Below are 72,089 nucleotides of genomic sequence, written 5' to 3'. Positions count from 1 at the left end.
CTCACTGGACAGTCAACAGCCAATAAATCAAACACACATAAACACAATACACATAATACAACACAACGTACAACATTGGACATTTCACAGAAGAAACCAATTATGCAACCACTACACAACACAAACACCAGACATAATACTACTCAATTCTATAGGGAAACACACAGTCAGAATATTCAACTACAACACACACACACACACACAAAACACTTACAACGAAGACAACGCAGGAATAGCCATAGCCATAAAACAGAACATAAAATACAAACTATTAGGACGACTTTGATGAAGACATGTTAGCCATTAAAATACACACAAACAAAGGACCCATAATCATAGCCACAACATACCTCCCACCACGAAGATCATACCTACCAACACAAGACATACTTAAAATCACACAAAAACCACAACCAACATACATCATAGGAGACTTTAACGCAAAACACAAAACATTGAAACACACATACAACAATCACGTAGGGAAAAGCATTCACCAACTAATAACACAAAACCACCTCACCTTCCTCGGCCCAGACTTCCCAACAAGCATCACACACATCGGAACAAGCAACGCAGACATGATATTCACCAACCGACACCACCACCTCGCATACAGAATACACCCAGGCGACATAACATCATCAGACCACATACCACTTCATTTGACACTCTCCACCACAGCGATCACTATCCCCACACCACCTAGACTACTATACAAAGAAGAAGATTGGAAGAAATTCAAAACACTACTAGAAACAACAACAGAAGAATACAACAACACAGAAATACAAAACAACACAAACATCCAAACAAAAGACACAAAATACATAGACGACAAAATAGAAAACTGGTACAAACTAATAAACAATGTATTCACACAGAGCATCCCTACAATACACTACAAACAACTACCCACACCAAAAACATCTAAAGCACTAAAACAATTAGTATGGAAAGCAAACAACATAAAAAACAAAGCCATAACTGAAAACAACTGGACTCCACACGTAACACAAACAATTAAACAACTACATACATACATATACATATACCAAGGCTTTTTCCCCCTTACAAGGGGGGTAGCCAAAAAGAAAAAGGCACAAAATCATTCCCACCCATTCCATCCCTGAATACACTCCACACCCCTCCACCCTCCCTCTTATCTTAGCACCTCCTGAATGACGGGTCAAACAACTACAAACACAAATACTAGAAGAACACAAAAGAAACTACGAAGAAACATGGAGCAATTTAATATCAAACATCAAATTCAACCCCCAAAAAACACAAGGTTTCTGGAACACAATAAAGAGACTACAGGGATCCAAGACTAACACTTCACCCTGCATAACACACAACAACGACAAACTACACGACGACAAAGACAAAGAAAACTCATTCAGACAGGTATGGCAAAACATTTTTCAAATCACACCAGCAGAAAACATACAATTTGACACAAACCATGAAACAAAAATACTTACATACATAACACAACACCACCAACAAACGCAACCTTACGCAAACACAGACTTAAACAGACTAGACACCGACAACTACCTCGGAGGTCCTATACAACTAGAAAACGTAAAAAACATAATCAAACACACCAAAAACAAAGCTCCAGGACAATCAGGCATCACGAAACAAATACTCGCACACTTACCAAAAACAACAATACAATTACTCACATACATTTACAACGAAACACTCAGCCTAGGATACTTTCCACAAAAATTAAAAAACTCAATAATTACATTCATACCAAAACAAAACAAAGACACCACTCAAATACAAAACTACAGACCCATATCACTACTAGAAAACACCTGGAAAAATATACGAAAGACTAATCACATACAGACTTATGGCACACTTACACGAACACATGTTAAACCCTAACCAACACGGATTCACACCTGGCAAAGGAACACACACAGCACTCGCCATTATATATGAAACAATTGCAGACGCACAAAGACACAAACATGCATGCAACATAATATCACGTGACATCTCCAAGGCCTTCGACAAAGTGTGGCAAGAAGGCCTTAAATACAAAATTCTACAAGCACACCTTCCAGACACCATCACGAAAACATTGTGTAGCTTCCTAGACAACAGAACAGCAAAAATAAAAATAAACCACTCCATAGGACCAGCCTTCCCTCTCCAAAGCGGAGTACCCCAAGGGAGCGTTCTCTCTCCAACACACTGTTTAACTTATACACATCAGACATACCACCACCTTCACACGGAAGCTACACTATACAATACGCAGACGACGACACACAAATAATCACATACCCTAACACTACAGGAAAACATATGCTTGCCAGAAAAAACAGAACACGATATCAACAAAATTAACACATACGAAAAACAATTGAAACTATCCACAAATACAAACAAACTCCAATTACTAGCCATCTCAACACGCCAACCAGCACCAATAAAAATAAACAACATAATACCATACAATAAACAAGCACACATCCTAGGCCTTACCATCAACACACAAGGAATAAAACACCACATCAAAAACAGGATACAAACTACAAAAAACACACTAAACAGACTAAGACGCTTCAGAGGACTAACTACAAAAACACAAATAAAACTTTACAAAACACTAGCACGACCACAACTAGAATACCCACCAATAATCACAGTCACGGGCACACACACAAACATCAAAAACATGCAAAAACTACAAAACAAAACATTAAGAAAAATACTTAAACATAAACCACCATACCTCGAAACACAAGAACAACTCCACACAACAGCAAAAATAGAAACAATACACTCAAGACTTATACGACTGAGTAGCAAAGCATGGAACAACATACTTACACATAACATGATACCCCCACCCCCACAATCAACTAAAAAAACAAATGACCACAAAAACTGGCCCAGAATAAAAACTATTTTAGGCTAAAATCCGGACTTTCCGCCATAATCACGACCACTAGCTGATAAAAAAAGGAAGGTTACGTATATAAGATCTAACGTCAAATAAACATTAAGATAACACATAAGGCACATTGCCACACATAAACACATATCCACAGGATATGTGTGTAACACTTAAGATAACACATAGTACTAGAATTCATATGGCACATTAGCCAATAACTAACAATCGTAACCTCCCTTAAAAAAAAATATAAATATATATATATTTATATATATATATATATATGTATATATAAATATATATATAAATATATATAAATATATATATAATTTAACTGGGAGCAGGTATGACACGATTTCATGCTAATTATAACTTTAATTAAAATAAAAACCCAAACTAAAACTTAAACTAATTTTCACGGCACAAAGCCTTTACATAATCACACCTGCTCCCAACTCTTGTAAATGTTTATTATAATATGTGCAAAATTGAAGGAAAGACTTATATTAATTCACATATAATACATCACAATAAATTAAGACCACGATTAAAACTCAAAGTTAACTCAAAAATATACTACAGAAAATGAGTCCTTCCTTCACACCAATTATGTATGATTAGCTAGATAGGAAATTATTTTGATTAGAACATAGATAGGATGACCGCATAATTTAATATAATAATACACCATGCAAGTGGGTCCGCCCCACACTATTACACTCACACTTCCTTCACTTTCTCAACTTTACCTTCACCTATCACCCCCCCCCCTCTTGCTCCCACACCTTCTCACTTACCTGTCGTCATTTATTATTATTATTATTGTACTCATTAGGCTTATGACAGAGAGAGAGATAAGACACCACAGCAGAAGGACGTGCCAAAGCTACCTCCTCAACGCATACCGTCGACGATTTCTCCAGCGCCGTTACCCGAGCTAAGGGCATTCTCTTCGCCTTCTCGCTCAGACGGTTTATGCCCTTGATAACCCCCCTGTCGACTGAACTTAGCCCCTGTGGTCTATAAAACTTGTTCAGTCGACTGGCGGGGAAGGGAACCCCCCTCCCGGTTTCCCGCATTCTAGCGGACCCGGCATAGGCCTCGATTCCCCGGCGACCAAGCCAATTCCAACGCTGCCAATAGACACACGGGTACCAGCCCACGCTGCCGCTTTCCCCTAACCATCGCCAGCCATTCGATTACGCGAGAATTAGACCGAACCTCTGCGACCCCCCCCCCCATCCGTTATACCATTTTCCTTTTTTCTTTCTTTCTAACTTCTCAACTCTGTCACACACACACTACAGAACACACACACACTCACAAGCCCATCGCGCTTCGGCGCAATGGGCCGCCTCAAGTTAAGAGAAACCCGCCCCTCGACCGGAAGCAACAAACGAGGAACAATATGGAAAACCCTCACTACCTTGAACATCCACATCCAAAGACTATTCTCAAACGGACCCCTTCACACCATCGTGGCAGACGATTCGACTATTGAAGAACTGACCAAGAAAGCGAACAAGACTGCCTTCTCCAAAGAAGGACTTGAAATTACGGACCCTCCTGAACTAAATGCTAAGAAGACCTTGATAATCAAACAAGTCGATGACCACATCCACGAGAAGAACCCGGAAGACATTGAGATGGAAATTGAAAGGTTGAACCCAGTCGAGGTTAACACGGTCATTAAATTACCAAACACCAGGACCATCATCAAGGTGAAAATGGAGACTTCGGCTATGGTTAAGCGATCCTTGGAAAATGGCCTCTTAATTTTCAGTCAATCCTTCCCCCCTCACACACTCACACAGGAAACTTACATACAACTCCCCCAATGTACACGATGCTATTCATACGAACACAAACTCCGACACTGCACACACCCAGCCACTTACACCATCTGCTCCGGTTGCTGCTCCACTGACCACCGCATCAATAATTGTCACAACGCCCTCAAGAAGTGTATAGCATGTGGTCAAGACCACCCGATATATGCTGCAAGATGCCCAGTGAAGAAGGAATTAATAAAGAAGAAGACCCAAGAACTTAAGGAGCAACACACAACCACACACACAAACACTTCATACGCCACTGTAACCTCAGGCAATACTGCTCAACCTACACCTACACCGGCACCCAACCCCATAACACTCAAACATTTAACAATCAATAACACTGCCATCATACACGCCAACATCACAGAAGCAGCAACACCAGGCACATACCAACACACAATAGATGAATTCTACAAGACTAACGGACTCCCCACAGTAGTTACCACCATCAGTTATCAACCCTACAGCAATAATCAACATGATAAACAACACCAAACACTCCCACACAGAACAATAAGATATGGAAACAGAGGAACAACGCAACAAAAGGCCACACACCACAGAACACGCAACAGAAACAGAACAACCATCCAAAGCAAAGAAAACCGAACAAGAAAACGTACCCATACAAATAATAACACCAGACACCAATGACATGACAGACGACACAATACACAAGAACACTCACACACTCCTACAAACAGGCAAAATCAAATACATCTACACAAAAGAAATACCAGAAGAAACAGTTGAAACACTGATAAAACAAAGACTAATAGACCTGACCAAAGCACCCATACAAAGACTGACCGAAACAAAGTACAGGAAAACAAAACAAGGATATTACGAGACACGCAAACAAAAACCAACAGATACACCACACTGGACAGTCAACTGTCAACAAAACAACACACATGAACACCATACACATAATGCGACATAGCGTAAAATCCTGGACTACACATAGACAACACGAACTAAGCAACTACTACCTAACACAATCACCCGACATCTTACTACTCAATTCCACTGGAAGACACACAGTCAAAATACTCAATTACAACACATACACAAAAAACACATACAACGAAGACAATGCAGGCATAGCTCTATCCATAAAAAAGAACATAAAACACAAACTTCTAGACGACTTTGACGAAGACACACTAGCAATAGAAATAGACACAAACAGAGGACCCATTATCATAGCCACACTATACATCCCACCACGCAGACCTTACATACCAAAACAAGACATATTAAAAATTACACAAAAACCACAACCAACATACATTATAGGAGACCTCAACGCAAAACACCAAACACTAAACCACTCATACAACAATCAAATAGGAAGAAGTATACATCACCTCATAACACAAAACCACCTCACCTTCCTCGGACCAGACTTCCCCACAACCATAACACCCTTAGGCACAAGCAACCCTGACATGATTTTCACCAACAGACACCACCACCTTACATACAGAATACACCCCGGAGACATAACATCATCAGATCACATACCTCTCAACCTCACACTTTCCACCACAGCCATCACTATCCCCACACAACCCAAACTAGCATACAAACAAGCAGACTGGAAAAAAATCAAAACAATACTAGAAACAACAACAAACGAATACATAACCACAGAAAAACAAAACACAAACACCCAAACAAAAAACACAAATTACATAGACAACAAACTAAACATATGGTACAAACTCATAAACGACGCAATTACACAAAGCATACCAATGACACGACAAAAACAAATTCCCACACCCAAGACATCCAAAAAACTGAAACAACTAATATGGCAGGCAAACTACATAAAAAAACAAAGCCACACTTGAAAACAATTGGTCCCCGCACACAATAAAAACAGTCAGACAAATACAAACACTAATACTCGAAGAAAGCAGACAAAGTTACGAAGACACATGGAACAACATAATATCAAACATCAAATTCAACCCAAAAAAAAACAAGAATTCTGGAACAAAATAAAACAACTCTTAGGATCCAACACCCCCAACACACCATACATAATACACAACAACGACAAAATACACGACGACAAAAACAAAGAAACCGCATTCAGACAAGTATGGCAAAACATATTCCAAATTACACCAGAAGAAAACACGCACTTTGACACAAACCACGAAACAAAAATACTCGCCCACAAAACACAACACCTCCAACACACACAACCATACACAAACATTGACCTAAACAGACTAAACACCGACAACTACATTACCCAACCCATACAACTCAAAGACGTCACAAACATAATAAAACACACAAAAAACAAAACACCTGGAGAATCCGGAATCACTAAACAAATACTCGCACACACACCAAAAATAACAAAACAATTGCTCACAGACATATTCAACGAAACACTGAGCATAGGATACTTTCCACAAAAAAAGATAAAAACTCTATAATCACATTCATACCCAAACAAAACAAAAACACAACACAAATACAAAACTACAGACCCATTTCACTACTCGAAACACCAGGGAAAATATACGAAAGAATCATTACAAATAGACTAATGGCACACCTACACGACCACGACATGCTAAACCCACACCAACACGGATTCACTCCTGGCAAGGGAACACACACCACACTCGCCACCTTATATGAAACAATAGCAGACACACAAACACACAAACAAGCATGCATAATTATTTCACGAGACATCTCTAAGGCCTTCGACAAAGTTTAGCACGATGGTCTTAAATACAAAATACTACAAACACAACTTCCTGACACCATTACAAAAACACTATGTAGCTTCCTCGACAACAGAACAGCGAAAATTAAAATAAATCAATACATCGGACCAGCTTTCTCACTCCATAGTGGACTACCACAAGGAAGCGTCATTTCTCCAACATTATTTAACTTATACACAGCAGACACCCCTCCACCATCACATGGAAGCTACACTATACAATACGCAGACGATGTCACACAAATCATCACCTACCCAAACACCACAGCAAAACAAATGCTTGCCAGGAAAGCACAACATGAAATACACAAAATAAATACATACGAAAAACAATGGAAATTTTCTACTAACACAAACAAATTTCAACTCCTAGCCATCTCAACACGACAACCACCACCAATCAAGATTAACAACACCATAATACCATACAATAAACAAGCATACATCCTAGGTGTCACCCTCACATCACAAGGAACACAAAAACACATCAAAAACAGAATACGAACAACAGAAAACACACTAAACAGACTAAGACGTTTCCGAGGACCCAAGACAAAAACACAAATACAGCTATACAAGACACTAGCACGACCACAACTTGAATACCCACCTATAATTGTCAGAGTGAAAAGCTATCCCTCTAATAATTTTGGATATACATAGAAATTTATTCATCATCCAGCTCTAATATCTTTATATTACTATTGTAATAATTAAAATTAGTTATAATGAAATCCATAAAAAGGACTGTATTCGTCAACAAACTCATGTAAAAATATTACTATGTCACTTATATTCCTACTCTCTATCGGAAAGAAGGGATCAAAAACGTTTTCGATGTTTTGATCACACTCACGTGGTCTGGGAGAGAGAGAGATACCCCGTTAACACTGCCAGACGGCCTAACAAAGCTATTAAGGCCATCTTCAAATTGTCCCTTTTAAAAGGTAAGAGTTAAAGTCAGAACCAGTAATTGACATACTTAAAGATCCCATGTCCGATAGAGAGAAAGGAAATGAGACGTAAAAGGGGAATGCAAGTTACACAGATGTTGGCAATAACCCATGCATTGTGTTGTTGCTACGTGTTTGGATAACCATTTTCGTTCTCATAACTCTGTTACACTGTTTAGGAAAGTAAAAATGTGCCAAAAGTTCTCATTTATATATATATATATTTTTTTTTAGAAATTAGAGTGCCACGAAATGGCCGCCGTATAGGGGGTTAGCCTCACCTAACCTACCATAGCATAGCCTAAAATCGTTTGTACACTTTAAGTAGGGTAATTTAAAGAATTCTGAAGAGGCCTATCCTATGTTATATTACAGGAAGAGGCATATTAACCTCGTGTTATCTCGCTTTAGTCTTGTAAGGATTTCTTCTGCCTCACGAATCTTTCAGATACCCTACTCCATTTTCCTATTGATGTGGTATTTTTTTCTGAGGAAATTGTAATCTTACAGGGAACCAGTCTGGGAAACCAGAACTAGTCTAGGAACTGGTTTTGGAAACCGGTGAACCGGTCTGGAAGACCGAATGGGACGCAAGTTCTCAATTCCCTCTCTTCCCCGGTTTGGGAAGCTTTTGGAAGAATGTTAAAAGAATAAATGCAGTAAAGAAGGTCGAGTTTCCTTTCAACCAAGGATGGAAGCTGGAGTAGGACCCACATACCCACAGGTCCCATGTTCTACCAGACGACTAATCTGGAGCCCAGTACAACGCCTCATCCTTCGGTTTGTGTCATTGGACATCAAGGAGTAGCGGAATAATGATCGCTTACTCCAGAAAGTGTGTGGCAGTCTCCAACATCTGAAGAATTGTTGATACATATACAAAAAAAAAAATTATTTTTCTTTTTTAATTTTCTGTCGCGGTTCGCCACGACATAATTACAGTCACAAGTACACCTACAGACATAAAAAAAAATGCAAAAACTACAGAACAAAACAATACGAAAAATACTAAAACACAAACCCCCCTACCTAGAAACCACACAACAACTTCACAAAACAACAAAACTAGAAACAATACACGAAAGACTAATAAGATTGAGCAGTAAAGCCTGGAATACCACTCTAGAACACAATACAATACCACAGCCCCCACCAAGCACCAAAAGAAGACAAGACCACAAATGGTGGCCACGCCTTAAGACCATCCTTGGCTAACCCCCCACCATTTCCGCCTAGCTAAATGAAAAAAAAAACGGTAGGATACGTACGTAAGATTTACGTCATTAATAACAATAATCAGTTGGCACATTAGCCATATAAACACACGTATCCACAAGATACGTGTGTAAAACTTAACAAGAAAACTAGAAGTCATAAGGCACATTAACGAGTTTTCGCCAGCCATTTCAGAGTAGGTTGTTAGAAAGTGTGGGTAGTGACGGTGACTTGAACAGCGTCTCTCGCCTTTTGTCACAAACGTAGGGCTACACAACCCCGAAAATCGATATAGTTAAGATAACACGTTTTTTGAGAAAACTGAGTGCGAGAGAGACTTGGGAGTTCTAGTGAGTCCTGACAGGAAACAGTGCATTAGCGCCAGTAATAAAAATAACAGAGCACTGGTTCCATTGCTAGGACGGTTGCGAATAGAAGTGCAGAGGTAATTATCAAACATTATCTAGCGTTAGTTAGACCCATCCTTCACTATGTGGCACTGTTTTGGTCTCCATCTTATAGAATGGACATCAATTCACTAGAATCAGTACAGAGTAGAATGACCAAACTGATACATGGGCTCAGAAATTTACCTTACGAAGAGAGGCTTAGACACCTTAATTTACACTCTCTGAAAAGACACAGAGTGCGGGGTGATCTAATAGAGGTGTTTAAGCTGATCAAAGGCTTTAACAAGGGTGACGCACACAAGACCATCATATTAAGACAACAGGGCTGGACTCGCAGTAATGGATTTAGATTTGACAAATTTACATTTAAGAAGGAAATAGGCAAGAATTGGTTTACTAACAGGGTGGTCAACGAATGGAATAGACTTAGTAACCATGTAGTGAGCCCTGAAACTATCGGTTGTTTTAAGAAACGGCTAGACAACTATATGTATGGGGATGACAGGTGGTAATTGACATGGCACTGCCTAGTGTAGGCCTTATGGTCTCTTGTAGTCTCCTTCATTCTTAAGTTCTATGTTCTTATGTATGACAAAGTGAGTAAAAGTAGCAATGTTGGCAAAAGCTTGTAAACTTTTAAGATTTTGTGGCCGCCATGAGAACACCTTCTATATACTCGTATATCAAGGGTCACGATACATTGCATTCTTTCATTTTCAAAGTTTGGTTAGTTTTACTTGACCGGAAGGGTGTATGGTATGGAGATGGACGTTGGAGTGGGGACTATGAAGAAAGCACTGAACGAGGATCTTCGCTACACCTCATACAAGAGGCGCAAGGGACAACTACTCACCGCTAAGGCCCAAGAGAACCACTTTACGAAAGCCAAGAAACTCCTCGACAAGGTCAAACACCCAGTTGATCCGAGAATACACTGATTCTTCTCAGACGAGAAGAACTTCGCCAAGACCAGCTGTACAACGCTCAGAACAACAGGTGGCTAGTCTACAATCCTCACGAAGTCCCGCGCTTCATGAAGACCAAGTTTCCTCAAACTGTGATAGTCTTTGTGGTGTGTTTCCAGGAAAGGCCACGTCATGCCGCCCCACAACTTTGAAGAGCGACTCAGACGGCATTGAGTTGCTGTCCACTATTGTCAAATGCTGAATGGAGAGGGTGGCTGCGGGAAGACCATACGTGTGGCAGCAGGACTCAGCTCCGTGTCACACCTCCGGGAAAACCCAGAAGTGGCTGTCTGAGAACTTCTACGACTTCACCAGTCCCAACATCTGGCCCCCCAACTCGCCTGATTGCAACCCCATGGACTATTATGTGTGGGGCGCAGTTGAAAAAGACACCAATCGTACCGCCTGCAACACCAAGGACGAGCTGATTGCCAGGATCAAACTGGTGTTCAGGCGTCTCTCGGACACCGTAAAGGCCTCATGGTGCAGATTCAGGTCTCGCCTGGAGGCCGTTGTGGAGGCTCAGGGCGGCTTCTTTGAGTGAGGCATATTTGGCAAAAGATTCTTTAAGAGATGCAATTTTTGGCCAAGATTTGACGTTTTTTTCTTTCCTTTCCGAAAAAAAATGTCAAATTTATCCTGATCACCCTGTATAACACGAAAATACAAATACATAACACAAACAATATACATTGTTTTATATATTTATTTATTCTATTTTATATATATTTTTCTTTTTTGTTTTCCTATTGTTTTTCACCATCTCACTCCCACGAAGTGGAAAGTGAAACACAACTGTCAGTTGCGGCAAGCTGCTGGGTTTTTAGGCCGATATATGAGTTGCCTCTTCGCCTGGCCAGGGCTGTCTGGAACCAACGCAAGAAGCACGGAGCGTATCCCGGGAAACGAACTCACGACCACCTGCACATGAGTTCGACACAGTATCCACTGGACTACCGCGTGGCCCATGACACTCAAAACCCCAATATACAAACATTATACAAAATAACACTATACAAAAATAAGAAACATTTATCCATGGCAAACGAAATCTCATTATACTATGAATAACGCTACAATACCCGATACATATTACACATACCCAATTAAAAATATTATATATATATATATATATATATATATATATATATATCACTGTACAAAAATATGAAATAATTATCCACGGCATATGAAGTTTCACAATATTATTAATGACTATTTAAAATTCCCGCCTATTTACTATTACCTCATTGCTTTGATAAATTGTTGAACTATCTCTAATATAATTTTATTTTATACCATTTTACATAATATCATAATTGCATCAAAATAAGAAAAAAACATATATAAGTGTTCCCTTATTCCTATGTAAACTTTACAATATGCGTTTGTCAAAGTACCCTATGAGAGAGAGCTGTCAGGACTGTCTGTCTTAGAACTGAAAATAGTTTATGTAAGTTCACGTCTTATGAGCTAGCAGGGTTATTCGATTAGTAATATCCACTGTCGTTGTCTGAATAGGTTTTTTATAGTAAAATAGTTCATGTGCTAACAGAAATTAGATAAAAAATGTGATGAAGGTTAGAGTTGTCACTACTATCGGTTTGTAACTGTTCGTTACGTACTCGAATTAAATTAATTTTATTGCCGTACAGTTAAACTCATTACAACCACTGATTCTTTGATGATTTTGATGTATATAGTATTATTTCATGGTAAAATTCCAGAATCAAGCTACATGTATTTGTCAAAATAGCCGATAAAAAGCTATCAAGACTGATATTATATTTACAAGTTACACTAGAACAAATAATAATTATTTGTTCTAGTGTAACTTGTAAATAGTTGATGTAAGTTTACATGTTATACAAGTAAGCAGGATAATTTGATTAATAATATACATTTGTTTTCTGAATAGGTTTTTATAGTATAATGATTCATGTGCTAACGGAAATGAAGAAAAACTGGTGTAGGTTAGAGTTGTTATGATCTGGTCTGTTCGTTACCGTCTCAAATTAAGATATTTTTCTTGCTTTTCAATTAAACTCATTTCAACCACTGGTTCTTTAATGATATTGATGTATATGGTATTATTTCATGGTAAGATTCCAGAATCATGCAAACACTGATAATTTCCATGAAACTTGTGTTGTCCAATAACTCCTAACCCTCCTTACCTATTTATAACCTTACCTAATCATCTAATTTAACCATTCCATAGAAGAAATGTATCTTTCAAATACAAAGAATATTTTTTTTGCGTGATACAGAAATAGAACCATTCATTCACCTTAAATCAGTTTGTTAGTAATTATTTGATTAACCAAATGCAAGGCAATTTACATTAAAACTCAGAATCATGTTATGATGTTGCAATGAAGATTTTTTATTGTTTTTATTATTATTATTATTATTATGCACGCATGGTTTGTTCCTAAAATTAAATTTTTCACCAAACCTCCCCATAATCTATTCGTCTTGAACATGGTGATTTTTAACAAGCTTTATTTTTACTGTACAATGAGTTTAGAAAGGAAAAACCTGGGAGAAGGTTATATCTAGGAAAATTATCTGCACAAAAGTTTTAAAGAAAATTCCAAGGGTATTAGTTCAGATGAACTAATGCTGGAAGTCCTACTCACAAGTTATATTGATTTTCAAGCAATATTGAAGGCCTACCTTAGGGAAGATTCATCAAAATTCAGAGAGAAATTAAATATGCCAACACAGTCACAGAGTGGGCATGACCATAGACACAACCATGCAATCATCTCTGAAGACACTGAACACTTCATCCTACACTGCCCCACCCATTCAATAACAAGGGAGAAACACAATATTACTTTAAGTGTGGGCCATTCTGGTGACTGCCAGTTACCTAGGAGTTGTGGGTCTTCTGTATGAGAGATCTAGGGCAACAGATTGATTGATTGATGCCAGTTATGAAACTATTATATCACTGGGCCACATCAAAAATGCAACATAAGTGACAATATGATTTTCCAGACCAATTTTGTGTGCTGAACACTGTGGTGGTGTTTGTTTTGCTCATGGGGATCTAGTGTTTGTGTTACACAGCATGTGTTATAGTGCTAGGTGCATAGGCAGCTGTGTATGTATTATTACTGTGTAATATCCATGTGTAATCATTGACTCTGTCTTATATTTATTTCTTTTGATGGAGATTAACTGAGGGATACCACAGACTTGCAAGAACCATCCTGACTCGTTGTGCTACATATGCGGAAAGTACACACCCTCAAAACAGAAATGCACTCTCACATCTTCAGTAAAACGTCTGTATTGTGCCTACTTTGCCATTGAACTAGGAGATCAGGACAAGCCATGGGCTCCTCACATTGCTTGTGTGAACTGTATTTCTGGGTTCAGCCATTACATAAGAATGAAGGAGACTGCAAGAGACCATAAGGCCTACACTAGGCAGATCCGTATCCATCACCACCTGTCATCCCCATCCATAAAGTTGTCTAATCATTTCTGAAAACAACTGATAGTTTCAGTGCTTACTATATGGTTACTAAGTCTATTCCATTTATCAACCACCCTATTAGTAAACCAATTCTTGCCTATTTCCTTCTTAAATCTAAATTTGTCCAGTTTAAACCCATTACTGCGAGTCCTGCCCTGTTGTTTTAATATGATGACCTTGTTTGCATCAGCCTTGTTAAAGCCTTTGATCCACTTGAACACCTCTATTAGATCACCCCGCACTCTGCGTCTTTCCAGAGAGTGTAATTTAAGGTGTCTAAACCTCTCTTTGTAAGGTAGATTTATGAGCCCATGTATCATTTTCATCATTCTCCTCTGTACTGATTCTAGTGAATTGATGTCCATTCTGTAGGACGGAGACCAAAACCGTACCGCATAGTCAAGGATGGGTCTAACAATTGCTAGATAGGGTTTGATAATTACCTCTGCACTTCTATTCGTTACCATCCTAGCAATGAAACCTAATGCTCTGTTAGCTTTATTCCTGGCACTAATGCACTGTTTCCTGGTTTTAAGGTCCAGACTCACTAGAACTCCCAAGTCTCGCAATCAGTTTTTTCTAAAAGCGTGTTATCTAAGCTGTATCTATTTTCGGGGTTATGTAGCCCAACGTTTAACACGCTACACTTAGAGATATTGAAGTTCATTTGCCATTTCACCGACTATGTGAACAATTTGTTAAGATCATCCTGCAGAATCTTTGCGTCGTCTCCTGACCTAATTTGGCGTCCTATTTTAGTGTCATCTGCAAACTTACTAACATCACTATTTATCCCATCATTTAAGTTGTTTATGTACATAATGAACAGCAAGGTACCCAAAATGAAGCCCTGGGGAACCCCACCAGTAACATAACCCACCTAGATTTTACTCCATTTATGGCGACCCGCTGTTTTCTGTTACTGATCCAAGCTCTAATCCATTATAACACTTTTCCTCCTATGCCATGGGCTTTGATTTTATTTAGTAGTCTCTGGTGTGGCACATTGTCGAACGCTTTGGTAAAGTCATTTAGTAGTCTCTGGAGTAAAGGGAAACATAAGTCAATGCTATTTGGTATACCAATGGTTTGGCGGGAACTGAAAAATCACCATGATGACTGCTATTTCTGTATGGTGAAACCACTAGGGAGGAATACTAAAAGCATGAAACACATTAAATGTCCAAACATTCCATCAGCTATGTGACCTGTACCACACAGTGATGACGTCCCATTACCAATTTGTTCTGAGAATGTGCATCATAGCAGTTCAAGTAACTCTTCGAGCAGATGTGTATGAAGAGTTTCACCCTACCGGGATCCCTAGGAAAAGCTCTCAGTTGTTTGAACATAGTGAGCTAGATGACCTTGTTCAAGATCTTGGGCTGTCAAAAGAATCTGCACAATTGCTAAGCTCAAGGTTAGCAGTGAAAAATCTTTTGGGAAGCAGTACATACTTTGCAAAGAAGCCAGGCAACATCTGCTGATATACCAACACACAAGAGAAAGTCTAGAAAGTGTGCCTTTCAGGGAGAATAGCTGGCCTCAAATATTTTAACACTATTGTGATTTTCGTAAGCAGATATGTGTGTAACGTACATTCATCATGATTATGTTTCTTCTCATTAAGATAACATGGCCTGTCAACCTCTGTTTGCCTTTACTTACCTATATAAATTTACAGGAATTTTATAGACCTGGCTCAGACACATTTCTACATGACATGATAAACCTGAATCATTTAGTTTTGGTTATTACAAAAAAGTGAGAACCTCCCTGAAAAATTTAGTATAATTTAATTTCTGGATTCAGCATGCTAAACTCTAATGGGGAAAGGCTAACGGCATCTTTGTTGCAAGGATTTTTTTTTTTTTTTTTTTTTTTTAATGCAGCCCAATGATTCAAAAGTATACAATGACAGAATTAGGCTGATTTTACCATGGTTTCTTCTCCTTATTACCATTAACCACTTCCATATGATGATGCCTATATAGGTGTCATGAGGCAAGAGTGGGTATATGAGGATGCTGGCGCTGGCACCTTAATTATATTTATTTTGAAGTTGTAGCTAAGTGACCCCCATATTCTGTGAACTGGCTTGATCATATTTTCTGTGGTTATTAATATTCAGAGTGAAAGAGAGTGAGTAATACAGCTGTAATTTTGTATTTTATAATGTGAGTATTGTGATGCATCATCATACATCAGACAGCTGTTACCATGAGAATTTGACTCGTATTGAAGAGGTTAAGCGGTCATTCAACAACTCAGATTTGTGTATACAATAGATTCTTTACCTACACATAGGTTTCTGTCATGTTTAATAATCATGTAATATGAAAATGTGTACTATTGGTATAAACCCAGAAATAATAACATATTTCTTGTTTTATCATGTTAAATCCAATTTGTTTTCAGAATTTCTCTGTCACCCATGGTATTCTTGCCCCAGCATACTTGCCTATCAGTGAAGATAAACAGTAATGGACAATTGACTTGTTCATTATTTACTGTCTAATGTATTGGTTGCATGTTATTGTGATGTTAAAATCTCGGTAGCATGCAGTTGATAATGGAGGGTCTATATGGGGTGTTCCTATGGACCAGAGGCCAAATTTATAAAAGATCGTAACCCATGAGTCTAGACATGAATCTTCAAAATGGTGGAGATTTTACCTAAATCCCTATGTCTAGACATAAGTATTTAGGTCACCGACACAGGGATTTAGGTAAAATCTCCACCATTTTAAAGATGTCTAGACTAAGAGGCTAAGACCTTTTATAAATTTGGCCCCAGAGTTGTACATCATTTTGCCTGTGTGAAAGGAAAACTCTATTCATAGAGAAATTATGCTACTTTATTATACTATGACTGTCCCTCCATGATGCTGTTTGCCCCCAACTCTTAATACTCTCCTGTACCACCTCTCTGAATATACATTTCCATTTTCCTTGAACCCTGTGGTAGGCAGAGAAAGAATACTGTCACCAAGGGTTCCCACTTGAATTGTAAAAGGTAACTAAAACAGGATAAAAGATAGGACAAGGCATCCTAATCTCTGTAGCCCCAAAAAGGGGACATTTAAAAAAATAATATATATATATATATATATATATATATATATATATATATATATAGGACAAGGCATCCTAATCTCTGTAGCCCCAAAAAGGGGACATTTCTAAAAAAAAAAATATATATATATATATATATAGGCATAAGAGGGTCTGGGAAGAGTTTTCCAACCAAAACCCTAAAGTTTGGGTCTTTTAATGTGCGTGGGTGTGGTACAGATGAGAGTAAAAGGTAAGAGATGTGCAGTGTGTTTGTGAGAAGAAAGGTGTTATGGCATTAAGTGAAACTAAGTTGAAAGGGAGGAGCGGGTTTGAGTTTGGGAGTGTAGTGGGGAGGGTGTCAGGAGTGAAGAGAGGATGAGAGAAAGAAGGGGTGGCTCTATTAGTAAGTGAAGAAATAGATGAGCATGCGTTGGAGTGGAAGGAGGTTTCTTCAAGGTTAATGTGGATGAAGGTGAAACTGGGAAGGGAGATGTGGGCCTGGTAGTGAAAAGAGTATAGAGGAAAGGAAGGTTCTTTGGATAGATTTAAATAAGTGCATAGGGGGTTTAGGGAGAAATGTCAAGCTAGTGATATTAGGAGATCTCAGTGCTAGAGTAGATGAACCAATAGACAATGGTTGGGAAGTGTGGAGTGCCAGGAAAAAATCTTAGTGGAGAGTTGATCGTGGCAATGTGTCTAGAGAATTGATGATAGCTAACAGTGTTTAGGAAGAGTCAAGCATAAGTACACATGGGAGAGGATGGTGGATGAAAGGGCTATAATGGACTATATAGTGGTACCCAGGAGAAGAGTTGGATGTCCATGTTCTTAGGGGAAAGAGTGGGGGGAAATCACATCATTTTTTGGTGGAAGGTAAGTTGAGAGTGGAGGATAGATGGAGAAAGAGGAAAAGGACAGAAGCCAAGGAGATGCTTAGAGCAAACTGTTTAAATAAGAAGGAAAAGGAGCAGGAGTACAAGGAGAAGTGTGGGAGGTGGTGAAGGATAGAGTGGAAGTTAGTGTGGAAAAGGAATGAGGGTGTTTCAAGGAGGAAGTGACAAAGTGTGCAAAGAATGATTGTATATGGAACAAGAAGGGTGGGAGGGAACAGAAGGAAAGGTAGTGAGTGATGGGATGAAGGTAATAGAATAGAAGTGAGCATTCAGAGACTAGTTACAAAGTAGGATGAGAGAAAAATATGATAAGTATAAAGAAAAAAGAAAAGAAGCAAAATAAAATATAAGGGGCAAAAACTTTTTTTTTTTTTCTCTCTTTATACATACATACATATACCAAGGCTTTTTCCCCCTTACAAGGGGGGTAGCCAAAAAGAAAAAGGCATAAAATCATTCCCACCCATTCCATCCCTGAATACACTCCACACCCCTCCACCCTCCCTCTTATCTTAGCACCTCCTGAATGACGGGTCATCCCTGCACCTTGTCCACTGCCCTGGGTCAGAAGCAGTGTCGCAAGACACAGCACATCCACAGCGAGGCCGCTTCATTAAATTGGCGACCCCCCTTCTCTGTCCCCCCATTGCATACAATGAGAGGACGGGGAGAAATCCCTTCTGGCTGCGTCAAATTTTGCTCACACATACTACCTCACCCCCCATCCACCCGCCCATTCCACCTCATGCAATCACATCATCCATATACAACCATTCTTCATTCACCCCTGTCTTCTGTCCTCTCCCATCCTTCCTCAACAGACATTCCCCTGGATTTGGAAAAAACTTATGGCAGAGTGGAAAGGAAGGCACTGTAGCAGGTTTTGCAGATTTACCTAGTTGTATTCTGCGGGAAGAGGAGCTATGTTCGTGGTGTCCCACCTTTGTATCTCGCAGTGTCAAGTTTGCTTTTAAACTCATGAATGGTTTTTGCGCACACTATTTCCTTGTCCAGTTTGTTCCAAGTGTCTACCACTCTATGTGGAAAACTGTTTTTTTCAGATCTCTTCTGTAGCTATGTTTTTTTATTTTCTTTCCATGTCCTCTTGTGCTCCTCCTGTCCCAGTTTAACAAGTCCTCTCTATCAAGTATTTCTGTGCCTTTCATGATTCTGTAGATGGTCAGTAGGTCACATCTCTCTTTTCTTTGCTCCAGAGTCGGTAAATCTACTTTAACCAATCTCTCCTCATGTGACAAGTTTGGGAGTGCAGGTGCCATTTTTGTTGGTGCTCTCTGAATTCTTTCTATTTTCTTTATATTCTTTTTGGTACTGGGTGACCACAATGTCACCGCATATTCTAGTCTAGGATTTATCAGTGTGACCAATATTTTTTAAATTATTTCTTCGTCCAAATATGGGATTGGGGGGAAGCTGTTTAGAGCAGTCAAGAGTTTTTGCGAGAGTAGAGCCTATGCTAGAATGGGGAATGGAGAAAACGAGTGGTTTGAGGTAAAGGTGGGAGTGCGTCAGGGCTGTGTCATGTCGCTATGGCTGTTCAATGTGTACGTGGATGGGGTGGTGCAAGAGGTAAATACGAGGGTAACGGGCAAGGGATTGGAGATTGTTAAAGAAAATGGAAAAAAAGTGGAAGCAGATGTTGTTTGCTAACAATGCTGCACTTGTAGCAGGGTCAGAGGAGGCATTAAGGAAAAGTATGCAGTAAGAGAAAGTTGAAGACATGTGGGTAAAAGTAAGGTGATAAGATGTATGAGTGTAGAGGATGGCAGTGAGTTGGAAACAAGTGTAAAGGGAGAGAGGCTGGAGGAAGTGAATAGCTTTAGGCATTTGGGGTCGCATGTGACAGGGAAGGGAGGAATGGAGGTGGAGGTAAATTGTAGATTGAGAAGCAAGTAAATGCCTTGAGGGACTATAATGTTATGAGAAATAGGCAGCTGGGAATGGATAGAAAGAGGAGATTGTATGAAGGGGTGATTTTGCCATCGGGATTGAATGGGGCAGAGACTTGGATTTTAAGAGAGGAATAGTTTAAATGTGTTTGAGGTGAAATGTCCGAGAAGTATGGTAGGGGTTATTAGGTTGGATAGAGTGAGAAACAAAGGGAGGAGAGCAGAAGTGGAAAAGGAGATAGCAGATAGGGGTGATGAAAGATTATTGGGATTGTTTGTACACATGGAAAAAGTAATGAAAGATTAGTAAAAGAGATATGGAAGGAGTGAACTTAGGGGACGACCAAGGATGAGATGGATGGATAGGGTGAAGGACCCATTGAGCAAAGAAGGGAGAAGGCACAAGATAGGGATGAGTGGAGAATGACTATGTATGGATGATACTGTTTTGCAAGGAAGCAGGTTGGATGGAGGGGTAGGGATGTTTGTGTGAATGATATTTCGATGCAGCCCAAAGTGATTTCTCCCCATCATCTCTCTTTCTGCATAGAGGGAGGTTGTCATTTAAGTGCAGCAGCGTTGCTATGGATGTACTGTGTCTTGCTGCATTGTGTTTGACCCAGGGCAGTTGTTGGATGCAGGGACGATCCATCATCCATGAGAGTGGAAAAAAATAGTTGAAGTAGGTAGATTCCGATTCCAGTCTGGAGACTGAGTTCCAGCTCAGAACTGTACCTGTAGATGGGTGACAGGAAGTAGGTTTGTGCAGAACAACCACAAGCAGGTACTTGTTGTTGTCCCCAAATTAAGTAAGATATGAGGAAACATTGGGACTCCATTATTTCTTTTCATATCATTCTCAATACTCGTATGATTAATATAGCTTTTTACAGAGTAATAGAAGCATGTTTAATGTTACAGTTGGTCATGAAATTAATTTAGTTGATTCTCTCACAATAGGAATAACAGGGAAGCCAGTTTTTTAATCTGGTTTTCCAAAGCAACGTGATATGGACTATGATGAAAAGATAAAGAAATATGAGCATTTCCTGAATGATGTCCTTCGCAAGGATTTGATGTATGTAGATTATAATTTTTTTGCGTTTAACATGATATGTATTTATAAATACATTGTTATTTATAGGTAAATATTTGTATTAGGTAAATATAGGCACCACTGATGAGAACTAGCATAAGGTAGTCTTGCAGTGGCAGACTGAATTATCTTATCTTAATTCATAAATTCTATTCTCAACAGGGTAGTATTAGAAGAACGTGACAAGCTATATGAGTCCATCGCAGAATTCTCCCAACTGAAGCAAACTATTAAATGCATCCAGGATTCCTCTACTGAAGATGGATTGAGGAGTCAAGTTGACCTTGGTTCCAATTTTTATGTTCAAGCTCATGTGTAAATAGAATTACCATTTTTTATGAATGATTTTATTATTCTTATACTTTCCTTTTTTTTTTTTTTTTTTTTTTTTTTTTTTTTCTCTAATCAGTTAGCATTCATTCTCATTCATTTACTTGTTTGTTCTTTTTTCTTTTTCAGACCAGATGTTTCATATATTTATGTGGATGTTGGTTTAGGATTTCACGTTGAGTTGACTCTAGATGAGGCTGTGAAATTTTCCCAAAAGAAAATTGATATTCTCACAAAAAAGGTTGAAGAATCAACCAAGAAGTCTGCCAAGATAAAAGCCCAAATAAAATTTGTGCTTGAAGGGTTAAGAGAATTGCAAAAGCTATAAAGTCTTAGTATTCAATAAAGAATTCAACTATTTTAGTAGCGCTCTGCAACATTGCTGTTCCAGTACTGTACTGGACATGGCTCATCCAGATGTTCCAGTAAAGTCTGTGGATGTAAATTATTCAAAGATTCTATTCTGGAGTTTAGCCTTCCTTTTTATTAATTGGATAGGGCCTTTGCTATGTGGGAAATATGCAGACACCTCTTTTGACTTCGTGCCTGCATCAGACATTCCCTCACAATTGATTGGTTTAATTGGATCTAGTGTGACACATGAGAAATGGTGTCCTCATGTGCCAACTCAGCTAGATAATAGAATAAAAATCCCAAGCAATTTCAATCAAAGTTTTGATATTGCACAAGTCAAGAATTACCAGTACAAAGATGGAGCATATAGTCCACGACATTGTCAGTCTCGATATAGGGTAAGTTCTTCCAGTAGTATTTTTAATGCACATGCACAAACACATCATTTAGCCACTTTTTACAGTTTGCATGGGAACAAGGTGACAGTATGCTTTTCCCTTATCAAAGGATGCTTAGGAAAAATAATAAGGTGGAATGATAAGATTGAGAGAAGTGAGTAAATGTCTTCGGGTATTAAAAAGTGTGATGAGAAATAGACATTTGGGAATGGATGCTATGAGGAGACTGTATGAAGGAGTGATTGTACCGACAGCACTGTACAGGGCAGAAACATGGAACATAAGAGAGGAATTTGAATGTATTTGAGATGAGGTGCCTGAGAAGTATGATGAGGGTTACTAGGCAGGATAGAGTGAGAAATGAGGAGGTGAGGAGGAGAACGGGTGGAAAGGGAGCTGGGAGATAGGGTTGATGAAAGAGTATTGGGATGGTTTGGACACATGGAAAGAATGAGTGAAGAAAGATTAGTAAAAGAGGTGGGGAAGGAGTGAAGATGAGGGGAGTTGACCTAGGATGAGATAGATGGATGGGGTTAAAAGGGGCATTGGGAAAGAGGGGAATGTCTGTTGAGGAAGGAAGGGAGAGTACAGAAGATAGGCTTGAATGGAGAATGGTTGTGTATGGATGATGCTGTGATGCAGGAGGTGGAGTGGGTAGGGGATGGGGGTTGAGGGAGTATGTGTGAGAAATATTGACACAGCCCAAAGGGATTTCTCCCCGTCTTTTCCTTTCCAGCATGAGGGGACAGAGAGGGGGGTCTCCAATTTAATGAAGCAGTCTTGCTGTGGATGTGCTGTGTCTTGTGACACTGCTTCTGACCCATGGCAGTAGGCAAGATGCAGGGATGACCTATCATCTAGGGTGCCAAGATAAGAGGGAAGGGAGTGGAGTATGTAGGGGATGGAATGGGTGGGAATGGTTTTTATGCCTTGTTTTTTGGCTACCTCCCTTATAAGGGGGAAAAAGCCTTTAGTATATGTATGTATGATAAGACTGGAAAGGAAGGATACAAGTTAACTGATCAGCATTTCTCTGAGTGAAAAAACAAAATGGATAATGGTTATGTTTATTTGGATGTCACTAAAGCCCCAAAACTACTGACTGCATAAGTTGTACACAGTCTGTACTCCATATGGGCCATGCTGATAAGAATTGAGTACTTGCTGGATTCACCTTCCTGATGGCTTTGTCCAAGTGCAGTAAAACACCTTTTCCAGATATGTCCAGGTCAGGCAATAACCAGATGATTTATTTTTTCCAGTTAGGGGGTAAATATACCTAAGAGTGTCAATATTGATAAAAAAAAAAATTATATTGATATCTACTCCCACAGAGGAATCCCCACTAAGCAGTGGTACAACCAGACTTGGCCAGGAGCCTTTTATATGTAGTAGACTTATGTGGCTAGACCTGGCCACCCATACACTTGTTTTTAGTTATGACAAGAACCCATAAATGATGTATGTTTGAGTAGACAACTTAAAAGGTATTCCACCACTTTTCATCTTTTCATATTTTTGTGAATGCTCAATTTGGTTCCTTTTTCACTAACCAGTTGTTGGGTCATTCATATTTATACATTCCTGGTTAAAAGATGCTTTACTGTACTACCTCTACATGTTGCTACATGCACTCATGATGGAGGGAAGGGTTGTCTCACATAGAAATCTGTATTAGTGCTCACATAAGTATGCCACATAATAGCCAGCATTTTTTCATGAAAACCATGGTGCAGTAAAGTAACTCTCCCATTTAGGTAAATAGTTTATTTATGCATTACTAGGGAGTTTGCCATCATTTTGAAAGTTAAAATGAAATCCAGCAGAATATGTGAAAGTGTTTTGAAATAAGGTCAAGTTGAACATACCAAAATATCTGTGGTCCAACTGTGCATGAAATATTATACCAAATAGTATATTGAGGTAGTGATATTGAGGGATAGATTATTTGTTTTACAAACTCCTAATCATGGAACTTCATTCTTATTTTTTTCAACAGATTGCATTAATCGTGCCCTACCGTGATCGATTGGATCATCTGGAAAAGTTCCTTGCATATATGCATCCATATCTCATGAAACAGCAGCTGGAGTACAAGTAAGTTCATACATACATACATATACCAAAGGCCTTTTCCCCCTACATGGGGGGTAGCCAAAAAGAAAAAGGCATAGAAACCACTCCCACCCATTCCATTTCCTATATATTCCACTCCCCTCCACCCTCCTCCCTCCCTCTTATCTTGGCACCTCCTGGATGACAGGTCATCCCTGCATCCTGTCCACTGCCCTGGGTCAGAAGCAGTGTTGCAAGACACACCACATCCACAGCAAGGCCGCTTCATAAATTCGATGACCCCCCTCTGTCCCCCCATGCAGAAAAGGAGTAGACGGGGAGAAATCCCTTCGGACTGCATCAAACTTCCTCTCACACACAAGTAAGTTTGAAGTACAATAAATAGTGTGATGCTGTACACCAGTAAAGAGTAAGAACCTGATGTCATTGAATGTCTCCAAGGTTCAATTGCTTTACCTGTAAACCTGACAATTTTTCTTGGAGATATCCTATCTTCTTTAATAGAACAGCTTTTTCTTCTAACACTAGATAGTTTTGATCTATCCTTCACCAGTAAATTCAACAAGAAAACTTGCATTTCAACTAGTGTTAGAGCAGGCACATTGAAATGAAGTATTCTTTGCTGTCTTCAAATTCCTAACTCCATCTCAGCTGCTAACTCTGCAGGGGATATATTTTCACCCTTATATTGAGGACATTTCTCATGTTTGTGATGATTTCACTGTGAGAGTAGAGCACTGAAAGTAAATATGGGCAAAAGTAATGTGATGAGATGTAATTGGAGTGATGATGATGGCAATTGAATGTGAGTTTGAAGCGCAAAAATTTGGAGGAAGTGGAGTTTCAAATATTATGGGTCATAAGTAACAGTGAATGGATGAGTGGAGATGGAGGTGAATAGTAGAGTAAAGGAGACAAGTAAATGTCTAGGGGGAATGAAAAATATCATGTTTGTAAAAGAAATCAGAGTACATACATACATATACCAAGGCTTTTTCCCCCTTACAAGGGAGGTAGCCAAAAAGGAAAAGGCATAAAATCATTTCCACCCATTCCATCCCTGAATACACTCCACACCCCTCCACCCACCCTCTTATCTTAGCACCTCCTGGATGATGGGTCATCCCTGCACCTTGTCCACTGCCCTGGGTCAGAAGCAGTGTCGCAAGACACAGCACATCCACAGCAAGGCTGCTTCATTAAATCGGCGACCCCCCCCCCTCTCCGTCCCCCCATTGCATAAAAGGAGAAGACGGGGAGAAATCCCTTCTGGCTGCGTCAAATTTTGCTCACACATACTACCTCACCTCCCATCCCCCCGCCCATTCCACCTCATGCAATCACAACATCATCCATATACAACCATTTTCCATTCACCCCTGTCTTCTGTCCTCTCCCGTCCTTCCTCAACAGACATTCCCCTCTTCCCCAAAGCCCCCTTCACCCCATCCATCCACCTCATCCTAGGACGTCCCCTCATGTTCACTCCCTCCACATCCGCCTTCCATACCTCTTTTACTAGTCTTTCTTCACTCATTCTTTCCATGTGTCCAAACCAATCTAATATTCTTTCATCAACCCTATCTCCCAACTCCCTTTCCACCCCTGTTCTCCTCACCTCCTCAATTCTCACTCTATCTAGCCTAGTAACCCCCATCATACTTCTCAGATACCTCATCTCAAACACATTCAAACACCTTCTCTCTTCTTCTCTTATGTTCCATGTTTCTGCCCCATACAGTGCTGTTGGCATAATCACTCCTTCATACAGTCTCCTCTTAGCATCCATTCCCAAATGTCTATTCCTCATTACGCTCTTTAATCCACCAAGGCATTTACTCGCTTCTCTCAATCTACATTCTACCTCCACCTTCACTCCACCTTTCCCTGCCACATTTGCACCCAAGTATCTAAAACTATCCACTTCCTCCAGTCGCTCTCCCCTAACCCCTTCCATACGGTGCCGCATACATAGGCGGCATGAGGAGCAAGTGGATACGCGAGGCTGCCATATCGGCGTCTTGATTATATTTATTGTAGTTGCCCCTGCGTAATGACGTACTCTCTAAACTGTCTTTAATCATATTTTCTATGGTTATCAAAATTCACGGGTGAAAGAGAGAACGATCGATATAAGCGGTGACTATATTTTATGATGCGAGTATTATTACGACACGTACGGCTGGCAGCGGCTGCTGCCCGCGAGATTTAAGGCCCGTACTGAAGAGGTTAATGCTCACTTCCAGTCTACTGCCACTTTCACCCCTTGTACATCTCATCGCCTTACTTTTACCTACATTTATATTTAGCTTTCTTCTATCACATACTCTCCCAAACTCTGTCACCAACTTCCTCAATCCCTCCTCCGATCCTGTCACAAGCGCAGTGTCGTCCGCAAACAACAGCTGGCTCACCTCCCATTTTTCTCCATTTTCTTTAACCATCTCCAATCCCTGACCCACTACCCTTGCATTTACCTCTCGCACCACCCCATCCATGTATAAGTTGAACAGCCAGGGCGACATAACGCATCCTTGACGAAGTCCCACCTTTACCTCAAACCACTCACTCTCTCCATTTCTAATCCTGACACAAGCTCTACTACTCTCATAAAAACTCTTGACAGCTCCGAGAAGCTTTCCTCCTATCCCGTATATCTGCATAACCTCCCACAGTGCCTTTCTGTCTACCCTAATGTAAGGCCTTTTCCAGATCCATAAAAGCCCAAAAAACATCCTTCCCCTTTCCTATAGCTTTCTCACATATCTGTCTTACCACAAAGATCTGATCTACACAACCTCTACCTGTCCTAAAACCACACTGTTCCTCACCATTTACTCCCCCTGTTCCTCTCCTAATCCTCTCAATCAAGATCCTCCCATAAGCCTTCCCAACTACACTTAACAGGCTAATCCCTCTGAAACTATTACATTCACAATTGTCCCCTTTTACCTTGTAAAGAGAAACTATACAGGCACTCCTCCAGTCCTCCGGCACACTACCCTCTCTCCAGCAAACATTAAATAACCTCACCAGTCAGTCCACCATCACTGTACCTCCCTTTTTCAGACATTCTGCATGGCATCCATCCAGACCAGGTGCCTTACCTGCTTTCATCATCTTACAAAGGCGGAGCATGCCGACAGGAGACCTTTTGATCCATATCTAGGTCGGATGCGAAAAAAAAAAATCATATTAATAATAAAATAATAAATAAAAACTATAATAATGTAAATAACAAATAAAATACATAAATAAATGCATAGGTATAGTTAGATAATAAACAGACAATTCAAATAATTAACAACTGCCTTCACCTCATCCTTCCTTATTTCTCCTCCATTCTCTTCACTCATCACTCTCATTTTCTTCGCATTTCCCACTGCAGCTATCTTTCCCTCCCTATCCTCCTTCACATTTAGCAACTCCCTAAAATATTCTGCCCATCTTCCCCTTACTGCCTTCTCTTCCATTATCATCTCTCCATCTGCACCTTTTACCTTTTCTTCTCTACTTGAGTCGCCTCCTCTTCCTCTCTTAATTTCTTTCCAAAACATCTTTTTATTACTTTCAAAATTTTCTGTCATACTCTTACCCCATTTCACATCTGCTCTCCTCTTTGCCTCCTTTACCTTTTGCTTTACTTCTCTTAGTCTTTTCTTTGTACCTCTCATATGACTCCCTCATCCTATTTTGTAACCAATCTGTGAAAGCTCGCTTCTTCTCTTCTACAACCTTCTTTGTTTCCTCATCCCACCATTCACTACCCTTTCTTCTATTTCCTCCTGTCCTTCTTGTTCCACACACCATCCTTGCACACTTTATGACTTCCTCCTTGAAACATCCCCATTCCTCCTCCACACCTAGCTCTACTCTATCCTTCACTCCCTCCCACTCCTCCTTCAGCTTCTTTTCGTACTCCTTTTCCTTTTCATTCAAAGAGTTCACTCTAAGCACCTCCCTACCTTTTGTCCCTTTCCTCTTTCTCCATCTATCCTCCACTCAACTTACCATCAACCAAAAAATGATCTGATATTCCCCCACCCTCTCCCCTTAGCACATGTACATCCTTAACTCTTCCTATCATAATCCTATTTACCACTACATAATCCATTAGCACTCTATCTACCACCCTTCCCTACACCACCCTCTCCCATGTGTACTTATGCTTGACTTTCTTCCGAAACACTGTATTTGCTATCATCAACTCTCTTTCTAAACACATTTCCACCATCAACTCGCCACTATGATTCTTTCCTGGAACTCCACATTTCCCAACCACTCCATCGATTGGACCATTTCCTATCCTAGCATTAAGGTTTCCCAGTACTATTACATTGACATTTCTTCCTAAACCCTCTATGCACTCATTTAAATCTATCCAAAAGGCCTTTCTTTCTTCTACGCTCTTCTCACTGCCATGCCCATATACACTTACAAAGACCCACATCTCCTTTCCCAGTTTCACCTTCATCCACATTATCCTTGAGGAAACCTCCTTCCACTCCACTACACATTTACCTATCTCTTCACTTACTAAAATAGCCACCCCTTCCCTCCCTCATCCACTCTTCACTCCTGATAACCTCCCACTTACACTCCCAAATTTACACTCGCCCTTCCCTTTCAACTTAGTTTCACTCAAAGCCAACACATCCATCTTTCTTCTCACAAACATACTACCTATCTCTTCCCTTTTACTCTCATCTGTACCACATCCACGCACATTAAAAGACCCAAACCTTAGGGTGCTGGTCTAATTTCTTCTGAAGCATTTTGGCTTACCCCTCACTAGGCATATTTCTGAAAGGATAAGCACACTGCATATGTAGTACTTTGCATAAATGTATGGTAAATGGCATATAGAAACTAAAAAAAAAAAAAAAAAAAATCTTCTTCTTCAATATGCCCCATTATTTTTTTTTTTTTTTTTTTTTTTTTTTTTTTTTTTTTCATATCAGCTATGTCCCAACATCCATCATCTGCAAAAAAGAAATTGACACCAGCTCCATCTTCCATTGATGACATATGTCAGTGAGTTCTCAACCATGGCAGACTCAAGACAAACAGAATATCTCTCAGAGAGTGATAATGAAAATTCTAACTCAGAATCAGTTTATTTCACCGGAGATGATCTGGAGATCATACCTGGGTCATGAGGGTATATGTTTGAGCCCACACACAGGGACATTAATAATGGGAGTTACTCCAGTTCAGACACTGAACATGGTGACAACAAAAACAAAAGAGAAAACAATGTGTTGTTGGCCAAATGGATGCACACAACTTCATGGTTTGTACCTTTTATTGTCTTTAATGTCCAATGCTCTTTATTAAGTCTGGCAGAACCTCATGATCCAGTAAAAATTTAATAATGGTGACCCTGGCAACTATGTTTATTTTCATTCTTGTCATAGTGATACATAAATCATGTAGGTTTAGCCTACATATACATTATGTTCATAGCCATGAACATGATGAAGTTATAGTGTCAAGGTTGGATCTAAGTACCTGTACTTGTACATATATATACCAAGGGCTTTTTCCCCTTTACAAGGGAGGTGGCCAAAGTCAAAGGCATAAATCCACTCCCATCCATTTCATCCCCACATACTCCACTCTCTTTTATAACCCCTCCCTCTTTTCTTGTCTCTTCTGGATGATGGTCATCCCTGCATCTCTCCCACTTCCCCTGGGTCAGAAGCAATGCAGCAAGACAGTACATCCACAGCAGGGCCATTTAATTTAATTGGTGACCCCCTCTCTGTCCCTTCATGCAGAAAAAGAGAAGATGAGAAATCCCTTCAGGCTGCATGAGAATATAATTCACACATAGCCCCTAACCCCCCCATCCCCAACCACTCCCTTCCATGCATCACAGCTTCATCCATACACAACCATTTTCCACTCACCCCTATCTTTTCTCTTCTCCCTTCTTCAACAGACATCCCCTCTTTCCCAATGCCCCTTTTACCCCTTTTCTGTATCGAGACCCACTTTTTAGCAATGGCCTAATCCATGCTATAAACAAAAATGGATCACATGAAAAATTGTCACTCCAGTTTTCGACAGGGTGACAATTCTTCATGTGGGTTATCCTAGGGTGACAATTCTTCATGTGGGCTATCCTAGGGTGACAATTCTTCATGTGGGCTATTCTAGGGTGACAATTCTTCATGTGGGCCATCCTGGTTTAACGATTCTTCGGTTGCATACGTTGATGACAGTTAGCATAACCCTCGCTGAACCTAACCTAGCCTAATCTTTATTCCACTATTGATTCTTCAGATGGTCATTCTGAGGTAACAGTTCTTCATGTAACCCACAAAAATTACTAACTTTCATGCTTTACAAATCTGTGACTGGAATTTATTTTGTCACATCAAGTATTTCTACTTAATTACAATGGCATATACTTAGACTTGGACTTATTTCATAGCAAAATTACTTTACTTGTACTTGAAAAATACCCAGGTGTTTGTACATACATATACCAAGGGCCTTTACAAAGGATTACAAAGGCGGAGCATGCCGACAGAAGACCTTTTGGTCCATATCTAGGTCGGATGCAAAAAAAAATCATGATAATGATAAATGAATAAATAAAAACTATAATAATGTAAATAACAAATAGAATACATAAATTTGGTTCATCTGAACAAATTTAGATTTAAGAAGGAAATAGGCAAGAACTGGTTTACCGATAGAGTGATTAACGAATGGAATTGACTTAGTAATCATGTAGTGAGCGCTGAAAATAACGGTTGTTTTAAGAGAAGGATAACTTTATCGATGGGGATGATAGATAGCAATGAACATGGAACTGCTTAGTGTAGGCTTTATGGTCTCTTGCAGTCTTCTTCATTCTTAATTTTACTATGCCTCTCAACCATCCAATAGCCCATCCTTATTTTCCATCTTTGTTGGATCATCTAAGGGCCCATTTCTGACCACCGGCGACCAGGTTGGTTTGTGATGTTCCTCTGTTTATAAAAAAAATTCGAGACAATAATGCAGTTGGAATGAATCTCATCCCCCGTCATGAAGACGAATAAGAAATGGCCACCTGGCACTAACCATGAGAGAAACAAAAGCGTCACTGTGGCCGGTGGTCGGAAACAGGTCATAAGATTGGTGTGACAAGGGCTTAAAGTTTTTTTTTTTTTTCTGCATATGTAAGTTTCCCTCATTTTAAAGAATAAGGATTTTTTTTTTTCAGTGAAGCATCCCTTTGGGTAAATAAAGCCAGCTGATAGAAGATAGAATGAAGGCATGAAATGACATTGCTCCCTAGGAAAGTAATCAAAATATATATTTTTATCTGAATGAATCACAATGGCAAAAGCCGACAAGACTGTGAGAATAAACACCTTGTGAGATCGAAACCTTTATTAGTACTACGTTTCGCTTGTTACAGCTTTTTCAAGTACAGACATGACACACACTCTGAGCACATATAAGCCAACAGGGAAGGAACTGGGAGAGGTTATCAGGGAGGGGTGGGTGGTAGGTGGAGGGGGAGGAGGGGGACGGGTGGGACTTGGTGGAGACAAAGGAGGACATTTCGGACAGTTTGTTGAAGTGGACTAAGGGGGACATTTCATACATTTATTTAATGCGGGTAACAGATGGATTATAGGAGGGGCGATGTTAAACATGCCTCTGTTCTGCTCGGATCCGGGAGCATCGCTACGATTCCCGGAACAACATCACCACCAACGCCTGTGTTATCCACCGGAACACCAACGACCACCTGATGGATTGGGATAACGCAGAACTTCTGTTTAGTGAACCAGATAGGATGAGGAGAAAATGCCTCGAAGCGGCCGCCATTCAAAGCTTCAAAACCATTGAGCAGAACAGAGGCATGTTTAACATCGCCCCTCCTATAATCCATCTGTTACCCGCATTAAATAAATGTATGAAATGTCCCCCTTAGTCCACTTCAACAAACTGTCCGAAATGTCCTCCTTTGTCTCCACCAAGTCCCACCCGTCCCCCTCCTCCCCCTCCACCTACCACCCACCCCTCCCTGATAACCTCTCCCAGTTCCTTCCCTGTTGGCTTATATGTGCTCAGAGTGTGTGTCATGTCTGTACTTGAAAAAGCTGTAACAAGCGAAACGTAGTACTAATAAAGGTTTCGATCTCACAAGGTGTTTATTCTCACATATTTTTATCTATATATTTTTTGTAAGATAAATAAGATCCCTCATTGGCGGCCAAAATAAACAATATGACGACCCTCCCGAACAGAATAATTCCCTTTGTTCTCTGTCAGACTGTTTTTCATACACTATGCTTCTGACCCAGGGCAGTGGACAGGATGCAGGGATGACCCATCATCCAGGAGGTGCCAAGATAAGAGGGAGGGAGGAGGGTGGAGGGGAGCGGAATATATAGAAAATGGAATGGGTGGGAGGTAGCCAAAGTCAAAAGACATAATTCCACTTCCACCCATTTCATCCCCATCCTCTCCACTCCCATTCACCACCCCTCCCTCCCTCTTTTCTTGGTTCCTTATGGATGATGGATCATCTCAGAAAGTCACAGTACATCCACAGCAAGGCCGCTTCATTTAATCAGCAACCCCCCCCCTTCTGCGTCAAAATATCATTCACACATAACCACTCCCTAATCCCCCATTCCCAACCCACTCCCTTCTATGCATCACAGCATCATCCATACACAACTCTTCTCCACTCACCCCTATATTCTGTCTTCTCCCTTCCTTTCCCAACAGACATCCCCATCTTTCTCAACATAAATTACCCCATCCATCTCATCCTTGGTCACCCCCTCCTGTTCACTTCATCCACCTTTGCCTTCCACACTTTTTTTTGCTAATCTTTCTTCACTCATTCTTTCCATGTGTCCAAACCATCCCAATAATCTTCATCAACCCTATCTCCCAACTCCTTTTCCACCCGAGCTCTTTTCCTCACCTCCTAGTTTCTCACTCTACTTGTAACTCCTACCATACCTCTCATGCATTTCATCTTGAACACATTTAAACTATTTTATATACAATCTCCTCTTAGCATCCATTCCCAAATGTCTATTTCTTATAACACTTTTTAATCTCCCAAGGCATTTACTTCTCTCAATCTACAATCTACCTCCACCTTCACTCCACCCTTTCCTGCCACATGCACCCCCAAGTATCTAAAACTATCCACTTCCTCCAGCCTCTCTTCCTTAATACTCATTTCCAATTTGCTGCTATCCTCTCCCTTTGTACCTCTCGTCTCCTTACTTTTACTCACAATTACCTTCAACTTTCATCATTCACACACCTTCCCAATCTCCACAACTAACTTCCTTAATCCCTCATCTGATCATGTTACAAGCACAGTATCTCCCATTTTTCACTATTTTCTTTAACCATCTCCAATCCCCAGCCCATTACCCTTGCATTTACCTTCCACATCACCCCATCCATGTACATATTGAACAGCCATGGTGTTGTCGTGCATGATGTGGTCATGTGATATACCCTGTGAGAGATGCCATAATAGATACTACATGTTGCAGTGCAATCTTTTGGTCTACAACCCACTTTGATTGCTTAAGGCTCTCTCTTAATTCAGTTTTGAATGTGGACACTATTTTAACTGCTCTGTCCTTAGTGGTGTATGGTCTGTGATTTAAGGTCTTGGCAAGAGAATATACGGGAGATAGTGGTTCAAGTGGCTGAAAAGTAGTAAAGGCTTTTTAGAATTCTGTGACAAAATTCGCATAGTTATCAGTTTCCAAGAAGACGTCAGACTGAATGATATTCCCAGCCAAGGTGTCCTGTTTGTCTGTCCGAGATTTTAAAATGGATATTTTAGTTTTGTCATCAGTGGTACTTCTACGTGTTATCTCTGCGTCAACCTCCGCGAGGAAATTGTGTACAGGGATGTTCCTACCATTGAAAAGGGGGCAAGGTCATCTCGTACTTTATAACTGTAATTAGATTTTAGGTGGTCATGTTGTTTGGCAACATGTTTGCACCTTGTGACAAGTTGCTAGTGCTGAGTGGCCATGTCCTGTATCTTTGACATTCGTGCAGAGTGGCTTCGTGTGATGGGTCTGTTTGTCGCGTCAGAGTTTTGTTCAGCCCAATGCATTAAAAAAAAACTAAAGAGACCTTGTTGGTACTAGGTGGCTATCAACGGAAAAAAAAATCTACTTGGAGTTGTAGTGAAGGGGAGTGCCGGCGTCGAGTTGTGATTAAGGGCATTGCTGCAAATAGTGGAGGAGATTAGTGTTTGTTATGTTGGTTTTTGAATGTATGAGGAAGAGAGAAAATTATACAAATATGTAGGTATGTTCACAATAAAAAAAATAGACGTAGAGAAGGGCTTGTACGTCTCGTAGCTTGTGATGCAGTGAAGAGCGTCTTGTTACTTTAGTACAGCTGGTTGATGTGGCCTCTGGTGAAGCAGCTGTTGTTGCGTAAGAAGAGGGTTTGTACATCTCATCACTCGTGATGCAGCGTAGGGCATCTTGTCGCTTGTAGTGCATCCGGTTGGTGCATGCCTCTGGTGAAACAGCTGTCATTGCAATGGAGTTCAGTGAAGATCAAAGCTGTGGATGAACATTTTCTTCAGTGTGGCATGGTTTGTGGGTGATGGGGCTAAGAGCGTTGGTGTTTTTGGTGTGGTGCAGCTGGTTGATGTCCAATTGATTAGTGCTGCACTGCTGCTTCGATGTCCACGGCTGTAGAGTTAGTCTTACTTTGCCATCCCACCGCTGCCACCGCTTTATGTTGTCTTGTGTGGTGTAGTTAGAGGGAAAGACGTTTGTGTTTTTCTTCTTTAATTTCTGACCCTAGTCTGATGTATGGGTTGGCTGTGCTCGCCGTACCGGAGTGCTTGGCTGAGAAGGCCTCTTGTTGTCTCTTCAGTCCAAGATGAAATAAATCGCCAGATGCCTCTCATAGATGGGAACTTCTTGTGTCTCTCACAGGGTATATGACACATGGCATCTCTCACATTGTGTTCACCACGAACGGAGCAGCACATATTTTCGGATCGCTGGCTTATGAGCGAAAATATAAATAAGAAATTGGAAATGAACAGCGTTGGCCTTGTTTATATACGGTGTGGCAGGGGCTGTGTATTCGTGGTGAAATGATGTAGGTCGTAATTGTATCTCCACTTAACTTTTTTTTTTTTTTTCCAAAATGGAAACCCCTAAAGCTAAAGACTCAACTAAAAGAAGCCTGGAAGAAGCAAGAATCGAAACACTATTAGGGGTAGTAAGAAAAAATCATGCTTCGCATCAACACCTAGAGAATGTACCAGGAAGTATCAAACCTAAGAAAAGCTAATGAAGAGAACAATAGGGAGATAGAAGAGTTGAAAAGGTAATTAAAACAGCTTAAGGGTGATAATGAGAGGCTGAAAAGAGGATAATAGTAGGAACGAGGCTCTGAAATGAGAAATTAAAAGTCAAATGGAGAAAGTGACTGAAAAGGTGGAAGAAGAAATCAAGGAGAATGACCTACAGGAAATCAAAAAACAGTGGAAAGTTGAACAGGAAAGTCAAGAAATATCCCTAAAGAAAATAATGGAACAAGTAAAAGATAATACCAAAGAAACTGTAATTCAGATTATTAACCCCTTCCATACGGTGCCGCACACGTAGGCGTCATGGACTTAGATCTCGGTGGCAGCAGCCACTGCCAGCCGTACGACGTGTCGTAATAATACTCGCATCATAAAATATAGTCACCGCTTATATCGATCGTTCTCTCTTCACCCGTGAATTTTGATAACCATAGAAAATGCGATTACAAAAGAATTAGAAAGAATGTCATTATGGAGGGGCGACTACAATAAATATAATCAAGACGCCGATATGGCAGCCTCGCGAATACACTCGCTCCCCATGACGCCTACGTGTGCGGCCCCGTATGGAAGGGGTTAAAGAGAAAAGTAGCCTAGTTAGGGACACAGTGGATAGAAAAAGGTGTATAGTAATCTATGGCATTAAAGAAAAGCACAGTGTACCAAGATATCAGAGGGAAAAGGAAGGAAAAGAGATTGCCAAAGAAATACTAAAAGAGTTACAAACGGATGAGTTAGGCTGGGACCGAGAAATCGAGGAAACCCATAGAATGGACAGAAGAAAAGGAGGAGTTTTTTTGGAGAGTGATAGACATGAGGCTGAGAAAAAGATATATAGGGAAAATGGAAACAAAGACAGAAGGGGAGGAGGAGAAAAGAAACTAAAAATAGCTTATACAAATATAGATGGAATAATCTCAGGAATAAACGAATTAAACGATTATCTAGTCTTAGAAGAACCAGACATAATGGGAATTGTAGAAACCAAATTAAAGTACACCCTAACACCCCACACTGTGGGACAAGGTGTATACAACTGTTGGACAAAGAATAGAAAAAACAAACAGGGCGGAGGAGATCTAATATTGACCAAGAAAGATTTGATTGTAACAAAAATAACTGAAGGAAAAAACAATATAGAATCAATTATAGTACAAGTTGAAGGTAAACAAATGAAGAAAAGAAAATTTGCTGTGGTATATGTACCTCCTAAAACACAAGCCTGGACAGAAAGGGATCATTCCGAGTTACTAGAAGATACAAAAGATGAATTAATTGAAACACTGAAAGATGGAGGAAATTCAGTAATTATGGGTGACTTTAATTCAAAAGAAATATGCTGGGAAGAAAAGACAGTGAAGAGGGGAGAGAAACACTGGGGCAATGTACTCCTTGACTTGACCATTGAATACACAATGACTCAGTGGATTAAAGAAAATACTAGATACAGAAGAAATGAAGAACCCTCAAAATTGGACTTAATACTTACGACAGAACCTGAGATTATTGAAAAACTTTATCATAAAACTCCGATAGGAAAAAGTGACCATGTACTAATAGAAATGTAATTGAAAGAACAAATGGACCAAAGCAAAAATGATAAACATAGAATAGGAAGACCTATGTATAACAAAACAAACTTTGAGAAACTTAAAACATTGTCGCAATGCAAACTGGGAAAAATTCCAAAATGAAGATACAGGGATAGAAGTAAAATGGAACATATTAAAAGAAATTTATAATGAAGGAGTGAACAAATATGTACCACAAAAAAAAAATGGAAAAGGCATACATAAAGAGCTGGTACAACAAAAGATGTAGTGAAGCTAATGAAAAAAGAGAGAAAGATTGGAAAAAGTGGAAAAGAGATAAGAAACAAAGCAAATGGCAAACGTACATCAAACTAAGAAATGAATATGTAAAAATACGCAGAGATGAAAAGAGGAATTATGAAAAAAAGATAATAGACAAATGTAAGGAAGAACCCAACCTATTTTACAAATATGTAAATTGAAAACTGAAAAACAAACAAGAAATAGAAAAACTGCGCCAAGATAAAAAGGAATATACAGAAGAACTGGGAATGGCTGAAATTATGAACAACCACTTCAGATCAGTATTCACAATAGAAAACTCGCCTAACAGTATAGATAGGGAGAGAGAACTATCCCCAGCAATGAAAGAAATAAACGTGACACAAAAAGAAATCAGTGATCAAATTAAAACCCTTGAAGTCAGAAAATCACATGGCCCAGACGGAATTGCAAACTGGATACTGAAGGAATGTATGGAAGAATTAACTGACAAAATATATAATATAATTAAATCCTCATTTAAAGAAGGAAAAGTACCATTGGACTGGAAAAAGGCAAACGTACTAATTTATAAGGGAGGTGATAAACAAGATCCATCTAACTACAGACCAGTCTCACTAACAAGCACAATAGCAAAAATTTGTGAAAGAGTTGTCAAAAACAGATGGGAAGAAAAATCTATACTGAACCCAAATCAATTTGGATTAAGACAAGGGAGATCATGTACAATAAATCTGATCTGCTTTTACTCAAGATTAGTAGACATAATACAAGAAAGAGATGGATGGGCGGACTGTGCTTTTCTGGACCTGCAAAAGGCATTCGATAAGGTACCTCATAGGAAATTAGTAAATAAGATAGAATCAAAGGGTGGCATCAGAGGAAAATTATTGGAATGGATGAAAGACTTCCTGATTGGAAGGAAAATGAGAGTTGTAATCAGAGAAAAATTCTCCAACTGGGAAGAAGTAAAAAGCAGTGTCCCGCAAGGATCAGTACTGGCCCCGATCATGTTCGCCGTATACATTAATGACATGAATGAAGGCGTGGAGTGCTATTTGAATTTTTTGCAGATGATGCAAAATTACTTACCGTATTTTCCGGCGTATAGTGCGCGACTTTTTTCCGTTGGAAGGGCCTAAAAATGGGGGGTGCGCATTATCTATGGCCTACGATAAAAATTCTGCAGCTATGTGTGTAATTTTTTTCACAACAACGTGACGATGTTGGCCGTCACAAAGTCGGGATGGCACACTTCTCCGTGACGTTCCGTGAGGACAAGAACAGCAGCCATGGTGACATGAAAGAATACGCCAGCATGGGCTATATAAATATTTGGTATAGGTAGGTATCTATCGAATCTTATTTTTCATGTTTAAATAGGCCTAAACACCATGAAACATGATAAATATTCATGATATTTGCCCATGTTCACAGCATCCTAGTTTGAATTTTTATGTTGGCTTTGTTGCTTCACTTTAGGTATGGTACAAATTCCGTTGCGGCCGTTCATAAACTTGTGTCAAACACCTGACTACAACACCCTCTTTCGGGAGTTATATTAACTAAACGTCACCTCGATGAGAGACTGTCCTACTTCACCACTGTCATTGCAGGTTCAAAGCTAAAACGAAACAGTCTGTAGTTTGTTTCAGTATTAAATAAAAAATGGTAAAGACGAATTATTTCCTCAAGATATAAAATGAACATTTTCTGTAAAAATCCCGAAATGTTTCTGTATATTTTACTTTCAATAAACTTTTTTTAGATCATATTTCCTACAAACTATTTAAGCTACAAAGTAATAAGGGACCAACGCACAACACGAGTCGTATACCGGTACATGTAGTTCCGACTTTTTCTTAGTTGTGTCCTGATTGATGCCTAAACTGACACTTAATTTAGTGACAAATCAACAGATTACCCAGCGGTGGCTCTAGCCAATGAAAAATACTTCTCCATGTAACCTCGTTCACATGATACTAAGTAATTAATCGCCGTTATTTCATTGGTTTATTTTTACTAATATTAATTATCGTAGTCTATGCAAATATTTGGGATCCGTAAAACAGTACTGGTACCAACATCATGAACGTTGGCCGTTTTAGCTCACCCGGAATATGCTAGATCAGGGCCGAGATTGACAGTTCTATTGCCAATATAGCCTACACTAAACACCCTCTTGCAAGAGTTTGTTAAACTAAACGTCGCTTCAGTAAAGACACTTATGAACCGAAACATAGTTTGTTGCTGCATGGCGATAAAAACTTGTACACGGTGATAAAAACTTGTAAGATGAATTATTCCCTCAGGATAGTAAATTACAATTTTTCTGTAAAAATCCGAAATTTTTCATGTACATTTTGTATTCAATAAACTTTTCATGGCTCACATTTCCCACAAAACAATGGACCAACGCAAGTAGGAGTCGCATACATGCAGTTCACGAGCTTTAGCCTCCAGTGACTTTTCCTGGCATGCGCGTTATACGTCGGTGCGCGCTATCTGTGTACTGAGATAACGAAGTGCATGGGTGTGCATTATAACCCGATGCGCATTTTAAGCCGGAAAATACGGTAACCCCTTCCATACGGTGCCGCATACGTAGGCGTCATGAGGAGCAAGTGGATATACGAAGGTTGCCATATTGGCGTCTTGATTATATTTATTGTAGTCGCCCCTGCGTTTTGACATTCTCTATAAACTGCCCTTAATCACATTCTCTATGGTTTTCAAAATTCACGGGTGAAAGAGAGAACAATCGATATAAGTGGTGACTATATTTTATGATGCTAGTATTATTACGACACGTCGTACGGCTGGCATTGGCAGCTGCCCGTGAGATTTAAGGCCCGTACTGAAGAGGTTAAGAAGGTAAAAACGGAAGAGGACTGCAACTCATTGCAACAAGATCTGGACACGATATGGAATTGGACTCAAAAGTAGGAAGTGAAATTTAATATGAAGAAATGCAGTATAATGGAATTTGGAAAAAGTAAAAACAGAATATCAAAAGATTACAGAATTGGAGAAGAAAAAAAAAAAAGCAGACTCTGAAAAAGATCTTGGAGTGATGATTGGAAAGGACATGAAACCTGATAAGCATATAAATAGAATATTCGGAGAAACCTACAATTTATTGAGGTCAATCAAAGTGGCATTTACTTATATGGATGAAGAAATGATAAAGAAAATATTAACTACACTAATAAGACCAAAACTTGAGTACGCAGCATCACTTTGGATACCCAGTACCAAAAAGAATATTAAGAAACTAGAAAGATTACAAAGAGCGACAACCAAACTAGCACCGACTCTCGCCGAACTAACATATGAGCAAAGACTATCCAAACTGAACCTACCAACTCTGGAACAAAGAAGAGAAAGAGGAGATTTGCTGACTATCTACAGAATAATGAAAGGAATGGAAGTTTTAGACAGGAACAACCTGTTAGTGTGGGACAATGGTAAAACGAGAGGACATGGAAAAAACTGAAAAAAGATAGTTATAGAAAAAACTTGAAAAGGAACAGTTTCCCACACAGAGCGATTAATACATGGAACAAATTAGACAACAAAACAGTATGTGCAAACACTATACAAGATTTTAAGATAAAACTTGATGCGGAGAGATACAAAGACGGGTCACCACGAGCATAGCTCCCCTCCCGTATATTACAACTAGGTAAATACAGGATATATCACACATGGTGACGACACATCCCTTGCAAAGACCCACCTTTACCTCAAACCACTTGCTCTCTTTCTAATTCTGACATAGGCTCTACTACTCTCATAAAAACTCTTGACTGCTCTTAACACTGTTCCTCCTATCCCATAAATATGCAAAACCTTCCACAGTGCCTTCCTATCTACCCTGTTTTAAGCCTTTTCCAAATCCATAAAGGCCCAAAAAACATCCTTACCCTTTCCTAAAGCTTTCTCACATATCTGGTTTACCACAAAAATCTTATTCACACAACCCCTACCTTCCCTAAACCCACTCTGTTCCTCACCAATTACTCCCTCTGTTCCTCTGCTAATCATCTTAGTTAAAACCCTCCCAGCTACACAAAACAAACAGATCCCTCAGAAACTGGTACACTCAGATTTGTCCCCTTTTCCCTTGTAAAGCAGATCTATATAGGCACTCCTCCAGCATTCTACCCTCTTTTAGATAAACATTAAACAATTTCACCAGCCAGTCCTCCATCACTGTACCTTTTATGCCTTGGTGAGGAACAGTGTGGGTGTAGGACAGGTAGGGATTGCATAGATCAGATTTTTGTGGTAAGACAGATATGTGAGAAAGTTATAGGAAAAGGTAAGGATGTTTTGGGGGCTTTTATAGATTTGGAAAAGGCTTATGATAGGGTAGACAGGAAGGTACTGTGGGAGGTATTGCAGATATATGGGATAGGAGGAAAGCTTTTAGGAGCTGTCAAGAATTTTTACGAGAGTAGTACTGTAGCAGCCCCCAAGAATAATCTGCCCATCTTCCTCCACCTCCTCCATTATCATCTTTCCATCTGCACCTTTTACCTTTTCTTCTCTACTTAATTACCTCCCCTTCCTCTATTAATTTCCTTCCAAAATATCTTTTTATTACTTTCAACATTTTCTGTCATACTCTTCCCCATTTTACATCTCTTCTTTTTGCCTCCTTTATCTTATGTTTTACTTCTCTTTCTTCTTTGTATCTCTTATATGATTCTCTCATCCTATTTAGCAACCAGTCTGTGAATGCTAATTTTTTCTACAACCCTCGTTGCTTCATCATCCCGCCACTCCCTTACCTTCCTTCTATTTTCTCCCATCCTCCTTGTTCCACACACCATCTTTGCACACCTTTTGACTCCATCCTTGAACCATCCCTATTCTTCCTCCATTCCTACTGCTACTCTGTCCTTCACTTACTCCCACTCTGCCCTCAGCTTCTTTTTGTACTCCTTCTACTTTTCCCTCTCATTTAAGCAGTTTATTCAAAGCACCTCCCTACCTTCTGTCTTTTTTCTCATTCTCCATCCATCCTCCACTCTCAGCTTACCTTCCAAAAAATTATCTGATATTTCCCCACTCCCCTAAGAACATGGACATCAAAAACTCTTCCTACCCTTCTAGTCACCACTGTATAGTCCATTAAAGCCCTATCTACCACCCTTCCATTCACCACCCTCTCCCATGTGTACTTATGCTTAACTATCTTCCTAAACACTGTGTTAACTATCATCAACTCTAGACACATTGCCACCATCAACTCTCCACCAAGATTTTTTCCTGGCACTCCACACTTCCCAACCATTCTGTCTACTGGTTCATCTTCTACTCTAGCATTGAGATCTTCCAATATCACTACATTGATATTTCTCCCTAAACCCTCCATTCACTCATTTAACCCCTTACCCGGCAACTTATTTTGGAGGATATGTTTCATTTTAAGACCTTTTTTTTTATAGTAACTATCATGCTGATTATGGAAAATCACTTTTATTTTTATCTATTACCACTATTTCACTTGAAATTTTATTTTGAAGATACCATTTCTGGCAAACACAAGTTAACTTGTCTTCCCATTTTTATTTATTGTCTTTTTCCCAACTTAAGAATCAAAAGTAAAGGGAAATTACACACTTATTTGACTTTTTTTATTATTATTATTATTACAATGAATAATCTGGGATTTCCAGTGAATGGGAGGCATGGTGGTGGAGGAAGCAAGTTTTGTTCAGACACATCATGTTGACACCAATGTCGTAAATCCTCCTCACTTGAGAGAGAATAGCCATCATCAGATGAACTTGCACTCTCATCTGATGTATCCAAGCTTCTAATTGAAGCTTCATATTCATTCTCATCTTCTGAGCTCAACATCTGGGCATAATTAAAAAAAAAAAAAAAAAAAAAAAAAAAAAAAAGTGAGTATATGTGCCCAAAAGTAACGAGTCTGCTTCATTTGATTGATACCTTATCACTAACAAATGCATCACGAGATGGAAAAGACACTGCTACCAGACACACAATTCACTGAGTATACTCATTGATGGCTGAGAAGGGCCCTAATTCAATGATTATACTCATATGTGCATGTTTTAGAGACATTATGTTTGGGCGGTTTACTCATCGCACTCTGAAAAAGAAAAATTGGGTAAAAATGAGTTTACTTGTCCTTGCCGGGTAAGGGGTTAAATCTATCCAAAAAGCCTCCCTTTCCTGTACACTCTTCTCACTACAAGGCCTATATGCACTTACAAAGAACCCACATCTCTCCAGTTTCACCTTCATCCACATTAACCTTGAAGAAACCTCCTTCCACTCTACATTCTTAACTATCTCTTCACTTACTAATATAGCTACCCCTTCTCTCCCTTATCCTCTTTTCGCTCCCTTATCCTCTTTTCACTCCCTTATCCTCTTTTCACTCCCAACACCCTCCCCAATTACAGTTCCAAACTCAAACTCACCCCTTCCTTTCAACTTAGTTTCACTCAATGCCAATACATCCATCTTTTTTCTCACAAACATATTGCCTATCTCATCCCTTTATCTTTCATCTGAACCACACCCACACACCATAAAAGACCCAAACCTTAGGGATCTGGTTGGAAAACTCCCAGACCCTCTTATGCCTTGAATTTTTTTAAGAATGTACCCTTTAGGGATAGAGAGTAGGATGCCTAGTCCTATCTTCCATCCTGTTGTAGTTGCCTTTTATGACTTGAGTGGGAACACTCGGTGGCAGTATTCTTTCTCCCTTACTACTGGGTTTGGCAGAAATGAAAATGTATATTCAGAGAAGTGGTACAGGACAGTATTAAGAGTTGGGGGCAGCATAACAAGGGGACAGTTGTGGAATGATAATAAAGTAGCATCATTTCTGTATGAGTGGATATTTCCTGTAACACAGACAAAATGTGTGGTTCTGCTCCATAGGGGGCGCTCAATATAGACCCAAAAATATGCATGCTACTGAGCAGATTTGTACCTCACAATACACCAGATGGGGAGGTGTTTGTACTTGGACGTATAAACAATTGTAGTTTTGTGTTTACACCCATCAATATAAGTAATCAAGATGGTGACCACTTCCCAACTTTTGTAGCAGACAATTCATTTTGGTGAAATAAAAATGCTGATAAAAAAAAGTAAGAAAACTCAAGGATGACAGAAAAATAAATGTAATATATTTATTTAGATATAATCTAAAAGACAATCAGGAAATTTTTGGTTTGAAAATTGTGATGTGCTTATCCTTGAATGATGACTATAACTGATTTATTTTTTGCCTACATTAATCTGTATATACCTTTTTTCATATACTGTATGTAAATGTTTTTACACAGAATCATTGTGGTTGAGCAGGCAGACAAGAAACCTTTTAATCGGGGAAAGCTGTTGAATGTGGGCTTTCTTGAAGCCCAAAAGATGACCAAAATAGATTGTGTCATCTTTCACGATGTTGATCTCCTACCTGTGAATGAGTACAACATGTATGCCTGCACACACATGCCCAGACATATGTATTCTGCTATTGATACATTCAGGTTGGTTGGTATCAGTAATAGTAATTAGTCCATAATATTAGAATTAGACTATGATGGAGGGGATTGAGTTGGGTTGGAGTGTGTGCAATCCTTGGCTGGCTACCTCCCTTATATGGGGGAAAAAGCCTTTGATGTGTGTGTATAAATATATACATATATTACACACAGGAACCCACAGTCGGAGAAAGAATAAACTTCGAATAAAGAAAAATCCTATATTTCGGCTATCAACTGTAGCCCTCTTCAGGAAAGTACATAAGATAGAGAACAGAGGGGACTTATAAACTACAGTAAGAAGAGATGTGGACAGTTGACCTCACTCAGGTGCGGGGCAAACTGGGGTGGCGGAGGAGGGAGGAGGTGAGGAGAGGGGAGGATGTAGTGTCCGCATCAACTTGGCTACTGCTGCGCGTGAGATAATGTCAGGTGTCCACTGCCCTTTAGAAATATTAATATTAGGGCATTCCTCAATTAATGCTGATTCGACTATTTTCCTCCTGAAACCGCAGTGGGACTTGAACACTAATCTGGCCTTACCCCAGTCGAAAGAATGATTCTTATTTTTGACATGAAGAAATACAGCCAAATTTTCTTGCCCATACCTAATTGACCTTTTATGTTCTGCCAATCTAGTATTCAGGTCTCTCCCGGTTTGACCCAAGTAAACCAAATCACAATCTTTGAGGGGCAAACAATAAACACCAGGTGACTCAACTTCCTTCGGTTTTTGTTGAACGTTCACCTGGTGTTTATTGTTTGCCCTGCAAAGATCGTGATTTGGTTTACTTGGGTCAAACCGGGAGAGACCTGAACACTAGATTGGCAGAACATAAAAGGTCAATTAGGTATGGGCAAGAAAATTCGGCTGTATTTCTTCATGTCAAAAATAAGAATCATTCTTTCGACTGGGGTAAGGCCAGATTAGTGTTCAAGTCCCACTGCGGTTTCAGGAGGAAAATAGTCGAATCAGCATTAATTGAGGAATGCCCTAATATTAATATTTCTAAAGGGCAGTGGACACCTGACATTATCTCACGCGCAGCAGTAGCCAAGTTGATGCGGACACTACATCCTCCCCTCTCCTCACCTCCTCCCTCCTCCGCCACCCCAGTTTGCCCCACACCTGAGTGAGGTCAACTGTCCACATCTCTTCTTACTGTAGTTTATAAGTCCCCTCTGTTCTCTATCTTATGTACTTTCCTGAAGAGGGCTACAGTTGATAGCCGAAATATAGGATTTTTCTTTATTCGAAGTTTATTCTTTCTCCGACTGTGGGTTCCTGTGTGTAATTTACAAATGTGCTACTACATTTCTGTTTAGAAATATACACACATATATACATATATATAAATATATATATATATATATATATATACAGGTAAACGTCGACTTACGATGGCATTAGGTTTCGATAGAGCCATCGTAAGACGATTTCATCGTAAGTCGATCCCCAATTTGTGTATCACTCTGTTCCGTGGTCACTGTACCTAGCTTACCTGTATATTAACCACCAGAGATACTGAATATAGCCTATTAAACATGTACAGTAGTTTATTTAATTATTTTTATCCTTTTTACCATATTCAAACACTATAATATGTATTTTCAGTACGGAACTTAAATCTCGCGGGCAGCAGCCAATGCCAGCCGTACGACGTGACGTAATAATACTCGCATCATAAAATATAGTCACCGCTTATATCGATCGTTCTCTCTTTCACCCGCGAATTTTGAAAACCACAGAGAATGGGATTCAGGGCACATTTTAGAGAATGTAAAAACACAGGGGCGACTACAATAAATATAATCAAGACGCCGATATGGCAGCGTCGCGAATCCACTTGCTCCTCATGACGCCTACGTGTGCGGCACCGTATGGAAGGGGTTAAATTATCATATCGTCGTCGTCATCGTAAAGTCGAACAATCGTAAGTCGCGGCCATCGTAAGTCGACGTTTACCTGTATATATATATATATATATATATATATATATATATATATATATATATATATATATATATATATATATATATATATATATATATATATACATATATTTATAAATGTATGGATAGCTAGAGTGTAACATGTGAATTTCCTCTCCCACACAGGTTTCGTTTACCTTATCGGGAGCTGTGTGGAGGAACAATTGCAATCCTTGCCAGGCATTTTAATGTAGTGAATGGTTTTTCAAACCAGTTCAGTGGATGGGGAGGTGAAGATGATGATTTCTGCAAGCGTCTGGCTGGCAAGCAACTAGAAATTGTGCGCTTTGATCCAGCAGTTGCTGTGTATGTGATGCTGCCTCATTCTAAAACAACACCAGATCCTCAGCGAATGCAACACCTACAGTCTAGTCTTGCTAGAAGTGATGTAGATGGGCTCAATTCTGCAAAATATGAAGTTTTATCCATTGATATACTTCCTCTTTATGTCAGACTTTTGATCACACTATAATCCATATTTCATATGAATCATTGTGAATTATTTAATACATAATTACATAGTACACATAAAATTTACAAATAAAAGCTTTGGTTGATTACTAAATGCATAGCCTTGGGTTGCCTATTATAGGAAGAGCGCAGTAACATCTGAAAAGGTGGTGACAGCCACCAGCTGAACCAATTGATCTTTTAGTCAAGAACCCAGGCCTAGTCAAGAAATCAAGTGCCACCAGTGGCTTTTCTGAAAATTGGAAGATTTGTCTTCAAGAGTTGAGAATCTCTGCCTTCAGGAGAGCAGTAGGTGCTTCCAGTTGTCACAGTGACAGCCATTACCTAGTTTATTACCACATGTTTCTCTTGAAAGAAATGGCCCCAAGGTATCCAGTGACCACTACCAGATAACAAATGTTTCACTAGATAATCAAACTTGTATGAGGCTTAATTTATGGCAAGGCTAGTTGCTGAAGAAGAATTAACCATATCAATAAAATTTCATTATCAACTGGACCCTGGAGAAATTATGGATGATACATCATATATACACTGGAAATTATTTTATATATATATATATATATATGTACATATGTCAAGGGCTTCCCCCTTACAATGGAGGTAGCCAAAGTCAAAAGGCATGATTCCATCCCCACCCATTTCGCTCCCATTCATCACCCCTCCCTCCCTCACATCTTGGATGAGGGGTCATCCCTGCACCTCGTACATCACCCTGGCTCAGAAGCAATGCAGCAAGAGACAGCACATACATAGCAAGGCCACTTCATTTAATCAGCAACCCCCCCACCCCCATGTCTTTTCATGCAGAAACCTTGAAGATGAAGAGAAATCCCTTTGGGCTGCATCAAAATATTGTTCACACATGACCATTCTGTAACCCCCTCCATCCCCCACCCACTCCCATACATCACAGTGTCATCTATACACAGCCATTCCCCACTCGCCCCTATCTTCTGTCTTCCCCCATCCTTCCTCAACAGATATCCCCCCTCTTGTTCAGTACCCCTTTCACCCCATCCATCCATCTCATCCTCAGTCACCCCCTTCTGTCCATTCCATCCACCTCCACCTTCCACACTTCTTTCACTAATCCTTCTTCACTCATTATCTCCATGTGTCCAAACCATCCCAACACTCATCAACCCTCTCTCCCATCTCCTTTTCCACCCCTGCACTCCTCCTCACCTCATTTCTTTATCTGTCTAACCTTGTAACCCCTACCATACTTCTCAGAATTATGAAAATTTGTATTAATGCATAAAAAAATCTGAAAATTTGACATGTCAAATTTTATATGTACGGAAGCAAATCTAAATAAAAGTTACTCATTTTGGGAGTCTCGGAAGTATTCTTTTCATTCTCTTCTTGCAGTCAAACAGTATATCTTATCCCATTCTATGCATATTATAGATATTCTATTGAAGACATAATTGTAAAAGGGAAACTATAATTCACTGCAAATGTGGCAGGAAAAGGTGGAGTGAAAGTGGAGGTAGAATGTAGATTGAGAGAAGCGAGTAAATGCCTTGGTGGATTAAAGAGTGTAATGAGGAATAGACATTTGGTAATGGATGCTAAGAGGAGACTGTATGAAGGAGTGATTGTGCCAACAGCACTGTATGGGGCAGAAACATGGAACATAAGAGAGAAGGAGTTTGAATGTGTTTGAGATGAGGTGTCTGAGAAGTATGATGGGGGTTACTAGGCTAGATAGAGTGAGAAATGAGAAGGAGAACGGGTGGAAAGGGAATTGGGAGATAGGGTTGATGAAAGAGTATTAGGATGGTTTGGACACATGGAAAGAATGAGTGAAGAAAGACTAGTAAAAGAGGTATGGAAGGCAGATGTGGAGGGAGTGAACATGAGGGGACATCCTAGGATGGGGTGAAGGGGGCTTTGGGGAAGAGGGGAATGTCTGTTGAGGAAGGACGGGAGAGGACAGAAGACGGGTGAATGGAGAATGGTTGTATATGGATGATGTGATGCATGAGGTGGAATGGATGGGGGGTGAGGTAGTGTGTGTGAGCAAAATTTGACGCAGCCAGAAGGGATTTCTCCCCGTCTTCTCCTTTTATGCATGGGGGGTCGCCGATTTAATGAAGCGGCCTTGCTGTGGATGTGCTGTGTCTTGCGACACTGCTTCTGACCCAGGGCAGTGGACAGGGTGCAGGGATGACCCGTCATCCAGGAGGTGCTAAGATAAGAGGGAGGGTGGAGGGGTGTGGAGTGTATTCAGGGATGGAATGGGTGGGAGTGATTTTGTGCATTTTCCTTTTTGGCTACCTCCCTTGTAAGGGGGAAAAAGCCTTGGTATATGTATGTATGTACAATTCACTGTATCTCAGTGTGCCCCATCGTGTGGAGATTCCTGGGCATAGGAAATTATCCATCATCAATCTTGATATTCTTGTATCACATGAATATTCTATATCTTAATTATGCGTACATGTATTAATTTTGTTTATATGTATGTATTAATGAAGCTAAGAGGTGAGGGAAACAAATGGGTGATATACATATACCAACAGGCAACTTCATCCACAAGAAGCTAAGACAAAGGGAAACAAATGGGTGTGGGATGGATGCCTTAGCTGGGTACCTCCCTTATAAGGGGTAGAGGCATTTTGTTGTATACAGTACTTGTCAAAAGTATGTGGTGGCATATTTATGACTAAAATAAGAATGCATTTTCTGAGGTGAGGTTATATAGACAGAATTTATCTGGCAACTCCATGCTCACACTGGGCCAACAGAGTGGAATGTGAGGGAGAGCCTAACCAGTCACTCCCACACTGCCATGGAAGTCAGAGTGGGCTCTTCTTTCTCTTCTGCATATCTTCAAGAGGAAGGGATTCCACAAGAAAGTGTTCTGAGTCCTACACTCTTCAGCATAGCCATTAATAGCTTGTTAGAACAAGTTCCTACTGGAATTCATGGATTGGCTTATGCTGATGACTTTTCTATTGTGTGCACCAGATGAACAGCATTAGAAACAAGCCAAAAGATTCTAGAGGTTATTAACTTAGAAACAGCATGGGCTAATTGCAGAGGCTTCAGATTCTCTGCTGAAAAAACAAAAGCCATTAGGTTCTCTAGACTAAGACGCAAGGAAGAAATACCAACATTATTCTTAGAGGGGGTCATATTACCATATGAAGATCAAGTAGAATACTTGGGTCTGTTTTTGGACAAAAGGTTGACATTCACTCATCACATAAATAAGGTTATTTGCACTGTTAAACAGCGACTTAATATACTAAAGGTAGTGTCTAGCTTCAACTGGGGAGCAGATCGTATAACTCTAATAAGGCTTTACCATGCATTGTGCCTTAGCAAAATTGATTATGGATGTCAAATTTATGGATCGGCATGTAAAACTTTATTAAAGAAGCTTGATATAGTCCACAATATATGGCTTTGCAGATTTGTTTGGGAGCTTATAGAACATCTCCAGTGGATAGCTTGTATGTGGACACAGGAATTCCTCCCCTTTATATTTGCAGGGAGGAATGAAGCCCTAGATATATATCTCGTGTCTGAACATCAAAACAAAATCCAAACTTCAAATATGTAAAGCAGCCAATAGACAGAGCTCCAAGAAAAAGTACTCTGCCGAAACCTCTAGAAGTGAGATGTGAAGTTGGGGCAAAGGAAGTAGGACTTGTTCCTGTTACAATTGCTGAGATCACACCTCCCAAATTCCCTCCTTGGAACCGATGTCCCACTGTAATTTGTCCTATTAAAAACAAGAAAAATAAAAGTGCTGTAGAGCTAAGGAGTGAATTTTTAGAACATTTATCAGTACATGCTGATTCAATTTTTATTTATACAGATGGATCAAAATCCCAAGATGGTGTTGGTTGTGCTGTTGTATCTGACAGCACAGTTTTAAAGAGGAAGTTGCCTTATTTTAGCTCTATTTTTACTGTTGAACTGCTGGCAGTCAACAATGCCCTGAAATTTATTTTTAATTCTATTCCATCTAATAAAAACGTGGTTATTTTTACAGACTATAAGCATTCTTAAGTGCTGCCTTCACTTCATCCTTCCTTATTTCTCCTCCATTTTCCTCACTCATTACTCTCATTTTCTTAGCATTTCCTACTGCAGCTATCTTTCCCTCCCTATCCTCCTTCACATTTAGCAACTCCCTAAAATATTCTGCCCATCTTCCCCTTACTGCCTTCTCCTCCATTATCATCTCTCTATCTGCACCTTTTACCTTTTCTTCTCTACTTGATTCGCCTCCTCTTCCTCTCTTAATTTCTTTCCAAAACATCTTTTTATTACTTTCCAAATTTTCTGTCATACTCTTACCCCATTTTACATCTGCTCTCCTCTTTGCCTCCTTTACCTTTTGCTTTACTTCTCTTTTCTTTTCTTTGTACGTCTCATATGACTCCCTCATCCTATTTTGTAACCAATCTGTGTAAGCTCGCTTCTTCTCTTCTACAACCTTCTTCATTTCCTCATCCCACCATTCACTACCCTTCCTTCTATTTCCTCCTGTCTTTCTTGTTCCACACACCATCTTTGCACACTTTATGACTCCCTCCTTGAACCATCCCCATTCCTCCTCCACACCTAGCTCTACTCTATCCTTCACTCCCTCCCACTCCTCCTTCAGCTTCTTCTTGTACTCCTCCTTTTCCTCTTCATTTAAAGAGTTCACTCTAAGCACCTCCCTACCTTTTGTCCCTTTCCTCTTTCTCCATCTGTCCTCCACTCTCAACTTACCTTCCACCAGAAAATGATCTGATATTCCCCCACCCTCTCCCCTTATCACATGTACATCCTTAACTCTTCCTATCATAATCCTATTTACCACTACATAGTCCATTAAAGCTCTATCTACCACCTGGTCTGGATGGATGCCATGCAGAATGTCTTGAAAAAGGAGGTACAGTGATGGTGGACTGGTTGGTGAGGTTATTTAATGATTGCTGGAGAGAAGGTAGAGTGCCGGAGGACTGGAGGAGTGCTTGTATAGTTCCAATTTACAAGGGAAAGGGGGACAAGTGTGAATGTAGTAGTTTCAGAGGGATTAGCTTGTTAAGTGTAGTTGGGAAGGCTTATGGGAGGATCTTGATTGAGAGGATTAGGAGAGGAACAGAAGGAGTAATTGGTGAGGAACAGTGTGGATTTAGGACAGGTAGAGGTTGTGTAGATCAGATTTTTGTGGTAAGACAAATATGTGAGAAAGCTATAGGAAAGGGGAAAGATGTTTTTTGGGCCTTTATGGATCTGGAAAAGGCTTACGACAGGGTAGACAGAAAGGCTCTGTGGGAGGTTATGTGGATATACGGGATAGGAGGAAAGCTTCTAGGAGCTGTCAAGAGTTTTTATGAAAGTAGTAGAGCTTGTGTCAGGATTAGAAATGGAGAGAGTGAGTGGTTTGAGGTAAAGGTGGGACTTCGTCAAGGATGCGTTATGTCGCCCTGGCTGTTCAACTTATACATGGATGGGGTGGTGCGAGAGGTAAATGCAAGGGTAGTGGGTCAGGGATTGGAGATGGTTAAAGAAAATGGAGAAAAATGGGAGGTGAGCCAGCTGTTGTTTGCGGACGACACTGCACTTGTGGCAGGATCGGAGAAGGGATTGAGGAAGTTGGTGACAGAGTTTGGGAGAGTGTGTGATAGAAGAAAGCTGAAGATAAATGTGGGTAAAAGTAAGGTGATGAGATGTACAAGGGGTGAAAGTGGCAGTAATCTGGAAGTGAGCATTAAGGGAGAGCAACTGGAGGAAGTGGATAGTTTTAGATACATACATACATATACCAAGGCTTTTTCCCCCTTTCAAGGGAGGTAGCCAAAAAGGGAAAGGCATAAAAACACTCCCACCCATTTCATCCCTAAATACACTCCCCACCCTCCCTCTCATCTGAGCACCTCCTGGATGACGGGTCATCCCTGCACCTTGCCCACTGCCCTGGGTCAGAAGCAGTGTCGCAAGACACAGCACATCCACAGCAAGGCCGCTTCATTTAATCGGCGACCCCCCCTCTCCATCCCCCCTTCCATATAAGGAGAGGACGGGGAGAAATCCCTTCGGGCTGCATCAAAATTTACTCACACATACTACCCCACCCCCCCACCCATTCCTCCTCATGCAATCACACATCATCCATATACAACCATTCTCCACTCACCTCTGTCTTCCGTCCTCTCCCTTCCTTCCTCAACAGACATTCCCCTCTTCCCCAAAGCCCCCTTCACCCCATCCATCCACCTCATCCTAGGACGTCCCCTCATGTTCACTCCCTCCACATCTGCCTTCCATACCTCTTTTACTAGTCTTTCTTCACTCATTCTTTCCATGTGTCCAAACCATCCTAATATTCTTTCATCAACCCTATCTCCCAGCTCCTTTTTCACCCCTGTTCTCCTCCTCACCTCCTCATTTCTCACTCTATCCAGCCTAGTAACCCCCACCATACTTCTCAGACACCTCATCTCAAACACATTCAAACTCCTTCTCTCTTCTTCTCTTATGTTCCACGTTTCTGCCCCATACAGTGCTGTTGGCACAATCACTCCATACAGTCTCCTCCTCGCATCCATTCCTAAATGTCTATTCCTCATTACACTCTTTAATCCACCAAGGCATTTACTCGCTTCTCTCAATCTACATTCTACCTCCACCTTCACTCCACCTTTTCCTGCTACACTTGCACCCAAGTATCTAAAACTATCCACTTCCTCCAGTCGCTCTCCCTTAATGTTCACTTCCAGTCTACTGCCACTTTCACCCCTTGTACATCTCATCACCTTACTTTTACCCACATTTATCTTTAGCTTTCTTCTATCACATACTCTCCCAAACTCTGCCACCAGCTTCCTCAATCCCTCCTCCGACCCTGCCACAAGCGCAGTGTCGTCCGCAAACAACAGCTGGCTCACCTCCCACTTTTCTCCATTTTCTTTAACCATCTCCAATCCCTGACCCACTACCCTAGCATTCACCTCTTGCACCACCCCATCCATGTATAAGTTGAACAGCCAGGGCGACATAACGCATCCTTGACGAAGTCCCACCTTTACTTCAAACCACTCACTCTCTCCAAATGTGGCAGGAAAAGGTGGAGGTAGAATGTAGATTGAGAGAAGCGAGTAAATGGCTTGGTGGATTAAAGAGTGTAATGAGGAATAGACATTTGGGAATGGATGCTAAGAGGAGACTGTACGAAGGAGTGATTGTGCCAACAGCACTGTATGGAGCAGAAACATGGAACATAAGAGAGAAGGAGCTTGAATGTGTTTGAGATGAAGTGTCTGAGAAGTATGATGGGAGTTACTAGGCTAGATAGAGTGAGAAATGAGGAGGTGAGGAGGAGAACAGGGGTGGAAAGGGAGTTGGGAGATAGGGTTGATGAAAGAGTATTAGGATGGTTTGGACACATGGAAAGAATGAGTGAAGAAAGACTAGTAAAGGAGGTATGGAAGGCAGATGTGGAGGGAGTGAACATGAGGGGACGTCCTAGGATGAGATGGATGGATGGGGTGAAGGGGGCTTTGGGGAAGAGGGGAATGTCTGTTGAGGAAGGACGGGAGAGGACAGAAGACGGGTGAATGGAGAATGGTTGTATATGGAAGGTGTTGTGATGCATGAGGTGGAATGGACAGGGGGATGGGGGGTGAGGTAGTGTGTGTGAGCAAAATTTTGACGCAGCCCGAAGGGATTTCTCCCCGTCCTCTCCTTTATATGGGGGGTCGCCGATTTAATGAAGCGGCCTTGCTGTGGATGTGCTGTGTCTTGCGACACTGCTTCTGACCCAGGGCAGTGGACAGGGTGTAGGGATGACCCGTCATCTAGGAGGTGCTAAGATGGGAGGGAGGGTGGAGGGGTGTGGAGTGTTTTCAGGGATGGAATGGGTGGGAATGATTTTATGCCTTTTCCTTTTTGGCTACCTCCCCAGTAAGGGGGAAAAAGCCTTGGTATATGTATGTATGTATGTATGAGCATTCTATCCTCTAAGTGAATTATTACCTTTTCACTATTTAGTCCAAGAAATACAGGACTGGTTGATACTTATTAACAACCGGATGTTGCAGCCAAAGCCACTACTAGGGTCAGCCATATAACAAACACAAAAATCCCACATACAGTCTTCAAACAAGTAATTCGTATCTATGCAATGGAGAAGTGGCAAGAACAATGGACAAGGCTGGACAGTAGTTTAAGAGATACACCCCTTGGTGAGCACTTGGAATCCTCATTCTTTGGACAGAAGATCAAGTATTGTTTTAACAAGATTAAGAATTGGCCATTCCTGTATTACCCATAATTTTTTTATGGAAAGTGGAGCAGAAAGGCTGGCTCTCCCAATGCCCCACTTAAAGAAATTTTAGGGGAGGAGGCTCATGTGAAGAATGTTTTAAAGTTTTTAAGAGATCAATTTATTTTATGAAATTAAAATTGTGTATATGATTGCTTGTGAGTGTATCTTGTTTTGAATGTATTTTTGTGAGTGGTCATTGTTTTTACTGTTTTACTTGAAATTTTATATATTCATATATGATAGATATGCGCTGAATGGCCTACCGGCTCCGGCGCTTGGCCTTCAAGCCAAAAATTCCATAAATCAAATAAATTCCTCACTTCCAGGGGAAGAGCACTTACTCTCTTTGGGACCTTGCATTTTTTCACACAGGTTTTCTTTCATTTCCATAGGGTCTGTATTGTTACCGTGGCTCCTACAAAGGAATTAACTAAAGAAATAATTGCCCAGTTCATTGGACAGCAGGCCATGGAACTAAAGAAATAGTATGTTGAAGGTGGCCAAGTCCAAAATCAAGATACACGGTGCAATTTCAGAAGGGAGGAGGGTTGGCAATACCATCTCAGTAACCTGGTACAGGGGATCCTAAAAACATTTCCTCATAGATTTTACTTTTGTTAGTGTATATGACTAAAGTACGCTTTATGATGTTCAAAACCTTTGGAGAAGTCTTCATAGGTTTCTGGGATATCTCCAGCCTTTCTCCCTTCTGAAATTTCACCATGTATCTCTTGACTTTGGACTTGGCCACCTTCAGCATTTCACTGATTTCTTTAGTTCAATAATCTGGGCAATTATATCTTTAGCTAATTCCTTTGTAGGGGCCATGGTAATGATATAGGCCCTAGGGAAATTAAGAAAACTAGTGTGAAAAAAGGCAAGGTCCCAAAGAGAGAGGTTACCTGTAAATGCTCTTCCCATGGCATTGTAGGAATGACTGGCTTGGTTCTCCCTCACATTCCACTCTGTTGGCCCAGTGTGACAGCAGGGGATTGCCAGATAACATTCTGTCTATATGATTTCACCTCATAAAATGCCTTCCTATTTTTGTCATAAATATGCCACTGCAAGGGGGGTAGACACCTCAAACTTTTGATGCATATACCAAGGCTTTTTCCCCCTTACAAGGGAGGTAGCCAAAAAGGAAAAGGCATAAAATCATTCCCACCCATTCCATCCCTGAATACACTCCACACCCCTCCATCCTCCCTCTTATCTTAGCACCTCCTGGAGGGAGTGAACATGAGGGGACATCCTAGGATGAGGTGGATGGATGGGGTGAAGAGGGGAATGTCTGTTGAGGAAGGACGGGAGAGGACAGAAGACGGGTGAATGGAGAATGGTTTTGTATATGGATGATGTTGTGATGCATGAGGTGGAATGGACAGGGGGATGGGGGGTGAGGTAGTATGTGTGAGCAAAATTTGACACAGCCAGAAGGGATTTCTCCCTGTATTCTCCTTTTATGCATGGGGGGACGGAGAGGGGAGGTCGCCGATTTAATGAAGCGGCCTTGCTGTGGATGTGCTGTGTCTTGCGACACTGCTTCTGACCCAGGGCAGTGGACAAGGTGCAGGGATGACCCGTCATCCAGGAGGTGCTAAGATAAGAGGGAGGGTGGAGGGGTGTGGAATGTATTCAGGGATGGAATGGGTGGGAATGATTTCATGCCTTTTTCTTTTTGGCTACCTCCCTTGTAAGGGGGAAAAAGCCTTGGTATATGTATGTATGTATTTTGTAAGGGGGAAAAACCTTTGGTATATGCATGTACCAATAAGTACAACTTGTTATACATTACCTTGGAAAAAAAAAATTGTGGTGTAGAAGCGATCACAACTTTATTTAAATGTGAAAAAAAAATGCTATTTGATTAGAGGCCCACTGCTGCCATACACTTAACAACAGTCACTACCCCAAAGCTAAAGTTGGGCCTCAAAAGATACAGGCTTTTTTTTTTTTGTAAAGGACATACAAGCCATAAAATATATTACTCTAAATAATTTTTGGAAAACAAAGGAAAATGGAATACTGGTAAAGAATTATAGATAAGGCATGTATGTACCACTATTCCTAACAGTGGAAATGCTTGTGAACTAAGATGTGTGCAAATTTCAGACCCTTCTGTGGTATCTGTGTAGAAATAATAAGTCATTTTTGGAAAGAAATTAAGAGAGGAAGAGGAGGCGAATCAACTAGAGAAGAAAAGGTAAAAGGTGCAGATGGGGAGATAATGGAAGAAAAGGCAGTAAGAGGAAGATGGGCAGAGTATTTTAGGGAGTTGCAATATCTGAAGGAGGATAGGGAGGGAAAGGTAGTTGCAGTGGGAAGTGCTAAGAAAATGACCGTGATGAGTGAGGAAAAATAAAGAAGGATGAAGTGAAAGCAGCTGTTAAGATGATGAGAGGAGGTAAGGCACCTGGTCTGGATGGATGCCATGCAGAATGTCTGAAAAAAGGAGGTACAGTGATGGTGGACTGGCTGGTGAGGTTATTTAAGGTTTGTTTAAGAGAGGGTAGAGTGCTGGAGGAGTGCCTGTACAGTTCCACCTTAAAAGGGAAAAGGGGACAAATGTGAGTGTAGTAGTTTCAGAGGGATCAGCTTGTTGATTGTAGCTGGGAAGGCTGATGAGAGGATCAGGAGAGGAACAGATGGAGTAATTGGTGAGGAACAGTGTGGGTTTAGGACAGGTAGAGGTTGTGCAGATCAGATTTTTGTGGTAAGACATATGTGAGAAAGCTATAGGAAAAAGTAAGGATGTTTTTTGGGCTTTTATGGATCTGAAAAAGGCTTATGACAAGGTAGACAGGAAGGCACTGTGGGAGGTTTTGCAGATATACGGGATAGAAGGAAAGCTCTTAGGAGCTGTCAAGAGTTTTTACAAGAGTAGCAGAGCATGTGTCAGGATTAGAAATGGAGAGGATGAGTGGTTCGAGGTAAAGGTGGGCTTCGTCAGGGATGTGTTATGTCGCCCTGGCTGTTCAATTTATACATGGATGGGGTGGTGTGAGAGGTAAAAGCAAGGATGATGGGTCAGGGATTGGAGATGGTTAAAGAAAATGGAGAAAAGCGGGAGGTAAGCCAGCTGTTTTTTACAGACGACACTGCACTTGTGGCAGGATCAGAGGAGGGATTTAGGAAGCTAGTGCCAGAGTTTAGGAGAGTGTGTGAAAGAAGGAAGTTGAAGATAAATATGGGTAAAAGTAAGGTGATGAGATGTACAAGGGGTGAAAGTGGCAGCAGACTGGAAGTGAGTATTAAGGGAGAGAGACTGGAGGAAGTGGATAGTTTTAGATACTTGGGTGCGAATGTGGTAGGAAAGGGAGGAGTGGAGGTGGAGGTAGAATGTAGATTGAGAGAAGTGAGTAAATGCCTTGATGGATTAAAAAGTGTAATGAGAAATAGACATTTGGGAATGGATGCTAAGAGGAGATTGCATGAAGGAGTGATTGTGCCAACAGCACTGTATGGGGCAGAAACATGGAATATAAGAGAGGAAGAGAGAAGGAGTTTAAATGTGTTTGAGATGAGATGTCTGAGAAGTATGATAGGGGTTACTAGGATGGATAGAGTGAGAAATGAGGAGGTGAGGAGGAGAACGGGAGTGGAAAGGGAGTTAGGAGATAGGGTGGATGAAGGAGTATTGGGATGGTTTGGACATTTGGAAAGACTGAGTGAAGAACGATTAGTAAAAGATGTACAAGGAATGAACATGAGGGGGCGACCTAGGATGAGATGGATGGATGGGGTAAAAGAGGATTTGGGGAAGAGGGGAATGTCTGTCGAGGAAGGACGAGAGAGAACAGAAGACAGGGGTGAATGGAAAATGGCTGTACAGTGACCCCTCGTTTATCGCGGTAGATTGGTTCCAAGACCGGCCGCGATAACTGAATTTCCGCGAAGTAGGGACACCATATTTACAGTATCTAAAGTGTATTTGGACTTTTAAAACACTCCCTGTACTGTTAACAATCCACTAATTACAGTACTCTATTAATAACAAGGACAACTGTATATGTGATTCATCATGGTCTTCGATCATGTGTTGGACTCATGATCGACAGTTATTAACCTGGATGAGAGCGCAGAGCTTGTATGACTGATCTATGGGTAATACTGTAACCATACACGCACAAACACCCCCAACTCCCCGCCCACGAAAGTTGGAATAACACCCCGCAGCGCAGCGATAATGAAATTATTTCAGACCTGGGCGGGATTCGAACCCAGACCACAATAGTGGCAGGCAAGAACTCGAACCACCGCACCATGAAGTGTGTGTATTTACCTATACTCGGTGCATCGAAAACTGGCCGTTAGGGCGGAGCACGGGGATTGCCCCCGTGTTGCCACATATAATTATTTGATAATTTTATTTTATAATGTTGCCACATATAATTATATTATAAATTATTTTTTCACACATCACCACTGAGGTAAAAATCAAAGCAATGTTTTCTACACAAAGGTTTCCTCGAGTCGTGGACATGGCATATGAGCGAAAGAGCGCGACATTGCCACTCCATTCCTTCTCTGGCCACGCCCCCACACTGCATTCAGAAAGCATTGCATCCACACGCACGTTCTCGCCATGGATAAATACATATAGAGAGAGGGCGGGTGGGTGGGTGGGCGAGCCGTGGGGGCCGTGTTATCTGTGGAGATGTGGCAACACCGGGAAATTCCCTAACCCCGCCTTAGCGGCCAATTCTCGTTGCGTCTACTATAGTTGCATTTTACGGGACGAGCTATGCTCGTAGTGACCCGTTTTCGTATCTCTCCACATCCAGTTTCTTCTTAAAATCGTGTATAGTTCTGGCATTCACTGTTTCTCTGTTCAGTTTGTTCCAGACATCGATCACTATGTGTAGGAAGCTTTTTTTTTAGGTCTCTTCTGTAAATGTCTTTCTATAGTTTCTTTCCGTGCCCTCTTGTTTCTCTTCTGTTCCACTTTAATAAGTCGTCTCTATCGATAATTTCCATCCCTTTCATAATTTTGAAAATGGTCAACAAATCGCCTCTTTCCCTTCTCTGTTCTCTGTTAACAAATGTAATTTCTCCAGTCTTTGTTCATATGTCAGATATGACAGTATAGGTGCCATTTTTGTCGCTATTCTTTGGATTTTCTTATGTTCTTTGTGCTAGGTGCCCACATTATTACAGCATATTCTAATTTCGGTCTTATCAGTGTAACAACTATTTTTTTAACCATCTCCTCATCTATGTAGTCGAAGGCCACTTTCATTGATCTTAATAAGTTATAAGTCTCTCCAAATAATTTATTTACATGTTTATCAGGTGTCAAGTCACTTGAGATGATTACTCCTAGGTCCCTTTCTGAGTCGACTTTTTTTTTTTTTTTTCTTCTTTGTTTCCAATTTTATATTGTCCCGAAAATCTATTTTTGCTTTTTCAAATTCCATTATGCTACATTTTTTTAATGTTGAAGTTCATCTCATATCTCCGACTCCATTCCCATATTTTGTTCAGGCCATCTTGCAGCGATCTGCAATCTTCTGTTCTTACTCTCTTGAGTAATTTGGCACCGTCAGCAAAAAAGTTCATGTAACAATTCACTCCGTCATCCATATCATTTATGTATATGGCAAACATTAAAGGAGCCAAAACAGAGCCTTGTGGGACGCCACTTTTCACATCTACCCAGTTCGAATTTTTTTCTCTAAGTACCACTCTCATTTTTCTCCCAGCTAAGAAATCCTTCATTCATTCCAACAGTTTACTTGAATTCCTCCTGTTATTTCAATTTTTCTTATTAATTCTTTGTGGTACTTTGTCGAACGCCTTCTGTGTGTGTGTGTATATATATATATATATATATATATATATATATATATATATATATATCCACTATAAAGTAATGTCGTAGCACATTGATAAAATAAACTTAATAATTTGGCCAACAACATAAAATTTAAAGTAGAATGGGAAGTAGATAATAAATTGCCTTTTCTAGACATTTTAATAATAAGAAATCAGAATTGCTTGTCATTTACAGTTTATAGAAAACCTACCCACACTGGGAGTTACTTGCACTTTTTCAGCTACCATTCGGACAAAACAAAACAAAGTGTTGCTTCGGGCCTATTTTTACGAGCACTAAGAATTTGCAGCTCAACAATATTTAGATACAGAAATATCAACCATAAGAAAACAACTTACAAGATTAGGATACCCGGATTGGATTTTGCAAAAAGCCCTTAGCAAGGCTAAAATAAGTTTCCACAAATCTACTCCCCACTCTACTAACAAACACAAATGGGATAATAAATGTATAAAATTACCCTATAATGATTCCATAAATGAAATGTCCCAATCATTACCTAAAGAAAACATCAATGTCATCTTCAATTATCCTAATACACTGTTTAGGAAAATAGTTAATGTACACCGTAGACCATCAAGTGACATTAACCCAGGTGTATATAAGTTGCCATGCTTAGATTGTGATTCTGTCTATTGGGGACAAACTGGAAGAGATTTGGCAACCAGAATTAAAGAACATAAAAATTCTGTTAGATATGGTCAATTAAATTCCGCGGTATTTCAGCACATTGCCAAAAAAAGATCACCGCATGAATTGGGAAGATGCTGAAATAATCTATAGATCAACATGTAGCTTCAAAAGGAAAATAATTGATCTTCCCTAATAACATTTTTACCTAATTTTAATATATCAAATGGCCAGTGGTCACCTGACTGCATCACTACCTCAGCAGTCAGCCATGTGCTACCTCATGTACTCCAAGGTCACAAAACCCCCACGCGACCTGCGGAGCATCGGTCACGTAACCTGAGCTTGTTCCTTTTCTCACCTCACATTTTTGTATATAAGCATATGCCTTCCACTATGTATTCATTCTGCTGAAGAGGGTCACAGTTAGTGATCGAAATATACAGAACGTTCGACATTAGTGTCTTTTCTCCGACTGTGGGATAAAAAGTTTATATATATATATATATATATATGTGTGTGTGTGTGTGTGTGTGTGTATATATATATATATATATATATTTCTGGGGCACAGGTTTTCTCTAAGGCAATTCTGGTTGAAATCAACTGCACTAGTTGCTTTAACAATCTTCAAGACTGTATTCTTTAATCTGGAGAATACTTTCCTATTAGCAACTGAGAGGGACAGGAAGTAGTCATTCATGACTCTCAAAAGAATATACACAGTGTATGCCAACTGATATATTTTTGCATAGTAATAGTATTGAACAACTATTGACTCCACCGAAACTATAGTTTTTCGCCTCGTCGTGAGGCGTCTTCAGGGTGAGGACTGCTTTGTATGATGCTCTGCTATATTGAAGGTCTTCCAACGAATAATGACCGCTGGTTGGATGGGCGGGCTTATAAGGCTCAGCCTGCCTAGCTCAGACGGAATACTGGCCTCTCATTGGCTGAGAGGTGCAGTATGGGATTTTGTCCGGGAGCCAAGGGGGTGGGATTTTGTCTGGGAGCCAAGGGGGTGGGATTTTGTCTGGAAGCCAAGGGGGTGGGATTTTGTCTGGAAGCCAAGGGGGTGGGATTTTGTCTAGGAGCCAAGAGGGTGGGATTTTGTCTAGGAGCCAAGAGGGTGGGATTTTGTCTGGGAGTCAAGAGGGTGGGATTTTGTCTGGGAGCCAAGAGGGTGGGATTTTGTCCGGGAGCCAAGGGGGTGGGATTTTGTCTAGAAGCTCTGGCCTGATTTGCTGCTGCTCTGGTTACTGGTCCTAGGCGCTGATTGACTAGCTGGACATGTTCCATTTGTTCGCGGGGCTGCTGTTGTCTAAGGGTTTGTTGTTCCTGGAGGGGGTTATTCTTTACAGGGCGCGCGGAAGGGAGAATAAAATCGGCAGCTTGCTGTATGTTGATGGTAGGGCGCTGGCAAGTAATGGATACTGCTTCTGCAATCTGCAGCTTCCTGAAGGCAGACTCCTTGTGAAGAATGTCCGTTTGGTCTAGCAGCTTCTGTAGAGGAGGCTTCATGTTGTGTGTTTCAGTGAAATGCTGGAAAATTGATCCCTGGTTTCTATGGGATTGTAGGCGACGCCGCAGTGTAGAGGAGGTCCTGCCAATGTATGTGCTGGAGCCGTCGCAGCGGCCCTCCTGACATGAAAATTTGTATACAACATTGGTGGTAGCCTCACTCGGGGCCCTGGGCGCCGTGCTATTCCTCATAATCAGGGAACTAATGAGGTTAGGTTTGCAGAATATTCTCAACTCTATGATGGCATTTCTGTTGGTTGGGGTGACTCCTCTCTTGATGATATTCCTAAGGGCATCACACTCCTCGCGGTACCGATCATGGAAAGAATTATGGTGGTAAACGGTGATTTTCTCCTTGGGAGGAGTGGGCAACTGGGTCGAGTCTGCAAACTGGTCCAGAATGCAGAATGAAAGAAAGGTAACCCTTTCTCCTACCATCAGAGAGGACCTTATTGGAGAATCTGGACGCGACAGAGGAAATTACAGAAGCCAGATCCTCACTAGAGATTTAAAAGAAGCCGCCAAGGAGTTACGCCAGAGAGATGACATCATTATCCGCAAAGGAGATAAGTCAGCAGTCTACGTCATCATGGATAAGGCTGACTATAATAACAAGATGGACTCCATCCTTCATAATCCTGCAAAATTCCAGCGACTCCAGAAGGATCCTACTGAGAATGCGAAGAAGAGGATTAATCATCTCATCCAGAGAGCTAACTCTTCGACGAAGTATTTTAATCCAGTGATAGGTGACTATGGTCCCGGTTATAGTTATGGCACTGTAAAAACCCACAAACCAGGTAACCCCCTGAGACCTATTATTTCACAAATCACCACTCCCACCTACCAAGTTGCCAAGAAGCTAAACTCTCTCCTCGCTCCATACGTCCCCATGGGACGTTCAGTTTCTTCAGCTTCTGAATTCATAGACCTGCTTCGCACAGCTCCACCGTGCCACGACATCGCTTCCTTAGACGTAGAATCACTCTTTACGAATGTTCCTGTAAATGAGACTATCGATATCATCATGGACCGCGTCTATAGAAGTGACCTACCCGTTTTTGACATCTCGGAAGACGTCCTGCGAGACATGCTAGTGATGTGTACCAAGGAGGCCCCTTTCCTCTCCCATAAAGGGGAATTATTCAGACAAGTTGATGGAGTGGCGATGGGATCCCCACTTGGGGTACTTTTTGCTAATATGTATATGGCCCAGGTGGAAGAAAGAACTTTCAACAATAACCCCCCTCCAGGAATATACGCGAGATACATCGATGACATATTCATCACCACTACTACCGACGAAGAGGTTCCTCTCATGATTACTGCTCTGGAAGGTAATTCCAGCCTGACCTTCACCTGTGAACGCAGTGTAGAGGGGTGCCTCCCCTTCCTAGATGTGGACATCTCTAAACAAGAACAGGGCTTCAAGACTAAGGTTTACACTAAAGCCACCAACGTGGGCCGCTGCCTCAATGCCAAGGGAGAATGCCCTGTTTCATACAAGATATCCGTGATATCTTCCTATGTGAAGAGGGCCCTTACCCACTGTAGTAGCTGGACTGAGATCCACAGAGAACTCGACCGTATCCGCCAGCTCCTCACCAACAACGGCTATGCAGACCATCTCATCGAGAAAGTCATACAGAAAAAACTGGACCAGTTTGCAGACTCGACCCAGTTGCCCACTCCTCCCAAGGAGAAAATCACCGTTTACCACCATAATTCTTTCCATGATCGGTACCGCGAGGAGTGTGATGCCCTTAGGAATATCATCAAGAGAGGAGTCACCCCAACCAACAGAAATGCCATCATAGAGTTGAGAATATTCTGCAAACCTAACCTCATTAGTTCCCTGATTATGAGGAATAGCACGGCGCCCAGGGCCCCGAGTGAGGCTACCACCAATGTTGTATACAAATTTTCATGTCAGGAGGGCCGCTGCGACGGCTCCAGCACATACATTGGCAGGACCTCCTCTACACTGCGGCGTCGCCTACAATCCCATAGAAACCAGGGATCAATTTTCCAGCATTTCACTGAAACACACAACATGAAGCCTCCTCTACAGAAGCTGCTAGACCAAACGGACATTCTTCACAAGGAGTCTGCCTTCAGGAAGCTGCAGATTGCAGAAGCAGTATCCATTACTTGCCAGCGCCCTACCATCAACATACAGCAAGCTGCCGATTTTATTCTCCCTTCCGCGCGCCCTGTAAAGAATAACCCCCTCCAGGAACAACAAACCCTTAGACAACAGCAGCCCCGCGAACAAATGGAACATGTCCAGCTAGTCAATCAGCGCCTAGGACCAGTAACCAGAGCAGCAGCAAATCAGGCCAGAGCTTCTAGACAAAATCCCACCCCCTTGGCTCCCGGACAAAATCCCACCCTCTTGGCTCCCAGACAAAATCCCACCCTCTTGACTCCCAGACAAAATCCCACCCTCTTGGCTCCTAGACAAAATCCCACCCTCTTGGCTCCTAGACAAAATCCCACCCCCTTGGCTTCCAGACAAAATCCCACCCCCTTGGCTTCCAGACAAAATCCCACCCCCTTGGCTCCCAGACAAAATCCCACCCCCTTGGCTCCCGGACAAAATCCCATACTGCACCTCTCAGCCAATGAGAGGCCAGTATTCCGTCTGAGCTAGGCAGGCTGAGCCTTATAAGCCCGCCCATCCAACCAGCGGTCATTATTCGTTGGAAGACCTTCAATATAGCAGAGCATCATACAAAGCAGTCCTCACCCTGAAGACGCCTCACGACGAGGCGAAAAACTATAGTTTCGGTGGAGTCAATAGTTGTTCAATACTATTACTATGCAAAAATATATCAGTTGGCATACACTGTGTATATTCTTTTGAGAGTCATGAATGACTACTTCCTGTCCCTCTCAGTTGCTAATAGGAAAGTATTCTCCAGATTAAAGAATACAGTCTTGAAGATTGTTAAAGCAACTAGTGCAGTTGATTTCAACCAGAATATATATATATATATATTTTATTTTTTTTTTTTTTTTTTTTTTTTTTTTTTTTTTCCACTTATGCATTGAAAGTTGACTTCTTTATCCTTGGAAGAATTTTCTGGACACTTTATTTTAATTTATCAACCTGCCTCCGATGTTTTTGATAGATTGTCCAGGTTAGCTTTGCTCTCCATTGAGATGACTACTGAGGTGGACTATGAAGTTATCGATTACTTTGCTAGAATGAAGCCTAAACAAAAGAGACTATAGTATTCCTTCGTGATCCTTTTTTCACAAGTCTTATTTTTATTTTTATATATATTTTTTGTTATGTTTAAAATTAAACATAACACATGTTGCATTGTGCTTTGGGATTTATGGCTTTAATGTAAAAAATTTAATGTGTTTTGATTATACAAAATAACATTTATGCACTTCCTTTGAAACTGCATCTTCTTCACATTTTTATTTTAAATACAAAATTAGAATGTATAATAAATGAGTTGATTTGTGTGTGTGTGTCGCAACACTTTTTTATGTACTTGTTCCCTCTAACTTTAAAACCTGGGCATGTCTCTGGGAACAACACTATCCTTGTCACATACACAAATAAGTCTCCGAAGTAAGCATTCTCATTATCATTCTTTTTCACCATAGCAATTGTTAACATAAATAACCCCCTTCCACTCACCCACCCTACACACACATGCACGCAAAATCTCCGTCAACTTTGATGTCGACCCTACCCCTGTTCTTATTCGGAACTCACCCTGCTCCTATTAGCCACCTTTTCCAAAAAGCCGCACTTCTGCACAAGATGCTGCTGAGAAGATACTCCATCATTACAACTAGGAAACATCACCCTTTCATTGGTGGAGCAGACCTGATTTCTGAGTCTGTTCCTCGATAACAGACTTACATCTTGCCTCCTAAAACTGTTACCCCACATAAGCTGGGTGCTGGGGAGGAGACAGACACTACCTCTGGAAAATATCTTATGCTCACATGCAGAGCAAATTCGACTAGGGAGTAGGGATACCTGTAGCCATTTACCTATATTTGATCTTATTATGTCAAAGATATCTTCAGATCGGGGGCATATATACAGACCTAGGACCTGGGGTCCCGGCCGTTGTGAGTGGTGGTAAAGTGCACTCAGCGGCACAGCCACTGATGTTTTATAGATGTTGACAGTTATCATTTACATTCTTTCTATGATCAAATTTGTGAGTTAGTTGTAATACAGTGGATCTAGTTAGTATTAGTGAATGTCAGGGGTAGATCCAAAAGGGGGCCTCAGGACCCCCACCCCTTTGATCATCCTTTACTCTAGAGCCCAAAAAATAAATAGAAACAATTGTTGGCATAGTAAATATTTTTCAATTATTTAGATTTAGTGATGCAAGTCAGTGCACAAAATTTACACTTTATTCTCAAAACTCATAGCAGAGTAAATCAAAAGTACTACCGACCATCCCCGTGAAATATATTTTGCTAACCTGAGTTTTGTAAATATAGATGACAATTTGGGAGGAGGGGGGCTAATTTGAATTTTGTAAATATAGATGACACTTTAAACAGATGTACCCTGTAGCATGAATACAATGATTTTGAATATAGATTGAAGTATATGTTCTCATTTGATTTAGTTTCAAAATATTGGGCAGAAGTAATAACTCCATCCATATGATGATGCCTAATTAGGCGTTATGAGGTGTGAGTGTGTTATAGGGTGGCTAAATAAAATACATGAATCCCTTCAAACAAACATGCATTATATAAAGATGTGCCAAAACACCATAATAACAAATGCGTGCATCCAGGAAGGAGATGGAATTCAACTGGACGCCAAGCACTGGATTTGTGCAAAACCTACATAGTTCGTTTGGTTAGTACAGAATTGTAAATAATTAATACAATGACAATAATAAAATCAATATACAAAAAATCTGATAATAATGTAATGGGAAAACACAAACACAATTGAACAATTCGCAAGTATAATGCACAACAATAATTGTACGATGCTACAATGCAGTACGTAAATATAATATGCATAATGGTACGATACCATCACATCGCTCAGCCACCACCACTTGGTGACCCCATTGAGCAAACGAGAAAAATGAATGACCCAAAGATCCTGAACTTATTGGGATGCAACTTTTCAGTAACCAAAAAGGCGCGCTCTATGTTTTGTGATCTCTACCAAAGAGGTGTGTTCATTTGATTGGTCCCAGCTGAACGGAGCCATAGAAAGATTCCTATGGGGGAGGAACAGATCATGTTGGCTGCCATGATTGTGTCCGTCCATCGTTGGAGGTGCTGTTTGCACTGAGGCGGTCTGGGGCAGTGGAGGGGTTCCCGAGGAGGTCCCTTAGTGTCTTGAAATGGTACCTCATTTCATTACAATAGAACAGGCAGTGGTGGAAGGAGACTTGTTCTCTGCAGCAGGTGCAAAGAATATTCAAGTACTGTTTGTGCCACTGGTTTACCCTTATTCTAAATATCATGGCTGATATGTGTGGGGGGACAGAAGAAAAGTGGGGGGGAGTTGACCCAAGGCAGGTTGTGTTTGGTTATGTACGGGCCACGGCGGTGGCAGTGTAGTCCGCCATCCAGGTTTTCCAGGTGGCCTTGTTGATTCTATGCAAGGCGTCGCTGACTGTGAACATGACGGGGATCTGGTCTTCTTCCGGCGCCAAGTCACCCTTTCTAGCGGCACCGTCCGCCATATCGTCGTATAGTACCACACGAGAGAGAACCCACTGACACTATATTTGGACACCTTTTTTTAGCGCCTTCAACTGTGAGGTGTCAGGTCGCGAGATGCACTGGCCTTTCTGCAGTTCCATAAAGCTGGCTCTAGAGTCTGAAAGTACGGTGATACGAGTTGGCGGATGGAGGAAAGCTAGAATCCTGATTATAGCTTCCCGAGTGACAATCAGCTCGGCCGAGAAGATGGTGGGGGGAGGAAGCTTCACAGAGATAGAGTCTTGGGAGTATTTTAATAGGATGCCCGCGTCTGTGCGACCATGTTAAAGCACTGAGCCATCTGTGTAGACTAGAAAGTCTCCCTTATACCTGGTCCCAATGAGCTCCCGAATATACGCAGAGAGGAGATGCGGGCTGTCTCTGTCCTAATTCGGGGATTTCTGGCTTCTTGGAACATTTTTTGTTGATTTGTCGAAATGTTAGTATTTTATGTATAGATAACTAAAAGGACAGCAGTTAAAGTTTTACTTTAGGCCACCTAACCACTATTATTTAGTTACTGATTTAACACAGACGCACTTTCAGCTGTGTGCCATGAATAACTTAGAGTAAGTTCACTTCAATGGCAAACTTGAAATAAAATGTTTCCCTCAGATGAAAGTATTTGATTCTCGAGCGGCGTTGATCCTTTCCGCATCTTATAAAATGACAATTCCTTCTTTTCACCAGTTTTTCTATTCATGTAGCCAGCTGCGCAACACGGTCGAGGTATATTTGAAGTATCGTATATTTTGCGAAAATAAGTCTTCAACACTAGCTGTGTGTGAGCTGTGTAAATGCCTTCGCGACGTAAGCAATCAATATTAACATGAGATTTTTAGACTACATGGATGCGCTCGCATCGTTTTCGATGTGAACAAAGGGTACATACATATACATATACCAAGGCTTTTTCCCCCTTCCAAGGGAGGTAGCCAAAAAGGGAAAGGCATAAAAACACTCCCACCCATTTCATTCCTAAATACACTCCACACCCCTCCCACCCTTCCTCTCATCTGAGCACCTCCTGGATGACGGGTCATCCCTGCACCCTGCCCACCGCCCTGGGTCAGAAGCAGTGTCGCAAGACACAGTACATCCACAGCCAGGCCGCTTCATTTAATCGGCGACCCCTCCTCTCCGTCCCCCTTTGCATATAAGGCGAGGACGGGGAGAAATCCCTTCGGGCTGCGTCAAAATTTACTCACACATACTACCCCACCCCCCGCCCATTCCTCCTCATGCAGTCACAACATCATCCATATACAACCATTCTCCACTCACCTCTGTCTTCCGTCCTCTCCCTTCCTTCCTCAACAGACATTCCCCTCTTCCCCAAAGCCCCCTTCACCCCATCCATCCACCTCATCCTAGGACGTCCCCTCATGTTCACTCCCTCCACATCTGCCTTCCATACCTCTTTTACTAGTCTTTCTTCACTCATTCTTTCCATGTGTCCAAACCATCCTAATATTCTTTCATCAACCCTATCTCCCAGCTCCTTTTTCACCCCTGTTCTCCTCCTCACCTCCTCATTTCTCACTCTATCCAGCCTAGTAACCCCCACCATACTTCTCAGACACCTCATCTCAAACACATTCAAACTCCTTCTCTCTTCTTCTCTTATGTTCCACGTTTCTGCCCCATACAGTGCTGTTGGCACAATCACTCCTTCATACAGTCTCCTCTTCGCATCCATTTCCAAATGTCTATTCCTCATTACACTCTTTAATCCACCAAGGCATTTACTCGCTTCTCTCAATCTACATTCTACCTCCACCTTCACTCCACCTTTTCCTGCTACACTTGCACCCAAGTATCTAAAACTATCCACTTCCTCCAGTCGCTCTCCCTTAATGTTCACTTCCAGTCTACTGCCACTTTCACCCCTTGTACATCTCATCACCTTACTTTTACCCACATTTATCTTTAGCTTTCTTCTATCACATACTCTCCCAAACTCTGCCACCAGCTTCCTCAATCCTTCCTCTGACCCTTCCACAAGCGCAGTGTCGTCCGCAAACAACAGCTGGCTCACCTCCCACTTTTCTCCATTTTCTTTAACCATCTCCAATCCCTGACTCACTACCCTAGCATTCACCTCTTGCACCACCCCATCCATGTATAAGTTGAACAGCCAGGGCGACATAACGCATCCTTGACGAAGTCCCACCTTTACTTCAAACCACTCACTCTCTCCATTTCTAATCCTAACACATGCTCTACTACTCTCATAAAAACTCTTGACAGCTTCCAAAAGCTTTCCTCCTATCCCATAAATCTG

The 72,089-nt window shown here is 40.8% G+C and overlaps 1 protein-coding gene across 2 annotated transcripts; it reads left to right on the top strand.

Moving 5' to 3' along the window:
- Positions 1 to 12,401: 12,401 nt before the first annotated feature.
- LOC143041543 (protein UXT-like) lies at positions 12,402 to 49,153 on the top strand. 2 transcript variants are annotated; one of them, XM_076213538.1, is made up of 5 exons: positions 21,671 to 21,785; positions 21,968 to 22,590; positions 24,590 to 24,687; positions 45,156 to 45,356; positions 47,469 to 49,153. In XM_076213538.1, exons 2-5 carry the CDS (start codon positions 22,243 to 22,245, stop codon positions 47,812 to 47,814), a joined length of 993 nt encoding a protein of 330 aa, XP_076069653.1. In that variant the 5' UTR covers positions 21,671 to 21,785; positions 21,968 to 22,242; the 3' UTR covers positions 47,815 to 49,153. The 2 variants fall into 2 exon arrangements, with proteins under 2 accessions (XP_076069654.1, XP_076069653.1); XM_076213539.1 differs by lacking the exons at positions 24,590 to 24,687; positions 45,156 to 45,356; positions 47,469 to 49,153 and adding exons at positions 12,402 to 12,518; positions 21,373 to 21,490 and having other exon boundaries at positions 21,671 to 21,823; positions 21,968 to 22,356.
- Positions 49,154 to 72,089: the final 22,936 nt, after the last annotated feature.

This window comes from Oratosquilla oratoria, chromosome 31 (genome assembly GCF_046742065.1).
Source record: "Oratosquilla oratoria isolate Oo_2021 chromosome 31, ASM4674206v1, whole genome shotgun sequence".
Lineage (NCBI taxonomy): Eukaryota > Metazoa > Arthropoda > Malacostraca > Stomatopoda > Squillidae > Oratosquilla > Oratosquilla oratoria.
Note: the sequence above shows the minus strand (reverse complement) of the source record. Positions and strands in the feature narration are given on the sequence as shown.

Coding starts and splice junctions, on each gene's coding strand:
- LOC143041543 (XM_076213538.1), top strand. CDS start 22,243: ATGGCTCATCCAGATGTTCCAGTAAAGTCTGTGGATGTAAATTATTCA. Junction 22,591..24,589: donor ATTGTCAGTCTCGATATAGG/GTAAGTTCTTCC, acceptor TTTTTTCAACAG/ATTGCATTAATCGTGCCCTA. Junction 45,357..47,468: donor TCTGCTATTGATACATTCAG/GTTGGTTGGTAT, acceptor TCTCCCACACAG/GTTTCGTTTACCTTATCGGG.